Source organism: Tachypleus tridentatus, chromosome 2, assembly GCF_004210375.1.
Source record: "Tachypleus tridentatus isolate NWPU-2018 chromosome 2, ASM421037v1, whole genome shotgun sequence".
NCBI lineage: Eukaryota > Metazoa > Arthropoda > Merostomata > Xiphosura > Limulidae > Tachypleus > Tachypleus tridentatus.
The window spans coordinates 102,437,916-102,498,863 of record NC_134826.1 but is presented as its reverse complement, the minus strand read 5'-3'; the positions used below and the strand labels follow the sequence as shown (position 1 = coordinate 102,498,863).

The window sequence follows — 60,948 nt, the reverse complement described above, 5'->3', positions numbered from 1 at the left end:
TCTGTTGCAAATAATTTATTTTTACATTCTGATGATGGGTTCTTACTAAATATATCTTTAATGTAACTTATGTTGAGATTTATTCGAAGAAATCTGTTAATATTTCCATGAAAAGTGTTTTGATAAAGTATATAAGATGGATTATGGAAGGCATGTAGGAAAATGTGAGTACTTTGAACATGATAGATTCAAGACGAATACTTTTGTAATGATAAATAATTGCGCTGTAGATCTGTTGTGACTGTGCAAGTTCGTTAAATAGGGCATGACCAGAGATATCAACATGGACAAAAACGACGTGGTGAGACTTCAAAATCGAGACTAAACCTAGATATTAATATACATTGTTTATAAGCGTTTTTTTAATAATTTCTGCAAACTTGATTGAACTGACAAGCTAGGCTGCGTATTGGAACATACTGTTGAACATGTTTCTCATTTTCTGCTGATGAGCCATTGTAACTGTTAACCTCAATACCGCTATGTGAGTAACACCATAGGAGATGATTACAGTTAATTTCTTGTTTTCTTTGTGGTCAGAATATGGGATGAGTATGCCTGCATCTTATGGGATCTGTGGACCTAGCCTTTAGCCAGTGTTTCACAGAACATGCCGATAAGATTAAAAATTATCCAAGAAAGTCTTTGAGACTTTGTGTTGTTGTTGTTTTTTTTAAATCAACAGCATGTTAGTAACGTCATTTAGCATCTATTTTGATAAAAATTTTATTATATCAGTGCAGTTAAGTAATAGGGGAGATTTTTTTCATTGACTTTCTTTTAATGAGAATTATTGTAATGGTTATTAGTGTATACGATATTCTAAATATAATTTTTAGTCGACAGTTTTTTATATCTAAGCGGTAATAACTAATTACTTTTTATCATATTTTTCGCTGCTAATTCGATGTCACGTTTGTAGTGTTCGGAATTTAATCGTAGTTATCTTTCTCGAAAACATTCATGTAGTTAGTTGATTCAAGTTTTCGAGTGAATAACGCACAAAACATTTTATTGAAGACGCAGGACCTAATTCCAGTTACTAGCAACATGAACTCTCAGGAATTCTCTGGAGATAGCAGTAGGTTAGTAGTTTATTCTAGGATGAAACTAATTAGTAACTAGTTATTATTAAAATAGTTGGACCTGGCATGACCTAGCGCGTTAAGGCGTGCGCTTCGTAATCTGAGGGTCGCGGGTTCGCGCCCGAGTCGCGCCAAACATGCTCTCCCTCCCAGCCGTGGGGGCGTTATAATGTTACGGTCAATCCCACTATTCGTTGGTAAAAGAGTAGCCCAAGAGTTGGCGGTGGGTGGTGATGACTAGCTGCCTTCCCTCTAGTCTTACACTGCTAAATTAGGGACGGCTAGCACAGATAGCCCTCGAGTAGCTTTGTGCGAAATTCCACACACACAAAAAATATATATATATATATAAAATAGTTAAAAGCTACTAATTAGGTTTAGGTTATCTTACATGTCATTAGTTATGACAGCGATTGCTACCCGTTCGTTATACTTTGAGGTAAGTATTTTAATGAAGCATGATGTTCTAAATACTACAATACAGCATACTAGGTGATCATGCATGCCATTAACCAGATGGCTGATGTCAGTCAAGTATTACAGGTTTAATCACAATACTCAACCTAAAACGTTCATTGAACGTCACTGTGAGTCTTCTGGTTGTTTAAATAAGATATGCCATATGGTATTTCATTATCTAAATACAAGTGTGATTCTAACGTTTTTTACTCGTAAATACCCAAACGATACAAACTTATCTTCGCGGATCCTTCTAGTACAATGAAAGTTTCTGACAGATGGTATATATATACATTGTCTACCGTATATATATATATAGTTAGTATGAAAATCCTAAGTATTGTTCTACAACTAGAAATACTTTTGTTTATAATATATTTTTAGAAATTATCTCTTACAGAGAAAGCTAGACAATGGCCGTTAAATTAAGTCACGTTGAAAAACATACGCGAATGGCTCATTTTTATTCGTTGTCCTTTAGCGTCACTTGTATTCCACTTTGAACTCAGTCTGGATAACATGAAACTTGAACTGCAGTGATCAGCTAATAATGAGTAAACATGTTTCATATTTAAACGGGTGCAAGGCATTCAAGACGGCGCTGTTGGATTAGCACAGCGCGTACTGAATCCAAAATTTTTAGACAAGTGTTTTCTTGGGCGTATAGCGAAGTATGCAGTTGTACTATAATTTTGTCACCAACAATAAATTTCAACAATAAATGTACAACACATAATACACTTATTTTCAAAACAATATATTCAAAAGAAGTCAAACATATTGACAAAATTTCTTTATACTATTGGTTATCACAGTCGAACATTTACACAGGCTGGTTCAATTACTTTAGATTACAATTGACAAATTCTTCTTCTCTACTATGTTATCACAATACAATCCGCTATTATTATACTTTACAACTCGCCACTATACACTCTTTTTAGCTAAACTTACAAACACAGTCTAGATTGTTTTTATTATTTCTCAGACTATCTTTATCTTACTTTCAGTTTCTCTAATTTAGCGTGTACTAACTTGTTCGACTGAGGCTTAGAACGTTTTTGAAACTATGAGACGTTATGATGCAATAAGAAAAATTCCAAAGGTTCGAATAACGCGACGTCAATTTACTGTAATTGAGCTAAACCACAAATTTTTGGTAAAAAGTTATCTAAGAAAACCTGCGATAAATTATCGTTCTAGAAATATTAAATTTAACACTCACGCCCTATAATTATCTAATTTATAATTCCCATATTAAATGTAAATGAAACAGTTGTGTATGTGTGTGTGTGAATTTTCTTATAGCAAAACCAAATTGGGCTATCTGCTCAGTCCACCGAATGGAATCGAACCACCTAATTTTAGCGTTGTAAATCCGTAGACTTACCGCTGTACCAGCGGGAGACGAAACAGTCGTCTATATCTAACAGTCTTAGTGTTTGTTTGTGTTTTATTATAGCAAAGCCACATCAGGTTATCTGCTGAGCCCACGGAGAGAAATCGAACCTCTAATTTTAGCGTTGTAAATCCATAGACTTACCGTTGTACTAGAGGGGGGCAATCATAGTGACACGTGCTATGATGTTTTGTGTCTGTAACTGACATAATTCTTCTTTTCTATGTTAAATCTGATGCTCACATATTTCTTATCCCTCGCTGGTACGGCGGTAAGTCTGCGAATTTACAACGCTAAAACTAGGGATTCGATTCCCTACAGTGAATTCTGCAGATAGCCCAATGTGGTTTTACTATAAGAAAACACACACATAGGTCTGACGCTTTGTGTATATTTTTGTTTAATTTATTTTATAGTATTCAGTTGTAGTGATTTAGCACTCAAATCACATTTATAGTTATGCTTGATTTCTACATTAATGTAATTACATATAAAAAACAATAAAAATGCAAATTAACCCTCAATTACCGAATTGTTTTTATAATTTTCACTACCGGTGGAGTTCAGATGTTGCATCAGCTGAATAAATTTATGCTTTTTCTTGTTATAACAGTCAATATAAAATTCTGATCAAAACAATAACAACAAAAATGTAATCATCCATTGTCCATGTAAAATAGCACCCCAGTAGCAATTAGTAGGGCTAATTGCAATATTAAGGTAATTTATATTTAATTTTTGTGTGTGATTCGTGTTATTAGCAACGATCTAGCAACTAAGTCCTGAACCTGCAAGAAAGTTGGGGTATAAATATTTTATAGAACTGTGTCTAGTGAAGTCCATGGAGCTCATATAAATTAAACCGTAATTCTAGGATTAGAACGTTCATTGCGTGCTCGCACACATGCATGTAGTGGGAACATAGCGGATTTGTTTGTTTGTTTGTTTGTTGTGAATTTCGCGCAAAGCTACACCAGGGCTATTTGCGCTAGCTGTCCCTAATGTAGTAGTGTAAGGGCTAGAGGGAAGGCAGTTAGTCATTACTATCCACTGCCAACGTTTAGGCTACTATTTTACTAACAAATAGTGGGATTGACTGAACATTATAACTCCCCCACAACTGAAAAGCTTAACATGTTTGGTGTGACGGGGATTCGATCCCCCAACCCTCAGATTACTAAGACTTTCTTAAGGTAGACAAATGTTTCGTCGTCTAATTAGTGACGCGCATGAATGGATTAACAAAATTCTCACTGTCCCTATGTGCTATCTAGCAAAACCACAGACAATTAACCTAAACCGGGCTGAAAGTAGAGGAACGATGGGAGATTTTTTCTCCAAATAATGTGAGTAGAATGTGAAACATTCTGTTTCTCTTTCTAGTGATTAAACAAGATACTATTTGTTTAAAAATCCTGTTAGGATAATTGGTAAGGATTCATGACGAATATGTTTCATTGTTACACATGATCTGTGAAGATGGGTGACACACGTGGCAGTAACTTCGCTAACAAAAAAGGAACAGGTGATGGCCAACTATTCTGTATGACGCAGAACAGGTTGGCTTAACTCTGCTTAAACAAAGATAAGACGTAGTGGAAACAGGTGGAAAGTCAAATCCTATTAGAACGCTGGTGGAGTTGTACCCGCATTTAGCTACGTATGACTAGAAAGAAGCGTAACATACTCGAAGAACGTCCATGCAATCATTGTGACTTGTCATTTCTGATGAAACAGTTTTCAAACAAACACGTTGGTATCAACCATCTGTTCATGAATTATTCCTGTTGAAAATGGGGTATTTAAACAAACAAAAAAAACTTTTACTGTAGGCGTTGTTAATAACGGCACCTATAAAATATGAATGATGCTAGAAACACACCTAGGTTCAAGAAGTCTTGATAGAAATTAATAAAAAACCTATAAGGCTCTTATTCATTTCTATAAAATATGATTATGTCATCGAGTGTATTTTATGTATGTTTATTAATTACGATTATTTTTTTAACTCGGTTGTAGGTTTTTTGCAGAAAGTTCTTTCTTGGATAGCCATAAATTCTATAACTCAGCTTTAACGGTTCTGTTCTATATTAATAAATGATAGTTGTTTATTTTTTAATAAATTGGTCAACATTTGCGCTCCTTCCACCAACCCTACAAAACGTAATTATTTGTTTATGTTTTTGTTTCTTCCAAAATGCGAAATAGTATTTCCCAAGCACGTTTATATGAAAATAAAATATGTATGAATAGTTTTTAGACAACGTTTTGGCTTCAATGCATAAGACTTTATTCAGCTAAAAAGTTACCGGGAAGGTCGTGCTATTTCTGTTTTTCCTCTGATTCAATTCACTTTTCAAACACTTCGTTCGATCATTTGATTTTACTTATTTCAATAACTACCAAACACAGGTAAAAAAGAAACCTACTTTATCACTTAAAGTGAGTTCTAGAATTATACCTACAGATCCTACAACTACATCTTCAGAAGGTAAAATTATATCTTCATATATGCCACAAACATATCTTCATATGGCAAACTTATACCTTCAGTTACTCAACGATGCATTCAGATAGACTATACCTTTAGATGTTATAAACACTTCTTCATATAGTAAAAATTATACCTAGTACTATAGTACTATAGGATATATACCTAGTACTATAGGATAGTACTCTTACACCTTCAGATGATACAATTATACCTTTAGATATATTAATACCATTTTCAAAAGGTAAAATTATACCTTCAGATTTTATCACCACACTTTCAGATATTGCATTTACGCCTTATAATATTTTAAACTGATACGATTGTATCTTCACATGCTTCTATTGTACTTTTAGATGACATAATTATATCTTCAGATGCTACAACCACATTGTCAGAGAATAAAACTTCACATTCGAGTTCTACTACTAAACCCTTACATATTTAAACCGTACTTTCATTTATACTTTCATCTATAGTTTCAGATGTTTGAAGTACTCCTGAAGATGGTGTCGCATATTAAGTGTTACATTTAGAAGTATTTTTAAACTGTTTCTCCAAAATATTTGGACATTTAAGATACACCTATAGTAACCATAACGCGAATGTTAATTTAAAAATAACATACATTTACTGTATATTTAGGCACTTTTCGAAAGATGGAAACGCGTACACTGTTGCCTATTATTTGTGTATTGACACTGTGCTACATAATGCGTTATTTGTTCTCTTTCACTGCGGAGAACTGAACCCAAGATTTATAGTGTTATAAGTCTGGATACTTACCACTGAACCCTAAGGGAAAAGCTGTGGCTGTGTTTGCAAAGCAACCTGATCTCTATGTTTAAAATCAGATGCATGTTTATTATAGTAACAGAAGACTACCCTAGATTAGTGTCATCACCAGAACCGGTAAAATAAACTGAGTAACAAAAGGTATTACCATTGTAGCTTTAATGAAAAGATTTCAGAATTTCATAAGAAACCAACAACATAAAGATTTGGCTCATTTTTCATTCATGTTTGTTGATAAAATAAATTTAGAATAGAGATATGACTTTGAGACTACATATTTTAAAATATATTGTTAGTAGAGAATTCCTCATGTGTTCTAATTTTAATTCAACAAAACTTCAGTTAACTTGCAGAACTGCAGTTGAATAAGGTTCTTGATTCTGAAAACAGTTTATTTAATATGGCTGAAGGATTACAAATGGATGAAACTTTCCACTAAGGACAGTTTATTCATTATGAATGATTGAAGAATTACAAGTGGTTAAGTCTCTTGACTCCGTAGGCAATTTATTCATTATTTGTGGTTGAAGAAATACATGTGGAAAAGTGCATTAATTCTGAAGATGTTAATCAGATATGACTTTAATACTGTTTTTGTGGTAAATGTACAAGTACCATATTATCTCTTTCTTACAAAAAATACCACAAAATCAAATACCAAATTAGTATAGCTATATATAGGTACACCAGGGTTATCTGCGCTAGCCGTCCCTAATTTAGCAGTGTAAGACAAGAGGGAAGGCAACTAGTCATCTCCACCCACAGCCAACTCTTAGGCTACTCTTCTACCAACGAATAGTGGGATTGACCGTCACTTATAATGCCCCCATGGCTGAAAGGGCGAGGATATTTGGCGCAAGGGGGATTCGAACCCACGATCCTCAGATTAAGAGTTGAACGCCTTATCCCACCTGGCCATGCTGGGCCTTCGTCCTTGTTAGGATGTTATATTCACAATGTCGTCGGTATTACTTAAAGAGTGAATATATGTTTGATTTTGGTCACGAATTCTTATCCTTGAGGTAATTTTCAACAAGCAAAGTATATTTCTACCCTGTATCTAAAAAGCAACTTTTTGTTTTCAGTCGGAAAATTCATTCGCTGAATAAAGGACTAACCTTTTTAGGTCCATAAAATTGTTTTGTTAAAGTTCTCCGAATGTGGAATACTTATACTTCACAGAGATCATTTGAGTAAAACGTTTCAATCTTTTCATTATTTTCGCTGGTATGCACTTCATTATATACGTTAAAAAGTGTAGAGGATATATTTGTGCAACTGTTTTTGTTTCTTGGAAATTTCAATAATTATCACTCTACATAAGAACAAAGATCCACAACTTGTGTTTGAAAGACCATTTAATAACGAAGCTGCAAAAAATCTACACACTGTAAACAAAAAATAATAAAGATAACGGTAGTTATTTTTACAGTGGAGGCCGATTATTAAATAAACATTAAAGATAAAATGTTTTATTTTCTGAAAATTCAACTTTAAATGAATCATAGGGCACATCCTACAAAAGACTGGATTCATATCTCCACACAATACAAAAATGGCTTACATCTTTTATAAATGTCATTGATAATGTTATAAAGCATCTATCTCAATACCTTCTGTCTTTAGCAACGATAATATTTATTGTATTTTACAACTACTTGTGAACTGCAAGAAAAATAAAATATTATCTCTGTCAGTTCTTACTAAAAACATCAGACTTCTTTTTAACAGAAGACGTGATTTATTAAATCGATTAAATGCGTAATAAGAGATCAAAAGGCTAATAAAACAAAACTTTAAATTTTGTTTAAATATTTCACTTGATACTGTTTCTAATAAAGAGTCTTATATATATATGTATGGAGGATTAACTACACGTTATATAAATTATTTGCATATACTAATGCAATAGAGTATCACCACAGATTAAAACTAGGGTAATATGTTCAGCATCAGTACACTAGGATGACAGTAAGTTTCATATCATTTAACGGAGTAATGTTGCCACGAGAAAACTTACATATGGAAGTCTGTGTTACACTCTTTCAGATGAAGGATATTGATCTTAAAGAGAAGCAGTAAGAATATGTGAAGGTCAGGGCAAACCAATTTCAGGGACAGCTAAATATACTGTAGTGCACGACAAAGGCAAAGAAAGATCAGGATATGTACTCTTATGATCTGAAACTACGTAATCAACAACCGATCATGTGCCGAGCTGCCACTGTTGCAGTGTGTTGGCCAGTCATATCAAGGAACCTCCTTTCATACAGAAAGATCTTACCCTTGTAAAGAAGTACAAGCTTCTTTCCATACAACACCGAAAACCATACATAATACTAGTGAGAGATGGATGCATTTGAACAACCACGACAAAAATAAGCAATTTACCATCGATCGCGACGTGATAAGAACTTTCCATTGCGATACAGAAAATACAAAGAAATTTTCCTGTCGGCTTTATAGCTGTTGTAGGTTTCTTACTTAGTAGGATATATAAATTTCACAGTAAAGAATTAATGAAATATATTGACTCTCAGAAAATTTATTGTCACCAGTTATACGAGGTGAATTTCCTAAACTGCATTTTAGGTACTGATGAAAGTAAATATTAATGCATGTGGTTAGGGCAACACCAGGATAAAGAGCTAAGGCCCTCTTAGGTCCACAACAGCTATAGGATATGTGAAAAATGAAACTTTTACTCACTTTATTCTATTATCCAACATATCCATGAAATTATCTAGCCACACCTAGATTTCTCTGCACTAACTTCCTTAAACTAATTTTAATTTGCATTTGTTTCCTGATATTCATGCAAAGCTACGTAAAAGCTATATGCTCTAGCCTACCCTAATTTTGACCTGATAGACTAAAAAGGAAGTAATAGGCCTAACATTTGAGTATAAATCACATAAACCGCGACTTTTTCTCCACGTTCTTTATCATCTGTTCACTTTGGATTTCAAATAAACGATGTTTAAAAGCAGCATTTCAAAACTATATTTTGCTATCCACAAGTCATTGTAATAAAAGTATAGATCTAAAATGTTATTTTTATATACTTGTAATTTTAAATCCAATAGGACAAATTATAATTAAAAAATGTAAAAAAATATTGCAGTTTATATGGTTTTTATTTCACGTGCCTATTTGTTTCCAGTATTTCACCAGCTTTTGGTGTTTAAATTGAAACTTTTAGTGGGAAAAAAAAAACAGCACTTACCACTAACTCTTATGCTACTGCTATTCTCACAACTCATCAATAGCCCTAAAACGTGGAAGGTGATTTTCTTCACTTGCATAGCGAAACGTAAATGGTGGAACCGCAATTTCAGTCTTATACACTAGCCACTGGGTCATGTTCAGATTAATTTGGTCGTGGCAGTTGACATTCATGTGTAATGGAGGGCATATGGACAGTTTTTAAAAATATGTAACCAGATTGACAACGAAGGAAATAGTTTCCTGGGCAGCACGAAACCTGGAGCATCAGTCTTATAAATGTAATTAACATTTCTTACATTGCTTGTTTGTTTGTTTTTTGAATTTCGCACAAAGCTACTCGAGGGCTATCTGTGCTAGCCGTCCCTAATTTAGCAGTGTAAGACTAGAGGGAAGGCAGCTAGTCATCACCACCCACCGCCAACTCTTGGGCTCCTCTTTTACCAAGGAATAGTGGGATTGACCGTAACATTATAACGCCCCCCACGGCTGAAAGGGCGAGCATGTTTGGCGCGACGGGGATTTAAACCCGTGACCCTCAGATTACGAGTTGCCTGCCTTAACACGCTTGGCCATGCCGGGCCTATTACATTGCTACTCTACACATGAAATTTACAACAAAGAAAAAATAAACAAATCCCAATGACAATATCTTTCACAATTAACTTCACATCACAAAAGCAGCAGAACTTAACAATGACACCATTGAAAACTGTCTTTTTCTCTTTATATTCAAACAGTTATTTGATAGAATCTAAGGTGATGTCCAATTAAATTGATTCAAAATATTTCAGTATATTATGATTTTTGCAAAAACGTTTGTCTAAAACATGGAAACATTTTGGTACGGATACACAAGAGGAAAATTACTTTTTTATACATGTTAGATACACACGACTGTTTTAGTTCAAGTTTAATGCGAGTGTTACGAGTTAGATAGTTTATATAGCGCGAGATTTTAATTTAGTTATTTTTGGAAGCGACAGTTTATCGAAACTTTGTTTAAATAACTGTTTGTGAATAATATGTTGTGTAGTTCAGTAGATATAAATTTAAGATTGTTATATTATTGCGTCATGTTAATAGAAACTTGAGTTATTCATTGATTTATTTGAGAATTATTGCCTCATAATATCTGGTAGCATGTGGAATGTTCAAGACCTCTGTAGAGTATAAATACGTGTCGGAAATTTCGTTCAAAAGATAGATTTAAACTACGTGATTGTGAGTTTAACGACAAAGAGCGTGTAATGACAATTTCTAAAGTGAAATTAACAAATACTGCATTGTAATAACAGAGTAGAGAAGAATAGTTCGTCTTATCAAGCTGTATTCTAAAGTAACTGAATCAGTCTGTGTGGATGTTGACGAACAAAAGATAATTATTTAAAACCCTGGATACAACTGTGATAGACAACAGTGTAACGAACATTTGTATATATGTTTGACTTCTTTTAATACATTATTTTAAGGCCCATAAATAAAATTTGATAATGAAGACGATTCAGATTTTGGCTATCTTTGTACTTTCACAAACTGTATATAGAATCTGAGTAAGGCCTTCTTGATACTTTTAGTACAATACAATACGTTTAATTTTATACATTTTAGTTACATAATGCTCCAGTGGTACATTCATAGGAACAACTATTTGATATATCTATAATCCATATAAAAAATTTAATTACTCGAAAACAGTCAAGTTTTTTACGTCAAACATAGGTAGTATAAACTTCAACCTAAATCTATGCCTAGAGAAACAAACACCTTTCTTCCTTAATTGTTAACAGAAACATTTTCAAGCTTTCATTCTTTTCAACTGTCATAATTTTTAACAGAACGAGGAACAAGCTTCTTTTCATTCTGTGATTGTGACAGAAACGTTTTTTAAGCTTTTATTGTTTTTAACTGTCTTAATGTTCAACATAGATATAATAGTTTTTATTATTTATATCTTTATATAAAATGTTTTTTTCATTCATTAGAAACAAATTTTCAACAAAGATATACATATACTGTTGCTTACATCACGAAGTATTATAGGTTTTACTATGTTGGTATCTTGAAGTTTTCGTTTACAGATGTACGAATTGACTGGACCGAGCAAGATTTGTGGGTCAGAAGAAGAGTTATATGTTATTTTTAAAATGTGAATGCAAAGAGTGCATCGATAAATAACTATTTAAAAACACAAAAAAACTACACTCATAATAAATGAACAAAACCAAAATTATAAAGACAATTTATAAAAACAATTTTTCCGGTATTATTGTAAAACATTTGATTTAGGCTTAGAAAGCAGGCAGAAAATTCATTAAGCTAGACGAACAAAGCAAGGTTAATCAAGAGTTAAAGTGAAAGTCTGTTAAAGATGCACTAACAGAAGTTTGTGCATGTATTATATTCGTTAGCACTTCTGAAAAGATAAGTACATTTTTTAAAAAATAAATCACGTGACATATACAACGAACTTAGAAAACTGACTGGTTTAAACAAAACAGCCATGACGTAAGGTCATACACGTTAACATGGAAGCATTATTCATTAAACTGTAATAAAAACAACAATATAAATAATTCCAGAAAATATCTATCTTATTTATATTGTTGATGGTGCTTACCATTTTAAAATGAAGGTAAATCCGATTATACACTCATTTTATTTTAAACTCTACTAAAACGTCTAATATCATCATCGAAATAAGAGAAGTTTGAAAACGTTACAACTTAAAAATCAGAGCATTGAACGTGCGTTCATCATGTTGAGCCTGATTATACTACATTTTAACAAGAGTTAAGATGTTACAGAGACCGTTTTAAAAACGTTACATAAAATGAGTTTTGAGGTTTAAAAGATATATATGTATATACATATCTTTAAAATAAAAGAGATATAAATAGCATTATTGCATCTAAAACTCTTCAGATATTTGGAGATTTAGTCTTCTAGCCTAACTCTGCTCGATTTTTGGGACAGGTGGAAATGAAACGAAATTTTTGGCATCTATACATTCAATCAACAATTTTAAGTTTATCAGATATTAAATTTTGTAATCAACAGTAGAGGCCACTATTTAAGTTAAGGGTCCACTGAGAATAGAAATAATTACGTGAAAACAATATGTAAAGTTTTTCACGGTGATAACGTTAAACATACAAATCAAGAGACTATTTATTGCCATCTAGTGGTGATTGAAGGAATCCACATTACCATTGTTTTAAAAGCGACAACTAAAGAATTACTTTTGGCATTTTAATTGTTGTAATACAAACTGAAGTGCTTGACACGTACTAATAAGCTTATCATCTACTTTAATTGTACAACTAATTGAGCAGAGTTGAAAAACTAAATCGAGGGCCGGTCTGTAGGAGTTTGACTAAAGAAAATCAACATGGAACTTTAATTTTACGTATACTTCCTCCTTATAACTCCGAATGATTCAGTTATTAAAACATCCCGTATTGATCAGTTGTGCAATTCGAAAGAATAATAATTCAATCCCTTAAAATATTATAAGATATACATCTGATGATTTGAAAGAAAATAGGAAGTATGTTGAACTCAAACCAAGGTCGAAATGTAATGAGGCTCATTTTGAAGAACCCTTTTACGTTATCATTTATTAAAAGGATCATGTCAGTCGAAACTGGAGGATTTTGGACAGGATAGTCCGATGTTAGAACTCCAGACTTATGAGTTTATATAAATAAGTTATCAAGACATTTCGTCACATTTAAACAAATATTTCATTCTAGTTTATGAAAATAAAATAAATTTAAGATATATAATTAACAGATGTCTCTTAATCATTCATTCTCTCTGCTTTTTTCTTGTTAAAGCAAAACCATTATTTTAGAATAAAAATGAGTGTATTAAACAAAATTCTAGATTGTTGAAAAGAAGTCAAAATACCATTTAAAAAGGTGACATTCTTTGGTGAAATAACCCCTTCTTTGCACTTAAGCTTCCCACTGATGTTCTTTGGTCGTTGAAGACATAGGTAGCAAATATAAAGAAATGCATTGAAAATCACTAGAAAAAGTACAGAGTTTGTTACTCGGATATGAACAACAACAATCAATTATTGTTTACTGTCAACATCCGTTATTTGACAATTGATTCTCATTTTCTTACACTAGGCTCGAAACTGTGGTCATCCCTTTTAGAAACCAGTGTTTTATTGTTTTGGTTCGTACGTACGGTCAGTGCATATCCTTTGTATTTTATTACAATAAAGGATTAGGATTCACCCTAAAAGGTTGTATGGAACGAAATATTCTGCCATGCCTAAGTCATGATACAAACTTGATTGTACGACGTTGTAAGTGGATGTAAACTCCTGTCCGAAACTATAAAAATACATCTTTTGGTACATAGTTAGAATGTCTTTCTGATCTTTGAACAGTATAGATTATCTAGTTTAATTATAAAACCAGAGTTCGTCTTTATTTAATAGTAATCAGAGTAATGTATTGATCTGTGGTCAGTTTAAATAATAAACTATTTTTGTAAAATCACTGGCCAAACTAAGAATTTTTTACTCTTCAACGTTTCCCAAAGAAATATATATATTAACCAAATTTAATAGTGTCTAATATTTTCAGAAATGGGTAATTGAGAATCTCAGTGCTTTCTATATGTGCATGGATTGCAAAAAACTCTCTCCAGTACCTTGCCGTACATGGCACATAAAGCTTACAATAAATGTCAGATACCCCATTTCAACTATATATTTTGTACTCCTTAAATCATTGTTGAAGGGTTGTAAGAGGGTTGAAAATAGACGACAGAAATTTGTGTATAACAATTAAACTTAACTATTTTTAGACTTTAGCATTGAAGAAAATATGTTTGAAACTTAGATGGAAATATTACACGTTTTCAGCCTTGATGACGAGCAGTGAAATTTAGTTGAAAGCACGAGTCATTTTCAACCGACCAGGCATGGCCATATGGTTAGAGCGCTCGATTCGTAATCTCAGAGTAGAAAGCTCGAATCCCTCACGGCTAAAAGGGCATTATAATGTGGCTATCAATCCCAATATTCGTTGGTAAAAAAGTAACCCAAAGGTTGGCTGTGGGTGGAGATGACTAGCTGTCCTCACTCTAGTCTTGCACTGCTAAATAGGGATGGCTATCTTGTGTAACTGCGCACAATTAAAACAAACAAACATTTTGAGCTTTAATGACGAAATTTGGTTGAATGATTTCAAAGCATTAGTCGTTCTCAGCGTTAATGACGAACTTGAATGTGTTAGTCGTTTTCAGTCATGATGACAACTGTGAAATGTCGACGTATATGTCAGTCGGTTTCAGCCCTGATGATGAATTGTGGCAATTAAATATAAGTTTTAGTCGTTTTTAGTGCTAGTAGTTTTAAAATCATGATGAAATAGTGAAAAAAGGGCGGAATATAATTCGTTGTTTGGTGTTTTTAATTTTAAACAGAGTTTTTCTCTTTATCGCCCTGTTTCGTTTGCTGACTCAAGAGCCATATGCCCATGTCTTCCGTTCACTAAGTTTTCAATGCTCCTTGAGTTATTGCAATAACTCTCAGAGACTGGTGATACGAATGAAGAGGATGGTATGTGGGAAGCAGTGTAACCAAAGACAGATACAGGAGAAGACGTTCCATTTAGTGATGTCAGAGAGTAAGGTACAAAGCGATGTTTTCTCAGTCGGCTTTGTAACTCAACTAAACCGTCGTAGCCATGCGTCAAGGATGGGTAAAACCGAGTTTGTGACACTGAACCCGAGTTGGAGGGGAAGTATAGTTGGGAAAACAAACTTGGGGGATGAAGGTAAGGTAGTATACGAGGGTAGGCGAAGTCTGAACCAGTCGGCAGGTTTTGAATAATTGAATGAGGGGCACTAAAGGTTACGTTGTTAAAATCTTTCTTTGACACTTCGTTCTTCTCGGTTGTGTCTTTGGCATCAGGACTAGCAACATATAAGTTATGACATTTGTTGACTGGACCAAGTCCGGCTTGCGTTGATGCTGTTTTAAAACAGTCTTCTGTAATATATGAAATATAATTTTAACAGCAACATAAAATGAAATTAATATATTGCATGTGATTTGATAAAAAGGGAAACATTTCTGTATGAATTTTAAAAACTTACAAGTGAGAGCAAATAAGTGTTTTCTTATAGCAAAGCTACATCGGGCTACCTGCTGAGCCCACCGAGGGGAATTTAACTCCTGATTTTAACGTTGTAAATCCGTAGACTTACCGCTGTACTAACGGGGGTCAAGAGCAAATAAGAATATGTATCTCAGAATGGCTAGTATGGTATTAACACTTTTACTAATAGAGCAGAGAACAACGTTTCAACCTTCTTAGGTCATCTTCAGGTTTGTTTGTTTTGTTTTTTGTTAACTTGAAGGTGACCTAGGAAGGTCAAAACGTTGTTCTCTGCTCTGTTAGTAAAAGTGTTAATACCTATACCAGATACATTTTTACTTCAAGTGGGTTTTTCGTCATAAAGAAATATGAATATGTTACAATATATCAACCATAATAAAGCCCCCAAATCCAGTGCCCACAAAGACTTTTCCTTAATATCAGGGTGACTCAGATATAACAAACATATTAAATATTAAACCTATCTATCTATCTATCTATATATATATATATATCATCAATATATATATCATCGATTTTCACAAACAATGATTATTATGGTGTGAACCAGATTAATAAAGTGTAATTATTATCAAATTTATTTAAGTTATTTACCACTTATATTTTTAAGGTAAGGCATAATATAATAATATTATTTGTTTATTTTATATTCATACATTTATGTTTTAGAACAGCTACAAAAGTGCAAACATTCGCCCTATCTAAAAGTTAGATTGTTTTCTCTACACAGAACAATAGTTGAAAATGATAAAACACCGTGCAATAATTGTTTTGACAATATAGTTTATTATAATATTGCACTTAAAACAAGGGTAAGCATTGATTTATAATTACATTACAACTTGTTGCAAGAACGCGTGTTCTTTCAGTTAATACATGAAAATACGAGTTTAAAAAACACAACTATTTTTAAAGACAAAACTGTAAACTCTTTCCACATTACTCACCGTTTAAGTGACTCTCTGTACAAGGTTTGTAGTCATCAACACCACCTACATCAATTCTTTCATCATCACGGGAAAATTCATTTACTAAATCTACATCTAAGCATTTTTTGTCGTTGTTATAAGAGTCCTTTGGTGTGGCCTCCAAAACGGAAGTGTGAGAGGACTGTGAATCCAGAAGTAAAAAATGGCGTCTAAAAATTGAAGACAGACATATTTTAGAAAAAACTTTTCAGGATAAGACATTAAAAAATATAAGAATTTCAGAAGAAAAATGTTATGAAATTTTTTTAATTGAAACGAAAGAACCGTGGACTTTGGACACTTTCTGTAGTTGTTTTGTGATGAAGATGGCAGAGAGCCGTATTTCCATTTCAAACTTCTCTGGAAAGGAATGCTCTTTATGGGTCAAACTCGGGTGTAAAATGTCGTGGATGTCTGTCAAATATGGTGATGACTCATCATCTTTAATTGAAAAAATTACCATTTCCTGAACAGAGAGGTAGCCACAGGCAAATTCATTATGAATTCACATGTTATCTGGAATTAAAAAGTGTCCACTGACAAGTATTTCAATGTATTCATTGTGATGCATGTGTTGTAAAGGAAACCTGACTGAAATTAGTGTAATTTTAAAATTTTTGTATCGTGTCTGACTAGGTATATCGTAAATAATAAGTATTAAACTTATGTGAGTAACAACATTCTAATTATTATTTCAGTATTATGTGTGTTTTATAGCAAAGCCACATTGGACTTTCTGCTGTACTCAGAGAAGGGAATCTAACCCCTGTTATCAGCGTCGTAAATTCGGAGATTTACCGCTATTCCATAATGATGGGGACTATCTTATTGTTATTAACTATGAATCTTGCAATGTTATAGTTCCTGTTAGTAAATGCCAATAAATATATTTTTTTTCAACAAATGTAATTGCCGTCCATTGTCTCAGTGGTAAGTCTGAAGATTTATAACGCTGAAACTAACTAGCTAGCTTCGTTTTGAGATTGTTTACAACAGCCTTGTGAGGAGTCATTAAGCAGATAGTGCAGATGTTTGGTGTTTTATTGAGTTTGGATTCTAGAAAATTACCTGACTACTATAGCCAGTTGAAAAAAGTTTGGGTATCCAGCGTTATGACACAAACTAGACCTAGCTTGACTTATACGCCCTTAGAAGAGCAATACACAAACAATCGATCGCATTAAATAACATCAATAAAGACTTTTATAGAATTTACTTACTTTTTTTCTCTCTTTCCGCCTCCAGTATCTCGAAATCCTTTTGCAAAGGGGTTGTTGTCGATTTTTAGCTGTGTTATCTGATTGTGGAAAACCAGTATAAATAATTTTAATGGAAAATACATCATCTAAACAAGAAGTGCGAAAATATAAAACAATTTTCATTAATACACATTTTGTATTTATAATGTTCTCATTACGAACAAAATAATTCAGAAAGCATTTTCGCAACATCTAAACTACTTCTCAACTGTGCAACGTTTCACTTAAACGTTTATTATAATTACTTTGAGGTTCTCAACACCTAAACTACTTCTCAGCTGTGTGATGTTTCATTTGGACATTTATTCTCATTACTCTGAGGCGCTAACGAAGTGGTGGATTAAGAGAGTAACTTTAGTAATGTATTGTTCGAAACCTGTATTTACCGTTCAAAGGAAGCACTTCAGTAAACTGCTATGAGAAATCTCGTAGAAGCATTAAATAAAGTATGGAACATGATAAATGTTAACTCATTAGAGGCATTTCGGTAAATTACTGTGCGAAACCATTAATGTCCAATAAAGGTATTTTAGTTAGATGCTTTGTGAAATCTGGTGATTAATGTTCCCTAGAAATACTATCATAAAGTGTTGGGTGAAACTAATGTCAGCTAGAGGCACTATTATAAAGTGTTGTATGAAAATGATCACAGCTAGAGACACTATGATACTGCTGTGTGAAATAATGTCCACTAGACGCACTAATGTAAAACTAATGTCTACTAAAAACACTATGATAACATACTGTGCAAAACTAACGGCCACTATATGCAATTTGATAAAGTGCTGTTCAAAACTAACGGCCACTATATGCAATTTGATAAAGTGCTGTGCAAAACCTGGTAACTACTATTCAAAACGTCTGTTTCAGTTGAAGAGTTAAAGTTGTCACTAGTTTCAATGACATAATTTTCTAGTGTCACTGTCGACACATCAGCCACTCCTAGGATTTCTCGGTTCTTACACCTACTATTTATACTGCTCACTACCAGGGGGGATCCAAATATTAAATCATGTCCAGCAATTATACATTTATTTGTCACAAATTACTCACTGAAAAAAATAGATCAGGCAAAATCTTTCATTTTCATTGAATACACAAGAAACACAGTATTTAGTGAAATTATTTTTTCGTCCAAATATTTATATGTTATTATGGAAATCTTTAACCAACAAAGGTGTGAAACTACAGGCAAGATGATTCATAAATAATAGAGAAAATGCTTTATAGGATTATACAAGTTGTTGAAGCTGTAATAGTCAATAAAATATTATTATTGGTTTGGCATGGATATTACATTTGTCTAAAGTATCTTAATAGGTAGATCTGGAGGTTAAAAATAAGAAAGATGTAAAACTATAAATATTTGTTTTAACTACACCGAAATGTATCGAGAATTAACTAAGGTAGCACCTCATGAAAGTCAAGAATGAGTTTCATAATTAACGAATTAAGGCATATATAAATCCATTTCTAAAAAAAATCACATTCTGTAATGAAGTTTGAGCAATGGATGACAACTGTCTGTTGTGGAGACACAAGTGTAGAGGACGACGTTTTGAAAATCTTCCGCCTTTAGAAACGTCATCCTCTACACTTGTGTCTCCATAACAGGCAGTTGTCATCCATTCTATAAAGTTTTGGCATGAATACTCTGATTAAACTATCTATCGAAGAAGCTTGAGCAGTTTCTTTGAATAGCTTGCGATATTTTATAAGTTAAAATATCCTTTAGTATATGTGTACTTATGAGCATAAAGCTACACAATAGAATATTTATACTTTTCTACCGTAGGGATTGAACCCTGAATTGTTAGCTATAAGCCCTCAAGTTTACTTCTGAGCCAGCAGGGAAAATGTTGTATTCGAAACATAGAATACACAAAGAAGTACAAGTGTTGTCCGACATAGTTTAATACAAGAAAACTTTTAACAGTTGTAAATGTATTTATTTGCACTTCGAGAATATTAATCTTTTTCAACAATCAAATGTCTGTTTTTATCTATTTCTAAAGTAATCTGATAGCTCCAAGTTAAAAACTTTTATTTTACACCTTCTTTTTACTTTGCATCATATATTTAACATTTGATGTTTTTGTGAAATGTATAAAACAAGATAGCAATCTCTGAAGAAAGACTGAACGTTTCGTACAAATTTGTAGGCTCATGGATGTATATTATCTTCTACATACCTTATTAAAGGCTTCAAAACCGCTTTAATATATCTTCACGATTCTTTACGTAAAACTAGGGCATATCATGAGTTCGCTAAAGTGCTTTTTTTTTTAATCAGTTGAAATGTTAGTCTCATCAACTGTTGGGCTGATGTTTCTGTTTCCGTATTATTTAGGTTCGGCAAATCTCACAAGATGACGCTAGTGAACTGTATCTGATTTTAATAATGTTAACGCTACACAATGGGCTTTGCTAATCACGGATATCGAAACCCGATTTCCAACCTTGTAAGCCTGCAGACATACCGCTGTTCCATTGGGGGCAATTCTAAAGATGCATGAATGAAAACAAAGAATATATAATGATATATGTCAACTACTATACATCTGTCATCTTCCACCAACCACACTAATTGGGATTTCTTAACATGAAGTGGTTGTCTTTTGTTTTGCGTGTTACTTGTGACTGGAAGCTTATTATGCTAATATAATTAATATTAAACTGGTAAATAACTATTATTAATTATAATGAAGTGATCTGATATGGGGGAACGTACTACATGTTTCAACAGATATTATTCTGTCTTCTTCAAGCATAATCTCCAGCTAACCGTACAGTTTTTTTATAGAAAACCATAAAAGTGCAAAGACAAAACACGTAGGGATTTAATGCTGATGGATGTTGTCACATAGCGACAGGATTACGGCTAAAGGCGAGGCCAAACCTGGTCAAGTATTTGAGTGAAAACTAGGTGGAAAAATTTAGCCAAATTCGGCTGATGGTGTTAGGGCCATTATCACGGTTTGGTGAAAAATCGCCTGTTTTGATTATTTCTATTGTTTCTAAGCAATCTCTTTACTTTTCGTTTTGGATTGGTGCAGGAGAAAATTTTCGTCCCAAAGTACCTTCTAATCTGATTCAAATTGATGATATCGAGAGTATACACCCTTTTGCAAATTAATTGAAACAAATGGTCATTTTACAATATTTTAAGCATGGCGGCCGGTGTAGGCTCGCTGGACCCGCTGATTTCATTTAATAGTCATTTTTTCACACAGACGGCGTCATTAGCTGTGTTTTGCAGTACGGTCGATCTATTTTTGGGATATATGACGAAATTTTGAGGAATATTACGTCATTCAAAATTGCGTAAGAAGGGCAAGAAGACCAGCCAAAAAACAACTTCTTACCAACTCAATGAAGAAAAAACGGTATCAATGGGGTTGAAATAAAAGAACTGGACGCAAGAACAATGAAGGAAGGTGTTATTCAGTGACGAGACTTATTTCTTTGTACAGGGTCAAAGAAGTCTGCATGTTCTCAGATCTCCAGGTGAGAAACTTTGAGAATCTAACATCAATCAGTTCGTAAAACATCCCTTGAAGAAAATGTTCTGGGGCTGTTTCAGCTACTATTGCGTCGGAGGCTTACATATCGTAGAAAGTGTGGTGCGAGGACCACAGTACATCGAATTTTTGCAGAGAAGAGTCGTTTCAGAATTGAAAAAGAGATTTTCACATGGATCTGACATTTTTCAGCAAGATCTGGCTCCGTGCCATACATTGAAACTTGTGAAGAATTTTATGACTACAACGCGAATAAAGGTGCTGGACTGGCCTGGAAACTTTCCGAACTTAAATCCTATTGAAAATCTTTGGGCGATTTGTAAAGAAAGACTTTGGGGAAAAGACTGTACTACGAAAGATAAGCTAATTGAGGCCATAATTGAGGTGTGGTACCGCGATTCAAAAATTAGTAAAGATTGCAGTCAACTCGTGGACTCGATGCCAAAGCGGATTAATGATCTTCTGAAAATAAAAGAAGGTCATATCATATATTAATTTGTGAGTAATTTTTAATTCTCATTAACAAAACGCAAAATATTGAAAAAATCGTAATTTTCCGTCTTGTTTCAGTTAATTTGCACAAGGGTGTTGAATCCGGATCTTAGCGATATAAGTCCTTAGACTTTCTGCTGAGCTCAGGGTCGCGTTAACCATAGAGTAGTGTAGCATTTGTGCCTGGGCCCCAAGCTGTAATAGACCTCTACCAACGACCCAGACTGCCAGTTTTACTCTCCCTCTCTCTCTTTTTTTTATAAATCTTCATATTTTATCTGCTATTTGTTATATTCTTACTCAATGAAGATTATATCAATTTGATCTATCTTGTAACTATCATAAAAAACAACAACAAAATAAATCACAATTGCCCTTTTTTCTTTATAGAATTACTTCAAATTGTAGTATTATCATTATATTTATTTATATTACATAATTTAAACTTATCTAGCCCAAAGGTCTCCAAGTTTTACATTTTAGTTAATTTTATTATGAATAAATAACTGATAAGAAAAACAAGAAATATATTATTCATCTAGCGTAGTCGTTTGTTCTTGTTTTGTTATCTATTGTCTTTCTGTGCTAGCCCTACTACTTTAAATCAATCCTACCAGTCCAGTAATAATTTTTAAAATTAAATAACCCACGGAATACCATAGAAAATTTTAATGTGAACAGCTGAGAAACTGGTCTTTCTGTGATAAATTTTCTGGCTCTCCAATCACATGACTAGTGGAGTTAGAAATTCGACTTTAATCCCCGCTATGTTCTTGCGAAAATAAAGAATTCTCTTCAATTAAATTATCAATTATCTGTAACATTACATGGTTGATATGGCAGTCAGTCAATTTAAACCGAAGCTATCTGTTGGTTACAAATGTAGTGGGCGGAGACCTTAGAAAAATCTGTTAACATACTACTTTGCAGCAAAATAGTGGTAGGCGTGGAGTGTTGATGAAGACTTAATATATTTATTTCATAATATATTACTTTTTAAAACTATTGTATTTATTTTATAATATATTACTTTTTAGAACTATTGTATTTATTTTATAATACATTACTTTTAGAACTATTGTATTTATTTTATAATATATTACTTTTTAGAACTTAACATATTTATTTTATAATACATTATTTTTAGAACCTAATGCATTTATTTTATAATATATTATTTTTAGAACTTAATGTATTATTTTTTAGAACTTAATGCGTTTATGTTATAATATATTATTTTAGAGAACACAAAGCTACTCGAGGGCTATCTGTGCTAGCCGTCCCTAATTTAGCAGTGTAAGACTAGAGGGAAAGCTAGTCATCACCACCCACCGCCAACTCTTGGGCTACTCTTTTACCAACGAATAGTGGGATTGACCGTCACATTATACACCCCCACGGCTGGGAGGGCGAGCATGTTTAGCGCGACGCGGGCGCGAACCCGCGACCCTCGGATTACGACTCGCACGCCTAACGCGCTAGGCCATGCCGGGCCATTATTTTTTAGAACTTAATGCGTTTATTTTATAATATATTATTTTTAGAACTTAATGTATTATTTTTTAGAACTTAATGCGTTTATTTTATAATATATTATTTTTTAGAACTTAATGCGTTTATTTTATAATATATTATTTTTTAGAACTTAATGCGTTTATTTTATAATATATTCCTTAAATATCTTTGCATTGCTCGCTAAACTGTTTTATTGACCAACCCAGTCAACATAAAGTAATTAATATATCATGGGCATAATATGATCATTAATTGTTTTTCATAACTTTTTTGTTTTGAAATTTCGCACAAAGCTACTCGAGGGCTATCTGTGCTAGCCGTCCCTAATTTAGCAGTGTAAGACTAGAGGGAAGGCAGCTAGTCATCACCACCCACCGCCAACTCTTGGGCTACTCTTTTACCAACGAATAGTGGGATTGACCGTAACATTATACGCCCCCACGGCTGGGAGGGTGAGCATGTTTAGCGCGACGCGGGCGCCACCCTCGGATTACGAGTCGCATGCCTTACGCGCTTGGCCATGCCAGGCCCTTTTTCATAACTAAAGAGAATAAAATTAAATTGTTGCCTTTATCAATATATAGAAAATGCAGCTAGGACTAATGAGGGAATATTGTTTTATTTTGACATGTATTTTTTAAATGTAATTGTTAAATTACTTGTTTTCGTGCATGTTTTTTATAAAAAAAAATTTTAGGGTAATATTTTGGCATGCTTCCGTAATGTTGTACAGTAACTATATTGTTTTTTACGTACCTAATTTATTCTTATTTGCAAAGTTGTACAAGTAAATAATAATAATTATTATCGTTTAATTTTAATATATCATTCTTAAAAGTAACTTGCATCATATCGTAATTTATTTCGAATAATTACCTCATATTCTGTAACTAACTCAATATATGTTAATCGTAATTCACTTCAAATTTGTTTGTACCCTATTCAAAAGGACTTAAAAAAATAAGTGTGCCAGGGCCATAAAGTACGTTAGATGTGGGCTTGCCTAAGTCACCGGGGCGTGAAGCACTTGTCAAAACGAAACATATTTATATGTATTATGCAAACATTTTTCAAAAAATTCGAATCCCCATGTTTTAGTACATTGACAGGCTGTTTTTTTCATGCGGTCATTGGACAATGTTGCAGGTTGACAATACTGTCTGCTTTGCTAGCTGGATGAAAGCGAAAAGCATATTCTCCGTGAATCAGACTGAAAGAAACAAAAGTAACAGAAGAGAAAGGTGAGAAATGCAAGCGTTATCCATTGGTCAAAGATTACAAAGCAGTGAGATCGTGGAGTGTTATATACTAATTGTCGCTGGTGAAACTGCCTCGCAGTGACATCAACTAAAAGAAGAAATGCGCGTCTTAACGTGTACGTTGCAGCGGAACGCTTGAGGCACCCTAGAGTAAGAAAGGGCGAATAGAACCCTTATCCCGGCGAGAGAAGTTCTTGTTTCCGTACGTAGATCGACAGCTATGGGGCCGACGACGTAGGAGGGTTTGAACCATTGTTACGTGTACCCTATATCAATAATGAGCTAATACTTGCGATATTCTTTTTTAGTATTCACTTTACACATAAGGTGTTGACTGGGTATAAATCGTTAATTATGTTTAACAGACGTAGTGTATATATTATGTCAACAACTAACATACAACTCATAACAACGTTACTTGTTAAAAAATGGAGTCTGTATGACTAAACAGGACACTTGTGAAGCACATTTCAAGGTTTTAATGGCACAGTATTAGAATATATGCATAGCACATAGATTACAAGAAAGATTAGTAAGTAACATGAGAGGTATAGAGCAGTTACGATACGTTAACAGGTAACAAAATATACTCGTATAGTAGGATTTTAAGGGATGTAGCTAATTAACAGGTGAAACAAGGATCTCTAGAGAGGCTACTAAGCAACATACAAGGTACAGTGCAACGAAAACGTGTTACCAGGCAACAACAGATATGCCAGAGGGTCAAGGGATACTATTAAGCAAAATATTTGTTTAGAATCTCAGAGCTGCAAATTTTCGCTTTCCTTTTGCGCGAAATTCAAAAACAAACAATCCTTTTGTAATCTGTTTCATATGTGTTACACTAACGCGTGATTTGTAAATAATTTTAGTAAACGTAATAATGATTGGGATTTACTTGCTTAATCTGGTTCATTCTTCAACAGCTCTTAATGAAAATTTACGATATGTATATATAATCAACATAACACCTAGACCACTGCTATATCCCTCAAATCATATCAATCCTGATGAACCATGGTAGTGAGTGAAAGACCTCGTATGTACTGGATGCGACAGATATAATGTGGTTGATATGTTATAACATATTCTCCTTTCCTTTCACTCACGGGTTTTTACAAGTACTGGAAAAACAGGAAAGTAGGAGAGCGAGGCTGTTCAAACTATCTCAGATAACTAGAATAAATATGTATTATATGGTTTGACAAAAGTAAAAGAAATCCGCTAGGGGAAATATCGTCTTAAAATCTCAGAGTAGGGCGGTCCACTAAAATATTATTTATGTATATTCACATACACACGTATGAACTTAACATTAAAGAAATGGGTAATAAAAACACTGTGTATCATGTCTAAGAGAAGCAGTAAGTCACAAGATACTGCACATTACGCTTTAGAAACGTGTAAGCATCCATATCTGTAGATAATCATCTAAACAAACGTTTCTCATTCCCTTAATGTGAGGAGAGGTGCGGAAGTTGAGGAAAGATACCTTAATGTAAGAGAATAGCGCATCTAACTGAGAAAACTATTATCAACAGCGGTCCAGTCATTCTACATATCAAAACTTAGTTTGATAAGCTTCCTTGTGGCTTGTGTAGCCAACGACTGGTGAACTCTCTAATTCATCCTCGTGTCTTGTGTAGCCAACAGCTGGTGAGCTCTCTACGTCTTCCTCGTGGCCTATGTAAACAACAACGGATGAACCCTCTACGTCTTCCTCGTGGCTTGTGTAGCTAACAGCTGGTGAGCTCTCTACGTCTTCCTCGTGGCCCATGTAAACAACAACGGATGAACCCTCTACGTCTTCCTCATGGCTTGTGTAGCAAACAGTTGGTGAGCACTCTAATTCTTCCTCGTGGTTTGTGTAGCCAACAGCTGATGACCCTCTAATTCATCCTCGTGTCTTGTGTAGCCAACAGCTGGTGAGCTCTCTACGTCTTCCTCGTGGCCTATGTAAACAACAACGGATGAACCCTCTACGTCTTCCTCGTGGCTTGTGTAGCAAACAGTTGGTGAGCACTCTAATTCTTCCTCGTGCTTGTGTAGCTAACAGCTGGTGAGCACTCTAATTCTTCCTCGTGGTTTGTGTAGCCAACAGCTGGTGAGCCCTCTATTTCTTCCTTGTGGTTTGTGTAGCCAACAGCTGGTGAGCCCTCTAATTCTTCCTCGTGGTTTGTGTAGCCAACAGCTGATGACCCTTCTACGTCTTCCTCGTGACTTGTGTAACCAACAGCTGGTGAACTCTCTATATCTTCCTCGTGGCTTGTGTATCTAACAGCTGGTGAACTCTCTACGTCTTCCTCGTGGCTTGTGTAGCTAGCAACCAGTAAATCCTCCTCCTCACGCTTTGTCCTCGTTGTTTATGTAGTCAGCAGATAATGTAATCTATATATGTTTTCATAACAAACTGGTCACAAGTTACAGGTACATATTTTAGAACCTTATTAATCATCTCATGATCGTTACGTATTTAATCCCGATAAGACTTCGTGAATGGAATTGGATTTTCCTGGCCTGTCATGGCCTGCTAATTAAGATGCTAAGATGCTCCATTTGCAGTCGAATCCTCGTTGCCGAACATGACCGCTTTATCAACAGTGGAGTCAATTCCATTATTTGTTGGCGAAAGAGCAGTCCAAGATTAATAGCTAGGTGGCGTTAAGTAGTTTTTGTCTTCCTTATATTCTATCACTGATAAATCAGGGACGGCAAGCGCACATAGTCCTCGTGTAGCTAGTTATAAGCAAGGCCTGGCTTGGCCAGGTGGTTACAGCGTTCGACCCGTAATCTGAGGGTTGCGGGCTCGAATCTTTGACACAAAAAACATGATCGCCCTTTCAGCCGTGAGTGCGCTATAATGTGACAGTCAATTTCACTATTCGTTAGTAAAAGAGTAGTCCATGAATTGGCGATAACTAGTTGTCTTCCCTATAACTTTACACTGTTAACTTAAGGATTACTAGCGAAGATACCCCTCGCGTAGCTTTGCGCGAAATTAAAAAAAACAAACAATCTGAAATGAGCTACTATAGATATGTGCAATCTAAAGCAGACTGGTAAAAAATAAGAATGTAACTTTTTTTTTTCATTCTTTAACTTACGGTTCGAAATATAGTTTATTTGATACCAAACAAATTCGGCTACAGTCCATATTTTGTTTTTGTCCACCTGTTGGCATTTCAATCTTCTAGCTTGGATAGTACCAAAGTATTTTACAGGTGTAAAAAAAAAATCTATGTTCCACCCATGCGTGACATGGGAACAACATTGTCTGGAATCAGTAGTGAAATAAAAAACAACACAAGCGGTTCTTTCGGTAAAAAATTCCAAAATTTATATACAAAATGTATAACTGAAATGTATGGTTAATTTCTATGGTGTGTTAGTGTGTATATTGATATGTGAACTACACTCTTTGTCTTTTCATACTTGAATATTTTGAAATAGGAAACTAACCATTTATCATAATGGTTTTAGAAATAATTACATACATGCATTTCAAACAAGAGTGTATGTATATTATTACAATGACTTGTTTTGACGTCTTTCGCCTAATAAATAAATCCATTTTGCACAAAATATGAATTTGTGTATTGGATAGTTTTATGTACCATAATATAATTGTTATTAATAATTATAAAAAAAACACTTCTGAAGAGAGTAAACTATGTGCCATGAGCGAAATTAAAACTAAAATCGGTTCTCAATATAGCAAATAAACTACATTATTCTTATGTATATAATAATAAAGATTAGAACGTAGTGTTTCATCACATATTTTCCGCCTTAAATATATAAATAATACAAACACAGGTTTTACGTATAGTAGATTTATTCAATTACACACAATATAAAATTGGGAAGTTATTTTTTAACCAGTGATGAAAAAAACCACAAAAGCACAACAATAACAAAAAGATATAAACAAGTTATTCTCCGCTAACTAAACAGAAATAGTACACGTCAGTTCTGATCTTCTAGCATAAAACCACATAGTGAGCCATTTGTTTTGTGTCCGCCCCGATTATCGAAAATTGATTTTTAATGTTGCAAGCTGTTTGACTTATTACTGAACCACTGGGGATCCAAAGTAGAAATAAAATCAACAAAAGCACCACGTATTAGTTTTTATTTTTTTACGTTTATTTCTTAATGATTTTTGAAGAGAGAGACAAAAACATAAAATAAAAGAGAACTGAAATAATTACCGCTAGGCCTATCTACAAAAGGAGTAACATTTTAAATCGGGATAAAGATTGTGTACTGAGCTACCTAACTGCCTGATTATCTTGTAATAGGCAATAAAAGCAACCACATTCAAATTATTACTTCATAAGTAGTTTATGATTCACAAAAAAAAAACATATCGAATTATTGTCATTAGTTTTGTGATATCATTTTCGCTAATCACGAGAACACGATCATGAGATTCGTATTAATGGAAATTTTATGATACTCATTTATCATGCAGGATTAAAAATTAAAGCCCCCCGGTAGTCTGCATTAAATTTCTGGGTCCCATATCCTGCGCTGGACAGAGTGTAGTTAGTTCGCTATGTAGTTTTGCTATTAGGAACCAGTTAATCTGAGCACTTTCTTCCTTCGGGATGAAGCAATGAGGCCTAACTTTCAAACGTTTTCGAACTATCGGTTGTATATTTCTGTTATTTGTAAGAGAATCTGTTTGTGTGTCTGTTATACATATTGCGTGTGAAGTCCTCACTAACCCAATGTTGTTGAGAGTGAAACCGACAGGTGTAAGAAACACCTGCATATAGGTGTAAAGTATGACAGTAATTCAAAGTTTCGTTTTCTATGTTTCATTATCACTTACCTTTTCATTTTGATAAGCGGTAACAGCGTAGAAACTGGTTTCCTTGAAAACATATGTACGTAACGTACCGTACGGCAGCTTGAGAATGTCGTTAGCCCGTACGAGGTGAAACCTGGGTTGGTATTTATGCATAGAGTTCAAAATGATCTAGAAAATACAGCGAAACAAGTTAAAGAAAAACATGGTGATGTTAATATCTGTAAATATCCGGGTTTCTATAAACGGTTCCTACATTTGTTTGTTATTAAAAGCAAAACTGTGCACTTGTCCATTGTATGAATTGAGCTCCAAATGTTAACGTTATGACTCCCCAAGCTTCCCGCTAAGCCAGGGAATGTGATCTTACGTACCAGAGCTCACCAGGTCGGCTATGCTACGTTTTGTCTTTCACCCTCATGAAGAGAGAATTTATTGTTTTCTAATGTGATATCTTACTCCTTTAAGTAACTGTGTTATTTGTAGGTAACATAAAAAAGGAGCTAAGAATTCACCTGTCATTCTTATATCCAACGAAGTATATTTTGTGAAGGTAAAGCGAAAGATATGGTTTGAAAAATGGCAGTTTTCAGTTTTAGTTATTAGGTTGAGGAATAATTCGTGAGCGTTTTTAAATAATTTCATTCAAGCATTACATGCAAGACTATACAATACTTCAATGCATGAACACATTACACCCAAAACATTTATTATGATACTTTATTTCATGTAATACCTAGGTATATAGTATGCATTGTTTTAAACGAAATTGCAAGAAATTAAATGCGAAAAGCAGATGGTGTCGAAAATGCTCGATTTTGTCCGCTTGACATTCCATTTAATGAGCTGAAAATGAAAGCAAAAATTAAAGACATATGAAAATCAAACACACCATCTATTAGAGCAAAAATTTATCTACCAAATGACATGAAATATTTTGCGAAAGCGTTTCATTTATGAATATATTTTGTTAACTTGAAAAAACGCTCACGAATTATTCCTCAACCCAATATTTTGTAGCTTTAGCTTCGGACGTTGAGCAAGTAACTAGTATTTCAGGAGACACTGAACTAACTGAAAGTTAGGTATTCATTTTCTTTGCTTTCTTTATAAATCTTCTAATTCACGACAAAATGTTAAGCCAATTAAATGTTTACTCGTTTTATTGTAATAATGATCACAGACAGCGAAAAATTGTAAAACTAACTGATTTTATTTGTATATCACATAAAATTTCAGGGAATGAGGCTCTTTCCTCGTGCTCAGCGAAAACTATATCACTGTGCTTGCTTGCGTGTGTGTGTGTAAAACAAGTGTTTACAACAGCAAGTGTTCCAGATGTTTATAATAACAGCATATTGTATTTAAAAAAAAAAAAACCGCCTTAACAACAACAACGAAAATATTGGGTCGGGGGTGATCTACTTGCTAGCATGGTGGAATGCGAATACGGCGATCCAAAGTTCGTGTTTTAATGCCACAAAATTGCTCAGCCGTGGATGTGTTTTAAGATATATAATCAAATTCCGTTATTAAATTATAAGTTGCGACGAGTGTTGTATAATAGCTGCTTTTCCTTCCAGTTTACCAGTTCATATTATTGAACTGCTAGTGCAGAAAGCCCTTGTATAACCCTCGAATATACGAAACAAAGAACTACTTCACAGAATGACCATCAAACCAATAAATGCAGTCAGTGACCTAACATGCTTGGCATCCTCGTCTTCAAACTCTGATGCGAGATGTTTGTATTGAAGATACATTCAGAAGTACCTCTTCCTGCTTATCAGTGAACAAGAAGCGGTTTCAGCCCGTTGTTTCGGTTCAATTCTATACATACAGGATTATTCGGTTGAGGAATAATTCGTGAGCGTTTTTAAATAATTTCATTCAAGCATTACATGCAAGACTATACAATACTTCAATGCATAAACACATTACACCCAAAACATTTATTATGATACTTTATTTCATGTAATACCTAGGTATATAGTATGCAGTTTTAAACGAAATTGCAAGAAATTAAATGCGAAAAGCAGATGGTGTCGAAAATGCTCGATTTTGTCCGCTTGACATTCCATTTAATGAGCTGAAAATGAAAGCAAAAATTAAAGACATATGAAAATCAAACACACCATCTATTAGAGCAAAAATTTATCTACCAAATGACATGAAATATTTTGCGAAAGCGTTTCATTTATGAATATATTTTGTTAACTTGAAAAAACGCTCACGAATTATTCCTCAACCCAATATTTAAGATTGGGGGAGAGGTATCCGATGAAATCAGTTAATTGGATAGGGGAAAAGGATATTTCTATATATGTGTGTAACACAGATTAAAACGTATTTTGAAGATTATATAGAAACTGAAAAGGAAAAAAAAGATAACGCAAAAAATACCAATAATGTAACACAACAGTATTCAAACTGTTAAACAACAGCAGTTAAATAAGCAGTGGGTCATTTTTTAAACAAGTATTAAGACGTAAACAACAGTTAGACAACATTAATTGAGTAAACATTAATTGTTAAGTAGTGACGCTGCTTAACAACAAAAAGGTAAGTATCGATACAATTAATAAAGTATTTAAATAAGTATCGATACTAATATAATACGGTATTTAAATACTCATTGGTATATATTTAACCATGATAAATGTATACATACATATCCATGTTTGTCGGAGATGTTGTTGGTAAGCTTCAGTTTTTGAAAAGACACAACCTTATACATCCACTGTTCGCCAGTGCTAGGAGAGTCTGGATGGATGTACATCCTTTTGGGCATTTCAGGGTCAGCTTTTCCGGCAACCATCCACCGACTGTTGTGGAACTTGTATCTACTATCATCTGCAACTATGATGTCCATTAGCAAAATGTACTTAGCCTTCTTGTCCAGACCGGACAGTTTGACTTTGAAAGCAGGGAACATTCTCCTAAGAAGTAAATAAAAAATACATAATCAATTATATAGAAAAAAATAAACGGGAGTTAATGAAATCACAATTCGGCAATACAAGTGTATGAAAATTATTGTCTATTAACATATTAGTAGCAAAACCAGGTATTATAGGTATTATAGATTAAAATGTTATACTAAAATAGGTTTGATAAGTGTTATAGATTAAAATGTTTTAGTAGAAATAGGTTTGGAAAGTATTCTAGATTGAAATGTTATAGACGTGCTTAATGTTGTATATCAAATAAGGAAATCAAATAACCAAACATAATATTAATTTTCTACCGGGAATAATAACCTTCCCATACACACAGACTGGTCGCTAGGTGGTGGCTACTTATGGGAACATCTGGTTTATATATTTTTTTTAATTATAGTTTTTCATTACTTTTTATAATGTCCAAGAGTAGACAGTTTTAGTTGAGCTAGGCTGTTGTACAACATAAATTACATGTCAGCGCTGTGAAATTCCTTTCTCTCCATCAATCAACGAAAAGAACAATTCTGAGAAAAAATTTATTTTGTAGTTTTATTTTCATAGCAGATTTGCTATCAATTAACATTTTGCTTTAATTCCTACAAAATAATATTATTATTTGTAGTTTTAAGTTTCTTTGTTTCTATTAAATAACAAATGCATAAATCCAAACAAGGTTTATGAGTTTCTACTGTTATTTTTATAGATTTTTTAATTTTGGGGGACGACATCATGATATAAAAACTGTTTTCTGAAGTAAGGGTTAATTTTGCTAGTGTACGAAGCAAGGATAACAAAAGGTTTACAGAACGTCCAAAGTTGCACAGAGATAAGACAGTTTCTAGTGATTTGTGATGAAGATTTTGTTTAGTGATTTAGAAATGGTCTTACGTAATGATTTATGGATGAATAATACTGTAGTGATGGTGAAGTGGAGAATATTTGTGAGGCGTCTAGTGACATGCATGTATAAATTATAGTTATTGGTTTGTGAATCCTTCTGTATTTCAATGTAGTGTATATTTTCGAAATATTGACTACTAATGAGTATCATTTCCTTGTTGTTTAGTTGATGTCCAATTGTTCATCTGCCATATGGTTTCGGTTTCTTCAACTTATTTTATTTATTTAAGCCTTTTAAAACACTAGCATATGTTGGCTACCGCCTATATTTACGTCATAAAAAACCTGTGTACCGAAAAATTAGCTATTAAATATGTATCGAACAAATTTATTGATAGAGAACAAAAGAAACCAGAAACAATGATATACGTTTGTATGTATTATGCATGTTTGTGTGTGTATGAGTACAAATCCACGTAGTTGTTTAAATGAAGTAATAATCGTGTGCCTATTTACCCATACAAGCACCTGGTTGTGGTGAATGAAGTGGTGTGCTTTTTGGTACATATCTAACCAGCCATTACGTACATAAAAACTGTCATCTAACAACAGTTCAAATGACAATTTTTTAGTATTAAAGAAACAAGTGACGACTAGCTGTTTTATGTGAGGCATTAACATCCTGCAATACGAAAACTACAACAACAACAACAACAAAACACGTCGTGAAGAATTCTATATACCTTGATCTTGAGCTGGAAAAACAAGCCACATGTAAGAATCTTAACGAATTTGTTCCCAGTGGCTATAATAACTGGCAATATTTTTATTCAGTATACGTTTATCCTATTATGGATAATATATCCACTCTTCCCAAGTTTCTACTTTAAACCACAATTTACAAGATGGAACTAAAAATGACGATTTAGTTGTTTCAAATAAAGATAGCATCGTTGAATACCTAAATGTAACTCTCAAGCAAATAATAACTAAACTGGTTTCAGTTCTCTTTGTGACATTTTCTTTAGTACTAACTGTACAAACCATATAGTACCAACAATACCATCTTTACAGTAGGAACTTTACTAATGTAGAATATTAGGCTAGTTAATTTGTACTAAAAATATATTTCTAATCAAGTTAATTTTTATGAACAATTAAAGTGTTAGAAATAATTATGGTAATGTACGGTAGTACATTATCCTAGCTCTCGCTTACCCTTAATGTATTTAAAGAAAGCATTAATGGTAATTTTTACGTTTTTAGCTTTTTTCAGTTACGTAATATACTGTTTGACCATTTTCTTTAATTTTCTATAATCGTCGTACATCTGCTGTCATAACAGTCAGTTTAAAACTCCTTAAGTTGATAATGCTTTTCTTTTATTGTATCTCTTATGCCTATTTTAGCGAACCTGGATTTTTATTTGCAGTTAACCTTTTTCTTCTATTAAAAATATGTTTATCTTGTGTATATAAACATTTTTTCCACATTTGCGGTTATTTTTTAACACACAAAACTACAGTATAGATTATTTGCGCTCGGCCCACTGTGGGTAGTCAAACCTCGAATTTTAGCGTTGTAAGTGGAAACAAATTAACGCATAAGCCATCTAGGCTTGGTCCTAGGGCTTTGGCCGTATAGTTAAAAAGTATGGTTTTTAAGACAAGCAGAACAGAGGCAAGAGTGAGTTATTGTTATTATTATCATTTCCAAATAATACATATGCCTAGGGTTATATAAGGTTGAGGAATAATTCGTGAGCGTTTTTAAATAATTTCATTCAAGCATTACATGCAAGACTATACAATACTTCAATGCATGAACACATTACACCCAAAACATTTATTATGATACTTTATTTCATGTAATACCTAGGTATATAGTATGCATTGTTTTAAACGAAATTGCAAGAAATTAAATGCGAAAAGCAGATGGTGTCGAAAATGCTCGATTTTGTCCGCTTGACATTCCATTTAATGAGCTGAAAATGAAAGCAAAAATTAAAGACATATGAAAATCAAACACACCATCTATTAGAGCAAAATATTATCTACCAAATGACATGAAATATTTTGCGAAAGCGTTTCATTTATGAATATATTTTTTTAACTTGAAAAAACGCTCACGACTTATTCCTCAACCCAATACTAAATCTGACTCTGGATGTAAATCTGTGAAGCAACCGTTTATTCCACCAGGTGACAATTTTACAGTGCTAGTTACAGGAAAGTATGCAAAAATATCTCACATTGCATGTAATGTACCAGTTTGATTAGAGAAAGTAATAATAGTAACAAATTTTAATTCTTTGTAAATTATTATTTCCAAACCTTCCATCTTTAAAGGAAAAACTGAGACTTAAGACAGTTTTTCAAGAGTTTAATTAAAAAAGAGTAAAACAATTCCAACAGTTATTTCACTCCAAAGCACGCCACCAGCTACTCATTTGTATACAAGCTTGCTTGCGGGTTCATCACTTTGTCGGTTACAGGTCTCTAATCACATGTGTGCATAGAATTAAAGAAAGATCTTGTCAACATTGCTGTTAATTCCACTAATCAATGCATGATTTTACTATGTTTTTGGTCAGTTCGACATCTTTCATGAAATGAGCGAAAACATAAAATTACTCAATATGATATAATGTATGGACCCCATCAGCAGTGAACCGAACAGGGCTTGACGTGGATTGATGATTAAAGCGCTCGACATGCAGTTACGGGTCCAATCCCGTCACCGAACATGCTCGCACTTTTAGCCGCGGAGACATAATAATCTGATGGTGAAACACATTACTCGTTGGTAATGAGCCCAAGGTTGACGGTAGGTGATGTTAACTGTCTGCTTTGTTTCTAGTCTATCACTTGTAAATTAAGGACAGCTAACGCAGGTAGCTCTCGTGTAACGTTTTTGTAAAACCCAACAAACAACTAAACGGAATAACAAGTCAGTAGTTTTAGGGTTGATGCGTATACAGATGAAAAGCATTCCATATAGCAGTATTTATACTGTAATCATGTGTAACAGAGATTTGGCGTTTAAGAGAAACAAGACATTTTTTTCTACACGAGGGCGTCAGCCGTCCCTAATTTAGCAGTGTAAGGCTAGTGGGAAGACAGTTATTTGTCATCACCCACTGCCAATTCTTTGGCTACTCTTTTATCAACAAATAGTGGGATTGACCGTCATATTATAACTCTCCCATGGCTGAAAGGGCGACTTTTTTCTTTTTTACTGTGTAACACCTTTTTGTTGAAGATAGGCTTATGACGTCAATTGATGTCTTTTCGTTTTTCTGGCATTGCCCTCACCACTAACTTTAAATCAAAACATGTCACCTGTGTAGACCAGAACTAATAACTAACACAGTATTTAATATAACTAACTTAATATACCGATATAACTAGAAGTATACAATGTCATAAGACAAAAAAAAATTAAATGATAAAAATAACTTGATTCCTCAGCTGGATATCTCATTTTTATTGATAATAACTTACATGATTGTTCACGTTGGATTACTCAGGCAAAGTTACTTAGGCTATCAGCTGCTGCTGTCCCTAATTTTGCAGTACTGAGAAGAAGGAAGACAACCATCAAACCACTCATCATCCTTGCTAAAGAACTGATTGTCATTCTTACATACATCTCTCTGTCTATATATGCATGTATATACAAAATATATATATATTAGCGATTCTAGCAAATACTGTTAATAAAACAGTACAGGAAGAATAGAATGTAACTGTTTTATTCTAAGCGTCTCATTTTCGCTGTCTATCCATCTAGAAAGAGATAGTGTTGTTACATTAAACAGTTCAGGAAGAGCCTTGTGAGATTAAAACATAAAAACTTTTATTTATGAAGAGCAACAAAGTAAAAGGTTCTTGATACAGCACAAAGTTACACCTGAGTGGGGACGTCCCCCCTCCGCTAAGGTTGGGAAATAGACCCCCGAATGGTAGTTTCTGTGAAGCATTTCTAGTCAGGCCGGATTAACGCATCTACGCAAGTGATAATAGTATAGCTGCCTAACATACGATCCTCAGCTGAACTGGGAAAAGGGGTCACGTGAGGTCATTCCCCCTCTTTAAGCCTTTTATGTAATGACTCTTGGCCTGGCATGGCCTAGCGCGTTAAGGCGTGCACTTCGTAATCTGAGGGTCACGGGTTCGCGCCCGAGTCGCGCCAAAACATGCTCGCCCTCCCAGCCGTGGGGGCGTTATAATGTGATGGTCAATCCCACTTTTCGTTGGTAAAATAGTAGCCCAAGAGTTGGCGGTGGGTGGCGATGACTAGCTGCCTTCCCTCTAGTCTTACACTGCTAAATCAGGGATGGCTAGCACAGATAGCCCTCGAGTAGCTTTGTGCGAAATTCCAAAACAAACAAACAAGTAATGACTCTTTTTGCACCTGATCTGGAATCATCAAGTACTGTTTGTTCCTACACTCCCATTATTCCATAAGTATTGACGTTTTTTCAAACAAGCTATGTTTACTTTGATTGACTGTTTAGGGAGAGTATTCTTGGTGAATAATCTGGAATAGACGGTAACTGCCTGTTGTTAAAACAACAAACAAAAAACAGACAAGAGTATAGGTATGTTCGTTTAAAGTGAAGCACAAACATACACAATAAGCTATTTGTGCTCTGCCCACTACGGATGTCGATACCTCTGCGCCACTGGTGTGAGGGACTGTATAGGACGACATCTCAAAAATCTTCTGTCTTTTTGTCTTTAGGATCTCTTTATGTTTCTTAGCATAATTTATACGTATCTGTGGTAACTGGTAAAGACTATTTCTAAGTAGCAGTGTTGTGGTATCTAACAGCTAAGTAACAAACTATGATCTCATACATACAGACAGTATGAGGAAAGATCGTGTGAGGTCTATATTCATAAAGCCATATCTGGTTGCTCCAAGTTACAGTTTCTTTTCAGAGAACCTAACATGGTTCTATAAAGACAGAAACCGGATAGCTTACATGCGCACTCTACTAGCAATTAACGGTGCCACAAACAGAAACGACAGGTCACTACTACAGAGAACTATTATGACTGGCGATGCAGAAAACTACACGTCTCAAGTCCACTTTTTATGTATATACATATATGTATATATAAAACCAGGAGTATTTAAGTGGACACGCTCAGATGCACCTTTAAATGATACAGTATGAACAAAATGAACGAAAATATAATAGCTGCCTAGACTGTTTTCACTTGAAGAGACAAAACCTTACTATTATACTCCCCGTGATTTTCTCTAAAGGTTTAAAAAAAGGATGGGGATTATAACACCCCTCCAGGCTTGAAGAGCACATAGGTTTTATAGAAACACTATTTAGAAATAAAGCAAAGCAAGAGAAGCGCATCTAGTCTCCGAGTTCAGTTATGTATAGTGTAACAATGAGAATCAGTAGGACCAAATGAATCCATTGGCTGGTAGGTTTCCCTTTATGTTGTACAAATTTATCTGACTGTTACGTTTTCTAAGTTCCAGGAGCTTTGACATAATATTCTAGTTGTTTATATGTATATATTCTGTTTATTATTTACTGAACTTTGACAGAGATTGAGTGTAATGCATAATTTTTATCACAGATTGCAATACGATTTTAATTATAAAACGGCATACTTATGTCATGAGACAACGATAAATGTGGATACATAATATATTCATGTGGATAATCTAAATGAGGTATACGTATTTTAATAAACGCATCACGAACTTATTTCCATATTGTTGCGCTTTTACGATAATGTAAATTTACGGTAATTCTATGAGAACGGAATATTGTCAGGCGTTCGTTCATAACTTCAATATTTATTTTACCCATATGTCTATTATCACAGAGGATTGAAAGGGTAAGGGGGCAGAAATGAATCAGATTTCATAACAGTTCAAAATAAACCAGTCGCGTAATTTGATCAATTTGAGGATCTTTGTATTTCCAGTTATTTCCCATATATCTGTCCATGTTCAAGTTGAAACTAATTTTTGTCACTTGATTTTACTTTTTTGGATTTAAAAACAGTCAAGTCCATTTGAAATCCATTTCCTTTCGTGTGAAACTTTATTTGAAGGTGTTTTAGGAATGTGTGTTTGTGGATTATATTTAAAAACTGAGACAGTATTGTGTTAGAATTCAGTATACAAAGATGATGTGATGTTGTGTTGAATATTGACCAGCAATAATTTAGAAGGCAAATTACATGAAAATGTCTTGAAGACTATTATATATATAGCTAGAATTCAGTATGCAAATTATGCGATAATGTCTTGAAGAGTATTATATATGTACAGCTAGAATTCAGTATGCAAATTACATGATAATATTTAAAGACTATTATATATATAGTTAGAATTCAGTATGCAAAATATACGATAATTTCTTAAAGAATATTCAGTATTACATAAACCTAGAATTCACTATAGAAAGTATACACATATATGTTTATTCTTAGTATACGAAATTGACTTGAAGTCTATTACGTTTAACTAGAATTCAGTACATAATGTATATGATAAAATATATTTATAAAATTTAGGAGGAAAAATAGATATGATAATATATTGAATAATGACGAACTAGAATTCAGCATAAAGACCAACCTTGACTGATTTTAGCCAAATATCAATTAACTACCAAGTTAGTGACAAGTAGAAGCACCATCAAGTTTCCATTTTTCATGGTTTACAGTTGTCTCTATTCGTGTTACAATTCGAAGTGGGTTTACATACGTATATGGTATTTAATTTGAAGAGTTTATGTCTTTAAATAACCTACCGTTATTTATTTATTTCTTCAGTTATCTGAAACAATAGCTGCAAATTTCTAGTTTTTAATTCCACCAGTGGTAAGTCTTACATCTTAAACGGTAAAATTCGGAGTTTGATACCTGTGTTAAACAAAGTACACATAGTCCAATGTGTTAATTTTACGTTACCGAGAATTGGTATGTTTGATATTGAATACAAAGTTATAGCATGGGATATTTATACTCAGCCCAGTCTGAGTACCAAAGCCTAATTTTTTTTCTATGATATAAGCCTTCAGACTTCCAGCCAAGCTTCCGGAAGGTGGGGGTGGCTTACCGTGAATTAACCTTAATTTTAAACGTAAGGATATACTCAGTTTTCTACACTTGTTACAACACACTTAAATATTTCTTATGTATCTTCCCGCTTTTATAACATTCCATTGCTTGTGCCTCAAGAAAATATCTCTGCGGGACAGCGGTAAGTCTACGCATTTACAACACTAAAATCAGGAGTTCGATTCCTTTCGGTGGACACAGCAGATAGTATGATGTGACTCTGCTTCATAAAACATACACACACTTGGTTTATTATTTTAAAAAATACATGCCATCGTGTTGTAAATATAGCCTTGTCTGAAGTCGATATAACAACCTATATTGACTAATAAAAACATCATATAAGCACAAGGAGACAAAGAAAACGCTGATAAATTCAGTTAACATAGGTTTTGGCGATCATTGCGCGGTTTTAGAATAAGCACATATAATATTATGGTTACGCACTGTTGCTATGGCTAAGTAATGTTGTCACGACTCCGTATAAGTTCTTTAACAGAGTAAGTTATAGTTTTGTACAAACATTTGTTCGTTTATCTTCGGATCTTCGCGCAAAGATACTCACGAGCCAACGGCGCTAACTATTTCTTTGTAGAATAATGCAGAGTACAAATATTAGGAGATCAAACACTAGTAGAATTATGGTTATAACCTATAAAATTTCTTGTTATGCGTGTTTTACAATAAGCATGCGTTTAACTGCGGGAAATGATGGGTTTGGTTTATGAATTTCGTTGAAAGCTACACGAGGGCTATCTGCGTTAGCCGTCCGTAAGTTAGCAGTGTAAGACTAGAAATGTTGGGCTGCTTTTTTGTCAACGAATAGTGAGATTGACCGTTACATTATAACGCCTCCACGGCTGAAAGGGCGAGAATGTTTGGTGTGACGGGGATTCGAGTCCGCGACCCCCATACTACGAGTCGAGTGCCTTATCCACCTGGCCATGCCGGGCGCGGGAAATGAAAATCATTAAAGCAAAAAAGTGCGACACATATCCAAAACAGAGAGTTTAAAATGGCAAATCCTGGTTAGCACATTAGAGTGAAAAACACTGTGTACGAAAGTCACTCTGATATCGTTAAGGTTATGTAGAGAGATTAGGTCCTCATTGTAGAATTAACCGAACGAGAGTACAGAAACATTTTAACACAAAGTACAAGTAGCGAAATAAATATTCAATACGCAGACATGTATCGTAATAGTTGTCATCATCGGTTTTGTTGTACACCAGACAATATCTGTATTCGATTCCTTCTTTAAAATAGTGAGACCGGGAAAACATATGTACATATTCATATAAAGTAAAGAATTAATAACCGCCAAGGAGACGTGCTACACACTCAAACTATATGTATACCACAGTAAATAGATAAGATACCTTAGTCCCTCATGCTACCTGTATATCACAATAAACAGATAAGACATACCAGCCACTCAAACTATCTGTATACCACAGTAAACAGATAATACACATTAGTCCCTCATACTACCTGTATATCACAGTAAACAGATAACACACTTTAGTCCCTCATACTATCTGTATATCACAGTAAACGGATAAGACACATTAGTCCTTCATACTATCTGTATACCATGGTAAAGAAATAAGACACCTTAGTCTCTCATACTATCTGTATACCACACTAAATAGTTAAGATACATTAGTCACACAGTTTCTGTTAGTTTCACATCAGTGGTTTCTATTTACTCATAATAACTAGAATTACATTAGTCCATAATAGACGAATTTGAACGTTTTACACTAATATTTCTGCGTGGTTTTAATTATATGTTTGAGTATTTTTTTGTTAGTTTGGCTTGTCATTAGAAGTTTAGAATTACGAGGTATGGGTTTAATATATTTTTCAGTATTCTGCATAATCTTATTAAACGCCTTTCACGCACGTACTCGTAAAATTCCAAACGCTGAAAAGGCAACATGAAATATAACACAAAAGAAAGTTAAGAAATTATATGATTTTGAATATTTATTGAAAGATTTTTACAATTTTTTTTTCAGTATGTGAAGAGTAAATATATTGACTGACATACGTCACATTTTCTGTCTTCGATTCCCTAAAACAGATTGAAATTTCAAAACAGTCTGTGTATACACACCAATTATTCGAAAGTCATGCATAATAACCACTCTGGACAACGAGCTGTTAGTTCCATACCCAAATATCATATAATTAAGAGACCTAGAATTTACAGTATGAATATACTAAACATACTAACTAGCCCATACTATGAGTAAATAACTTAATTTTAGTGCATATTTCTTCTGTAAATCGCTTTACCGTTGAGTTCACATTTCAAATTCAAATCAATATCCCGAAACGCTACGTTATCGACTTTTTTAGAAGCATCACATATTAACAACTTTAGGACTGTTGAATTTACAGGGTGAGTCACAATTACTTACCCAAAATTTGTGTTAAACCTTAATGTCCATTAATAATCATTTTCGTTCTTTTTTTATTTGCATCGAACAAAATTAGATGCTTTAAGAGATAAAGAAAGAGACACGTAATCTCTCTTGTGCGTAGAAAAGGGTGGAACATTATGGTACTATGTTAAACTTACTAAATTATGGTTTCAAACTATACAGTGTTCAACTGATACGGGTAAGAGTGGTCAGGCTGACTGCATGATTGAAATATAAACAAAGGACTTCAATTATAGCTATATAGCCCAGAGTATAAACACATAAAGTAAATCTGTCTATAAACAAAATAAATATTTGGGAATTGACAATTCTGATGAGGAAGACTAAAAACAAAGGCCTGACTTCTCCTGGTGGTTAAGGCGCTCGAATAGCAATCTGCAGACTACGTGTTAGAATTTTTGTCACAGAACATGCTCGCCTTTTCAGCCGTGGGGGCGTTTTAAGGTCACGGTAAATCCCCATATTTGTTGATTGGCGGTGGGTGTTAATGACTAGCTTGCCTTTCCGTTTTAAAAAAACAATTTGCATCAACAATTAAAGTATTAACTTAAAACTGCGTGTATACACACGCTATCTAGAAATGTTGATTTTCTGTTATGAATCTTGATATCCTTCACGTTGATATTTAACTTTTGTAATTATCTTAAAATACGTTATTATTATTAGTTTCCAAGAGGGGATGATTCCTTGATGAAGGATAGTGTCGAAATATTCCATCACAAGTGCACTTCCCATCCTCCTTGATATGTCATTTGTAACAATCCTATTCGAAAACTATTAAACCATTGAAGTCCAACTTTAAATACACACGTAACTTTACTATTTCGGATAATAATGATCACTGTCATTGCATAAGCTATATTAAAGCTAATTACTGTTACCTACGTAATAATGGAAGACGTTGTGACATAGCAAGGATAAAACGTTTTATAATTGTTAATAATGGCGTTATGTTTATACAAACATCTACTCGCCACTCCGAAACAATGAATAGGTGCACATGAGGTTTTGTGTATGTATATAGGAATGTACGTATTTTACATAGATTACCTTATCTGTAGGTTGTAAACCAAACTACAAAGAGAAGAGATAGAATAAGATGGCGTTTATAACTACTTGTAAAACACAGTATTCTAGTCTCACCAACAACGTAATAGGATATCTTAGGTGAATTCTTAACTATTGCATCCCCTCCACTAAGAAAAATTCTTACCTGCCTGTTTTGGTAACGACCATTTCAGTTCCTGCAGCATGAAACTGTTCCCAGAGTTCCTTGGATTCCAAAGTTACTTTGGGATCATCCTGAACACTGTCTCCTTCGGGCTCCAAAACTGTTACCGACCGTAGGAGTCCGTTTTGATTCGCCGTTATGTATGGCCGGACTCTTGGCGGATCAGCGAGCACCTTGGGGAAGGGAGTCATTGGGTAAGGGCGTGGTAATGTCAACGAGTAATAGGATGGCTGAGTAGGTGTAGTGAAACTGAAGTCAGGTGGTTGGCTGTTAGGGGGCAGCAGAAACGGGTGGTGAGCCATCCCCTGGGCACACTCTGAAGGTTCGAAGCGCATGAAGATAACCCTGGCAGCGGGAGAGAATGAAGTCAAAATGTACCGTCGCCGGGCTGCTAACACAGAATCTACTACACACGATATATAGAAAATTGAGTTTTTGACCAAGATAATCAGTTTCACAAGTGTCAAACACAGAAACAAGGCTACAAAATCCAGCAGACCTTGTTTGAGTAAATATAGTAATAATTAGTTATATTCAAAATTGTCGACAAACCAGAAAGTTTATAGTGCTTTCTCATCAAATTAGGAAATAGTATAGACCAAAACAAGTTTGATTAGTTGGCTCCTTCGAAGTATATTCTTTAAGCCTATTAATAATATTATTTTAACTGGTTAAGTTCGCTTAAAAAGAAATGAAAGCATTACACTTCCCTTTTTACAACACACGAACTAACTAAATAAAACCATAAACTGACTTATCACTGTTTCCCAGTTCTTCTCGTTCCATATTTATTTAGTCATGACGTCAATCAGATGTTCTGTGTTGTTATGAGTGTATATCATCATTGTCGCTCACACACAATTCAAGCTGAACTTTTGACACCCTCCACTCGTACTCACAGCGAAAATGGCAAAATAACGACCAACGGTGATTAACTATCTTTGCAATGCTGCTTCGTATGCCCGCAATTGGTGTTGGGAGTGTGACGTTCTCTACAGCTGTCCTTGTCAATCAAGTGCCTTAGAAAACTAAAAAATAAGGTACAATTCGATTTATTAATCCAGTGATTATCATCTTAGTGACAAGCTTACTGTTATTCCTTCCCGAAAGAACAGCTTTATGTTTCTGTAATAACACAGAAATTTGTAATAGTTGTTTACCTATTCGTTGTGCTTCATCAGTAAAAGGTAAGTTTGGATTTTGTTCAAACGAAAGGAAATGTAAAAGAGCAAATGCACTTAGTTGAGTAGGCGGGGTTAGTAAGTACCGCCTAATAGGAACACGTAGCCAATGATGAGCTCTCAACGATATAAAAATCGCCTACTGGTCAGCGTAATCTTGCCGTCAGATTAATCGCACAATAATAATACCGCCTTTTTTGGACGCTGCCTATATTATTTCATGAGAGTGATAAAAATGTAAGTTTGCCATATTTAGATCAAATATTAGAAGCTGAGCTGTCTGCTGGCTTGAAATTTGTTAGAAACCCATAATTAAGAATTTTTCATAAATGATATCGGTATTGTTTTGGAATAGGGACATCCTAACAGGGAAGAACATGTAAATTTATAAATATCATGGTAACTTGATGGTCATCGAAAATCTCGAATGAAAAAATCCTGTTGCCGTCCAGGTGGTAACATTTAACGCAGCTGAAGTAATTGTAAGTTTGTTTTTACCTGAAAAACTTAACGCAGATACTACATAATATATGTTAAATTTCTGCTATATCTTTTGTCTTTTTTCAGTTTTACTTCTGATGTCAAGTTTTACATGGAAACTGTTCTACATCACAATAGGCTTGGCATGGCCAAGCGCGTAAGGCGTGCGACTCGTAATCCGAGGGTCGCGGGTTCGCGCCCGCGTCGCGCTAAACATGCTCACCTTCCCAGCCGTGGGGGTGTATAATGTGACGGTCAATCCCACTATTCGTTGGTAAAAGAGTAGCCCAAGAGTTGGCGGTGGGTAGTGATGACCAGGGAACTGCCTTCCCTCTAGTGTTACACTGCTAAATTAGGGACGGCTAGCACAGATAGCCCTCGAGTAGCTTTGTGCGAAATTCCAAAACAAACAAATCTACATCACAAACGATTTAAAAATTATATTAATACCAAAATTAACTTACCAATGAAAGATTAAACCCTTTGGTCGTTCAGCGGTAATTATCAAACCTTATAACGCTAAAACTTGCGTTTCATTTCCTGCGGAGGACAGAGCACAACTAGCCCATTGTGTGTTTAGTACTTAACAAGGAACATACAAATAATTATGTACAGAAGTTTGATAGTGCTGCCATCTACTGGTTATTTTATAGTTAATGATTTGTTTGTATAATGTTTGTAATACTTAATCAACAATATGTTGTAAACATCATTAAAGCTTATTTAAAAAGAAGGAAGAGAAAAACATGAGAAGCAATTAAACAATGGTTCTGTTTTCGATTTGTAAACAATAACAAAAACAAAAGACATTTGAGTGTTTTTAGCAAAGGGTATCTCGATTCTAACCGTCAAATTACAAACATTTCATATATATTCCACTTGTAATTAAAAAACAGACGCATAGCTTCAGGAAACAAGTTTTGCTATATTCCTTTCTAATCGTAAACCTTATTCTGTTATTTTCTTCTTATTGTTTTTTGAATGCTTTTTAAAGTATTGTTTGGGTCATGATCTATCTCCATCAATGCTCAGAAGAGCATAAATATGGCACTTTGAAAGATTAGCTCATACCGTAGAGGGTTATTTCATTGCTTAGAATTAAAGTTAGTGCCTAAATAAATATGTGTGTTCGTACAAGGTATATGGTAGATATAATATGGTTGTCCAGTGGGCCCTTTACAATTGTCTTTTCTCATTCTGTATGTTATTTCAATAACCCAAGCCGTACTGCGTTGTTTTTAAACAAATGAGACTGAATGCAAAGCATTGTTGGCAAAAATGCGCGTGTTTCAATGCGATGGTTTATCCAGGACAATAGAGTGTTTAGTTTCGCGGGACTTTTTCCGACGAATGCTGTCGTTCCTTGCCATTTTACTGAGCCCAAAAATACTTCATACCTATCTGAACATTTTTGTACTGTTACCATTTCTATATACAGCGTGAAAGGGGAGATATGCTGTTCAATGTATTCGATATGGAATATTAAAATCATGCACATGTCTATAATGCGAACAACAAAAATATACATTCGCATTCCTCTTTTTACGTTTTTTTTCATTCGTACTGTTATCTTCAAAACTTTCCTTTTAACATTCAGGGGTGGACTTTGGTCACTAGATGTTTAAAATTGCGCATTGGTCACTATTTTAAAATGAACGTTGATCTCTTAATATTTCAGGATAGACTTTGGTTTCTAAACATTTCAAAGAGAACGTCGGTTATTAAAAATTTCAAAGTGGACACTGAATGTTTACGGGTGTATTTTGCCCACTAAACGTTTCAAAGTGGACGCTGGCCGCTAAAGTTTTGAGATTGTACTAAACAATTTAGAGTTACCATGGATCACTATTCATAGTGGTTTTTGGTTGGTAGGACTTTGTTTACTAAATATTCCAAGGCGGGCATTGGTCGCCACATATTCCAGAGTGAATTTTGGTCAGTAAGCATTTCAGAGAGGACATTGATCCTTAAACTTTTCAGGGTAAACATTGGTCACTAAACGTTTCACAGAGGACCTGGTCACTAAACAATTCAGAGTGGATATTAACCACTAAATGTTTCAAGGTAAACTTTGAATATTAAATATTCATTGAACATTAACCACTAAACATTTCAGAAAAATATTTTGATCAATAAATGTTTCAAAATGAATATTGGTCACTAAATGTTTCATGGTGGGCATTTGTCATTAAATGTTTCAGGATGGACTTTGACCACTAAGCAGTTTAGAATGAACATTGGTCACTATTTCACAATGGATTTTGGGTGCTAAGTGTTTCAGGTAAGACTTTTGTTACTAAGCATTCCATAGTGGACATTAGTCGTTATATGGTGGACTTTGGTCACTAAATGTTAGGAATATGACTTTAGTCATTAAATATTTCATAATGGGCACTAGTCACTGTGTTGAAGACATTGGCCACTAAATGACTCAGAGTGGGTAATAGTCACTAAATATTTCATACTGGACAATGACCACAGCATTTCAGAGTGAAAATATCCATTAAAAGTTTCAAATCGACTTTGGTCACAAATTGTTTCAAAGCAAACTTTAAAAGCCAAGTATTTCACAATGGGCTTTGGCCACTAAATTTTTCAGAGTAAACTTTAGATGCGTAAAATTTGAAAGTGAGCATTGACCACTAAACGGTTTAGAGATGACACTGATCACTAAAAGTTTTAGAGTGGTCATTGATCTCTAAACGTTTCAGAGTGAGCATTAGCTACAAAATATTTCATTGTGGACTTTGGTCACTAAACGTTTCAAAAAGGAGACTGGCCACTAAAATTTCACAGCGGACTTTGGTTACTATGTTTAGAAATGAGTATTGATCACTAATTATTTCACAGTTGAATTAAATCACTAAGCGTTTCAGTGTGGTTATTACTTACTAAATGTTTTAGGGTGGACTTTGTTACTAAACGTTTCAAAGTAAACTTTGATTACTAAATCTTTCACAGTGCTCTTTGTTAATAAATGCCTGAGAATGAAAATTGCCTTTTAAACATTTTAGAGTGAACATTGCCCATCAAATGTTTAAAAATGAACTTTAGATGTGTAATATTTCAGAGTGGGCATTGACCACTAAACGTTTTAGAGTGGACTTTGGTCTCTAAACGTTTCATAGCGAACATTATCCACTAAATATTTCACTGTGGACTTTGGTCACTAAACGTTTGAGAGTGAAATTTTGACACGTAACATTTCAAAGTGAACACTGACCACTAAAATATTTGTAGAAGAGAACGGGCACTAAAATTTCACAGCTAACTCTGGTTACTATGATTCGGAGTTGATATTGGTCACTAATTGTTTCACAGCTGAACTTAGTCACTGAACGTTTCAGAGTAATTATTATTTTCTAAATGTTGTGATATAGACATTGGTTATCAAAGGTGGCAGCTAAATTTTTCACAGAGAACTTTGGTCGCTAAACGTTTCACCAAAATTCACTTTCAGTTCCTAAACGGCCAGACATGGCCAGGTGGTTAAGGGGCTCGACTCGTAATTTGAGGGTCGCGGGTTCGAATCCCTGTCACACCAAATATGCTCGCCCTTTCAGTTGTATGGGAGTTATAAAGTGCGGTCAATCCAACTATTCGTTGGTTAAAGAATAGCTCAAGACTAGCTGCCTTCCCTCTGGTCTTACACTGCTAAATTAGGGTCGGCTAGCCCAGATAGCCCTCGTGTAACTTTGCGTGAAATTCAAACCAAACCAATCTAATACCCAAAGTAATAATAAATGAATATTTTAAGGTTATTGTATATTTATGCTTAAGATTCGTCTTATGTCTTGGATTTTAGCTGACGTACCCTTCAAAGCACGAGGAAGACATGCAGTTTACGATGGTGACAAGTTTGTACGATGGCTCCCCTATTGGTTTTAAGGATTCGTGCCATATTTAGTTGCGTAAAGCATAGCACACAGACAGATGTATTAGGAAGTAATATAGGAGGGTCAGATCTGAACATGGTGAAAAGTGTGGATGTGAAGATAGATACATAACAGACATGGGTCATGAGAAACACAGAGCTGTCATTTGCGAACGTTGGAAGCCCTAAATGACTCTTTCGAGCGTCATTTCGCAAGTGTATATTAATTGTGGATTAGAGTTAACAATGTTGCTTTGCTAGTTTGTCGTCACATGATTCCATGCACCATTATCTCAACAATTACATGTGCATTAACTCAGCCTGCCCTGTAAATACAGTTTCACGTGCAGCGCCACCGTAATCACATAACATTTACAGGAGAAAGGAAAATATTGACTTTTCTATAGTTAGTAACTTCATAAATTGAGTTTTTCCGAACGGAAATCCAATATTCTTATCTATAGGACAGACATAAACTAAGAAATATATATACAGATACAAAAACGATTTCAATACTACTTGATTTTTAAACAATAAAGAAGAATATTTCTAATAACCTTAAACATAAATTACATTTTCTATGCTGTTCTTATTGGATAATTTCATTCATTTTATGGTTTGGCGTACAACTTCCTCAAAAACCGCGTTTACAGTGAGGTTACAAAAATTATTCTAAAGTGTAACTATTAGTGTGTGTGGGTGTGAATATATGTTCTGCGTAAAACACCAAATGTTCCGAAAATATTTGTTTGTGTTGTGAATGTATTCCACGTTATAACGTACATACAAACTGTTATAATGAATATTTTAAGGTTATTGTATATCTATGCTTAAGATTCGTCTTATTTTCGTCAGTGAACAAAGTATTCTCCAATAACACGAAATAAGTAATGTGACTAAGATGAATCGAAAAGAAAAATATTAAGTGCCATAAGGAACAATGGTTTGAAAACTATCAGCATTCGCTAAATCACATACTAAAAAATTAAAGAAAAATTGAATTAATAAACTGTGTAGCCTTTAATTGTTTCTATTATATTTAAGAATACGAGGCCTGTTCAAAAAATACGCGGACTGTTTGAATTGCGCGGCTCCAGTTGGTTCCAGGGGAATCCGCTTGGTGTCGCTAGGTTCGCACAGATCAGCTGATTACGACGCCATTTTCCGATTGCAGATATCTTCATTTGTGTATTAGCTACGCGGTTTTAAGTGAAGTGCGATTTTTTCGTTTGGCGGATTTCGGAATGAATGACCTGAAGGAACAACGACTTGCTGTGAAATTTTGTGTTAAACTTGGAAAATCTGCGACTGAAACTTTTGCTATGCTTAACACGGCTTACGGTGATGTTGCTATGAACGTACGGCATGTTTCAAGTGGCATGAACGTTTTAAGGATGGTCGACAGTCCATTGAAGATGATGAGCGTCCTGGACGTCCTTCCACGTCAACTGACGACCCACACGTCGACAAAATCAACACCCTGGTGCGGGGGAAATCGACGTCTGACTGTCAGGGAGCTTGCTGAAGAGTGTGGGATATCAGTTGGATCTTGCTACGAGATTTTGACCGAAAAAGTGAAGCTGCACCGCGTTGCTGCAAAATTTGTGCCTCAGAAATCGTGAGTTTTTGGCCAAACACTCGATCACTGTTCTTCCCCACCCCCCTACTCATCTGACCTTGCTCCTTGCAATTTTTTCTTGTTCCCCAAACTCAAAAGACCCTTGAAAAGAAGAAGATTTGAGACGATTCCCGAGATTAAGGCAAATGCGAAGGAGCTGGAGGACATTACAAAAGAAGCGTACCAGGACTGTTTCAACAAGTGGAAACACCGTTGGGATAAGTGTGTGCGTTGGGGAGGAGAGTACTTTGAAGGGGTCCCAGACCTGTAACTTCTAAATAAAGTACATTTTGTTTTATGACGTCAGTCCGCGTATTTTTTTTGAACAGCCCTCGTATGTAAAGATAACGTAAACACTTGTAGCTCCTTGTTTGTGTTTGATAGGTTTTGGAGTGTGTACAGATACTTCATAAATGTCTTAGGTATTTGTATGTTTACTTTGTTTTCAGGCCCTGGAATGGACAGGTGGTTAAGGCGATCGACTCGTAATTTGAGGGTCGAGGGCTCAAATCCCCGTCGCGCCAGACATGTTCCCCTTTCAGTTGTGGGTGACGGTCAGTCCCACTATTTTGTTGGTAAAAGAGTAGCCTAAGAGTAGCTAAATTAGATACGGCTAGGGCAGATGACCCTCGTGCTGCTTTGCGCGAAATTAAACAAACGAAACTTTGTTTTCAGTGGGTGTTTGAGTATGTAAAGATAATACTAACCCCTGTACTTCTTTGTTTACTTTGTGTTTAATGGGTGTTTCGTGTATGTACACACAATCTTAACCTTTATAGTGCTCTGTTTGTGTAATTCATGTATAATTGCCTCAGTGTATATACAGGTAACCTATAAAGATTTGCATTTCTTTGAGGTGTTTTCTTTTGTTGTGTGATTTGTATCTAATGGTATGGGGTATACATACATATTTTATAAATATTTGTAGTTTTGTATTTGTTTTTAATGTTTTTGCAGGTGTGTGCAGAAAATCTAAATACCTGTAGTTCATTGTTTTTGTACTTTATGTCTAATTGGTTTTTGGATATATAAAAATACAATATAAATACTTGTTTTATGTTTCTGTACATTTATTTAACGAGTGTTTAGGTATCCACAGATAATCTAAGAAATAGTAGTTCTTTTTTTATGTACTTTATGCCTAATAAATGTTATATAAATACTTGCGATTATTTGTTTGTGTGCTTTTTGTTTAATGGGTGTTTGAGTATGTATAAATAATCTAAATATTGTACATTTTTGTTTGAGTACTTTGCATTTAATGTGTCGCAGGTATGTACAGATACTTTGTAACTAGGTGTTCCTTGTTTGTATACTTTCGGTTCAATGGAACTTAGGACGTATACGTATGTTTTAAATACTTGTAGTTTTTTATTTATATATCTTATTTTCAATGGGTATTTAGAAGTGATATATAAACATAGTTATTTATTTGTATAACTTATTTTCAATGGATGTGCAGATTTGTCTAGACAATTTATAAACATTCAGTTATTTTTGCATATCTTGTTTCCATTGGTTTTGTATGTACAGATAATTTACAAACATATACAGTTCCTTGCAAAAATATTTCTTCTTACCAATAATTTCACATTTTGGTGAAATATAAATAACATAAACATTTTTTAATGAACTTATGTTTATTCAAAACTCTGATGATCAAACTATATTGTTAGCAAAACCTGCATCCCTAATCAGTTTCCTGCTTGCCCAGCTGCTTAATTTGGAAGGGCGGCCTGATCTGGATAGTGAGTGGGTGGTATGAACCACATTCCACTTCTTAATAATGTACTTACTCAAAAAATTAATGAAAGACTTTGAAATTTTTGTGTAACCTTCTCTGCCACGTTATCCTTCCTCCAGTGGCACAGAGGTATGTTTGCGGACTCACCAATAGAAATTGGGTTTTGATACCTGTGATGGGCAGAACACAGATAGCCCAATGCGTAACTTTGTGCTTAATTCCAAACAAACACTTTATCTCTGATTTGTTTGGAGAGCTTCTTGGTCTTCATGGTTGGTTTGTCACGTCGCTATGTGAGTTGTAGCTTGAACCACTTGAAACTATTACACTAATTTTGTAATCTTTCAAACTAATCTTTTGCACCTGAACCGATTTAGGGTTGCCGTAGCAAAAGGACTGAATACTTGTATAATTGAGAGTGTTATGATTTTCTTTGAATATCTAACTTACATAATATCAGCACTTTTTAACTTTCTCAGTTTGGAGTAGATTGTGTAGATCATAAATATAAAGTCTCGTGTAAAAGTTTCATGATTCCAACCTAAGATGGCAACAAAATGTGGAAACTGTGCAAGACGCTGTAATTATTTGTTCGTATTTCTTGTTTTAAATGGGTTTGTGGAATTGTATTGAGAATCTATAAACATGAACAAGAGACAACTTTGTTTATGTAATTGTGTACAATAGTTTTATGGGTATGCTTATATAATTTGTAATGTATTATTTAAAAGCTATTTTTACAACAACAATTGTTATTTGTTTATATAACTTGTTTTGAATGAGTTTGTGGATTTATGTGAATAATTCATGTGCATATTGTACGTTATTTGCATATATATATTTCCAATGGATTTGTGGGCATGTATAAATAATCTATAAACAGACTTGATTGTTTGTATACCATTTTCCCATCTAGTTTGTGGATCTGTATTGATCATCTATAGAAAAGCAGTAAGTTTTTTGTATACCTTGTTTCCAGTGGGTTTGAAGATTTGTATATAGCGAATCTACAAACATGCAATTAGTTGTGGTATACCATGAGTCCAATAAATTTATGGATTTGTATAGAAAAATCTATAAACATGTAGTTATTTATCTGTTTATCTCGTGTTAAAAGGGTTTGTAGGTTTGTATAGATAACACTATGTAACAATATTTTTACTTTTTCTTGTTCCTGAGTAGAAAGTGTTATTTTCCAATTGCTTATACCTAAAGTAAATGGAAAAGACCTATTTTTCTCTTTAAACTTCGCTTTTGTGACCTGGGTAATGAAATTTTTAAATTTACCAATTTTCCAGAACATTTCAGGTAGATTCAGTGCTGTGTAGCTAACAGAAATTTTTCTCGAACTTACAGGAATTTTCTAGAACCTTTTCTGAATTTTCTTAAACTTTCCAGAGTAATATACATGGGCTCACCACTCACCACTTCAGTTTAGTTCGAGCTGCCTAAGTGAACACATAGACCTATCTGATTTTATCAGATATGGTACCAAGAAGCTGCAAGCATTCTCCAGACGCATTCTGCTATGTATGTGGCCAATTTATCAAGACAAGAGCGAAAAAGTACTCTGTGACAGCATCCGCTAAAATGTGTGAAGTTTACAAGGCATATTTTGGCATGACTGTTGGGGATCAAGACAAACCCTGGGCATCTCATTTTACCTGCGAGCACTGCAAAAAAACTCTAGAAGGTAAGACGGACAATTTTCGCTTGCTTGAATAGTAAGATTTTACATTATAGTAATGGTCAAGACCTTGCTATGGTTGGTAGATTACATGGGAATCACCGAAGAAGATCCTGGAATGCACAGCATTCCCAAAACTCAGTAGGAAGGGAAAAAGCTTGGGCAGCTTTGTCACAGTAGTTCAGGGCTTCTTGGGCAATCCTGAGAGTCCGAACACAGGTACTGTTCGACAATATGTATCTAATTCTAATGGGTTATCTGCTCTATTTATAATGCTTTCTGGAAATACGTTATCTAATAATTTTGCAAATTCGAACCATTTTGAGCTATGAATGTATTTTGTATTTCTTGTTTTGAAAGGGTTTGCGTATTTGTGTAGATAATGGGGATCCGAGATCAGAGATCTTTATGGTGTGATAGTTATTGATGAATAGAGATATATTTTGCTTGGACCAATAACTTTGAAAATTTGTTGAATATATTTAATCACATGTCACTGGAAGTTTTAATCATTTGCAGTTTTCCTAATCTAATAAGGCTAGGTTACAAATGGTTTAACCTAAAATTAGGCCTAATAATATTAGATTGAGCATTTCATTGATTCGTGTAGAGCGCAAATTATCTCTTGAGCTAAAACCTTAACTATATGTAAATACTCTTCGGTATATTAAAGAAAATTTGATATACTCTTGTGTATTTTATAGAGCCTTAATTTGGCTTCGGTTAGGCCAGATTGAGCTTAAACGTAATCAAGACGTGACATTTTAGCCTGACTTTGACGTTAATGATTATAGGCATAATGTTAATCTGAAGAAGACTTTTGTCAGCCTCCGATTCAAGTTGTGTGATATTGAAAACACCTCAGTGGATTTTGTTGTGATATCGATGCGTTTTACCCCACATTATAAAAATATTTTAGAAAAAGTTATCTAATATTAGTGAAATTTAGCTCACTTTTCTGTTAATCGATCTACGTTACCTCACATAATTTTGTTTTGTTTGCCTGTCATCTTCAACCCACCCTTTCAACTTTCGCTTCTCAAATTTTCCTCCTTTCAAGATCGACAGGAAAGCTAAACAAGCGAACACCATTTTCTGTTCGATTTCTGCAACCCCAGGCAGCAAAAGCACCAGGTATCTGAATACTCAATTGCTTCCAATAGGCTAGGATATATCCTGAATTTAGAGTTAAATAAAGACGTAACGTGGTCAAACTGTTTCTGAGTGCTTTTTATTTCATCTTATTTATTGATTGAATTACTTCTATTATGTATTATAGTAATGGTTATACATGGGAAGCACCCAGGATCATCTGCTCTGCAAATTCGAACCATTTTGAGCTATGAATGTATTTTGGGGGGATCCGAGATCAGAGATCCACCAGGTTTGTATATGATTACTCTAAACATCAAGATCAACATTAAATTTAACGAATTTTTTACAAGTATCAGTAGAACAGATGTATAAGTCCAATATTCTGTCGTTATTATAATTTGAAATACATGTGGTTGAATCATCTGACAAATCATAATTTGTTTCTTCAGTAAAGTCGTATAATTCTATGCCGTTTGGATTTGTTCTGTTGCATCCACATTTTTATTTGGACTATTTAGTTATCTTATAATTATTGATTTATTATTGTGGTCATTAAGTTTGTTTATTAGGTTACATCAATATTCATTTATGGAGAACAGTAAAACCACTTATTATAATGTTTTTTCATTATTATTTACGGTTACTTCAATGATTATGCATTCATTGATGTTATCGATTAGCACGTAAGTGATCAGTAATGAAGTTTTTTTTTTTTATATTACAGTTATCCTCTGTTACCATCGTTTTTGTTAAATCGATCTCGTATCGTCTGATCGAGCAAAATTCTGCATCGGTATTTAGATCTTGAAAACCTGGTAGCGTAAGGTACTCACATAGGCATCTTTCTCCTTCATGTACTGGTGTTGTTAGATGTTTTATATTGGATTTTGTAATCTGGTTTGTATTTTATCGTGAAAGTTTCTTACTTCGAAATGGACCTGAAATGGTGCCATGTGGAGGAAGGAGGTATCAGCTCTAGACCAGTCAAAAACAGTTACCAAGTTGCCTTATTGTAGAAACACAGCTCTCGTAAAAGTGTTTTATTCCGTTTGCAGTTGCTTTCGAGCATTTATACCTAATTATAGAGATGACATCGCTTGTTGCTGAGCTAAATCCAAAGTAGAATAATGATACTGCACAGAAAACAGACAGGTAAGTGATGTCCTTATCATACCAGAGATGAAATTTAAAATATCTCCATGACAGGCGCCTACACATGAATTGGTTACAGCATAGAAAATCGGCCGATTATTCCTAGGATATAATTTCAAGTGAGCGAGGCAATAAAAGGAGTCGTATAAAAGAGCCACTTTTGCTTGTAAGTGTATCATTTACCACGTAATGGCTTATAATAGGGATCGCTCGTTTGTTCTTCTTTAGCACTATTTCATATTGTTCCTCCAGCATATAGCAGAAATAGCTATGAGTTTTATAATAAAATGTGGGCATTTTTACTAAATGCATCATTGTGCATTGTGTAGGGAAATTATTTTTAAGTTTATATGATTATCTAGCTAATAACAACAGCTGTATAACCATTGATATTCAATTGCTTTAATGTAGTCTGTGGTTTAGATGGATCCTCATGATCTATTACATGCATACGTATATAGCTGCTTGCAGGTTGTGGATGTAATTTAATCTTTATGTGGAAGACATGAAACATGTATCACAGTGATTATTAACTTATTGTTTCAACTGTATTAATGTTGAGTATCATTTTTTTTACGTATAAGGTGCCTACCTTTTAGGACGTGACGCTACTGACTGGATCATAGTTTTTTTCTACAGAAATATTTAAGCTGTAGTTTCAGCATCAGATCAGGAATCACGGTGATGGCTGACGGTGAGTGTTGAATTGCACCCAGCACTGAGTGATTGCGAATTTTGTAGGTAATGCAGATAGAGTAGCCATTTTGGAAGCTGACTTTAAGGAGTGCAAGAATCATGCAAGTGGGAGATGGCGAAAATGATAGTGATTCTAGGCGAAAGTTGGTCACACTTCGAGTTTTCCATTGCTAAAGGCGTATAATGTATTCGTAAAAATACTGATATCCGGTGCGATTCTCCTGAAGTTAAGTCGTTTGATGGGCTATATATTTATCATTAATTAAGACGAGTTTATCAGATAAAAACCTGAATATCGATATTAAATTTGATAAATAAATATTTAAAAAATTCATTCGTGAGTCCCCGAGGTCCAAAGGTCTATTATAAGAAGTGAAATTATTAGTCTAGTTCAAGAAAGCCAGAATATTCAATTTTATACGTATTTATTACTAGTAGATGGGTTAGAACCGGTTGGTGGTCCGCGGGGTCATTTGCTCCCTCAAAATGGTCTGCTGACGAAAAACGTTTGAGAAACACTGCCCTAAGATACTGTCTATGCGAATCCTGCGAACGTGTGTAAGTTGAGGAGGTTTTGCATCACCATGAGTGTAGCGCAGGGGTTGTACAGTGGAGGTAGACAGAGAAGGATCCTCCCCCAATAACTATATATATGTACAGTGGAGGTAGACAGAGAAGGATCCTCCCCCAATAACTATATATATGTACAGTGGAGGTAGACAGAGAAGGATCCTCCCCCAATAACTATATATATGTACAGTGGAGGTAGACAGAGAAGGATCCTCCCCCAATAACTATATATATGTACAGTGGAGGTAGACAGAGAAGGATCCTCCCCCAATAACTATATATATATATATAGTCGAAAACTTTGGTGTAGCCCCGTGGCATAGAAGTAAGCTAAATATTTTGAAGTTGGATCACTGTTATAGGTACGACGAGATAGTCTATGTGTAGCTTTGCGTTTAAACAAACCATTGGTGTACATTACTTGTTTGTACCTAGTATGGTTAATTTTCAGTAAATTTCTTTCCCTTCTGAGCCCACCTCACACGGTTAACAAATATGAGCCTTAACACGTAATCATTATTACTTCATTATTTTTTCCACATCTAATGAAATTTCTCTCTATCATCGTGAATGTTATTATACTGATGAAGTAATACAGTTGTATGTGATAATTTGAGTCATATTCTAGTGATGAATTATCACAAGGTATGTAATAACTTGAACATTATTTCAGTGATGAAGTATTTTTTTTATTTTTTGTCAAATACACATATCTATGTGTGTATATATATTGATAGAAAATTAAATATACAAAGTAAGGAAGTTCCCATGAAGCCTGATCAACATTTTTGGGAATATGTCTTGATCATCATGACTACTGTGCAAAAGTGTTAGAACAAGAGAACATTTTGACATTCTCTCCATTTTATGAAACTAAATCTTCCATGCTATTACAGAATATAGTTTTCAACACTATGGTAATGCTTCACTGATCTTTGTGTGACAATTGAATGAGCCACAGTGAGAATACTTATCATTCTTTAAAATTTCCATATACTTTTATCAAGGGCATGTCATAAGGGCTTTGCTTGAATGAACATACTGATCAAATTTAAAGTCTGAAATAATTGCCATGGTACCCAATGTTAACTATATAGAAAGAAGCTAGCAAGAATCTGGCATATGGCAGAAGTATATGCCAGAAGAAATCAATTTAATATCACTCCAGAAATAAACCTTGATAAAAACAGTATTTAACACAGCATTTTAAATATTGTTGTCATTCCACAGCCCAAAATTTATATCAGTACATTCACTGTTTCTCAGATTAACATACATAGATTGCAACAAATTGAAATTATAAATTTTCAAGAAAAATAAACACGTTATTTATTCATGACATAATTCTCCATAATTACTGTACTGTGTAATAATTTGAATCTTATTCTAGTGATGAAGTATTATGGTAGTATGTGATTATTATTGGTTATTGTGTACCTAACATTATGTTAATGTATCCAATTGTTATTTTGTTTAATTTAATGTATCCAATTGTTATTCTGCTTAATTTAATGTATCCAATTGTTATTTTGTTTAATTTAATGTATCCAATTGTTATTTTGTTTAATTAAAAGTAATTTTATGTATCAGTGTTATTTCTAGTAACAGTACATTAACTTTCTCATCCGTTCATACAATCTCTAACAGAAGCAGTTACTGGAAAATATTAAAGAATGAAGGAAAGTGTATTATTCTTGATTAAACTCTAATTTTATATATTAAATGAGAGATATCCTCTAATAGAATTGTCCTCTAACTTCTTATAAAACTCCCCCAGTTGGTCAGGAGTGTCAAATGGTTTCTGAAGCACATCCTCTAACACACTGCCCCCCTCTACTTATCATTTGGCAAAACAAGGCTGTCTGTTGCTGTTGATTGTCCAGGATGTGGTCTAACTTCATCAGTACACTTAGCTGAAAGTCTTTTCCTGAAAATGCCTATTTGAAAACTTGTTAACTAATATTTGAGTGTTAAAACTACATTTTATTGAGAGAAATACAAAATTTTATTCGTAAATTACTACTTATAAAATAAATGTAAACTATACTAAATTATTACTCTCTTGTACTTTTACAGCCAGCTGTTGCTGGTGAAGTGTCAACTGTGACTGTTGGTGGAATCGAATCCTGTCAGTGGGATGTAGACAGTCTCCTGATAGGTTGAAAGAGATGTCTACTGGTGGGATGTCATATTAGCAGATGAAGTACTGAAGACTGGTGAAAAGGGTAATTATGCTTTCTTTACAGTCAATGTAGCATCTTCTTTTTAAATGTATAATTGAAACACAAATGTTGGCAATGCTGACCTGCTAACTTACGTGTTTCATCCCATTTGTTATGTTTTTAACTGCAATATATGATTAATTGATTCTATATAATCTAGAAATTGCTTAAGAACTTCATTTAAATAGTTTACATTACACTATTAGTATCACACCACGTCTATAAATTATAGTACTTGTATAATGCCATGCAATGCAAAACAATGCATATTTTTATTAAGCAAACTGATTCGAAAATTGAAGAAATACTCCCAAATCAGCACAATACAAAAATATTTTGTAGGTCTATACATGCTAAATTACTGGTAAATTTTAAAAATGTGAACTGAAAAATCTTACAGGAGTAAACTCGTGAATATACACTTCCATTTAGCTAAAGCTGAAATTAGTCCTCTGAGGGCGAAAGACAACAGTCTAAACACATCAAATAATTGGGTAAAGCTTCAAAATTAGGAACTGAAAACTACAGAAGATAAAACATTGAAAAATCCAAAAATAAGTGTAATATATAGGTATTTGTGGTAAACTCTTTTCGTAATAAATCAAGTGAAATAAACAATAGTAACATACCGTG

At 34.2% G+C, this 60,948-nt stretch overlaps 1 protein-coding gene across 1 annotated transcript; it reads right to left on the bottom strand.

Annotated features, from left to right (window-relative positions):
• Nucleotides 1-6,880: 6,880 nt before the first annotated feature.
• Nucleotides 6,881-45,103, bottom strand: LOC143244715 (T-box transcription factor TBX3-like). Its single transcript, XM_076489865.1, has 7 exons — nucleotides 44,751-45,103; nucleotides 43,979-44,341; nucleotides 32,099-32,366; nucleotides 29,452-29,598; nucleotides 17,789-17,865; nucleotides 16,548-16,738; nucleotides 6,881-15,470 (listed from the first exon to the last, which is right to left on the bottom strand). Exons 1-7 carry the CDS (start codon nucleotides 44,780-44,782, stop codon nucleotides 14,914-14,916), a joined length of 1,635 nt encoding a protein of 544 aa, XP_076345980.1. The 5' UTR covers nucleotides 44,783-45,103; the 3' UTR covers nucleotides 6,881-14,913.
• Between the last annotated feature and the right edge of the window lie 15,845 nt (nucleotides 45,104-60,948).

Excerpts from the sequence above, each read along its gene's own strand:
- LOC143244715 (XM_076489865.1), bottom strand. The coding sequence starts at position 44,782 with ATGGAACGAGAAGAACTGGGAAACAGTGATAA. Across the intron at positions 32,367-43,978 it reads GTCGTTACCAAAACAGGCAG|GAGAATGTTCCCTGCTTTCA; the intron begins GTAAGAATTTTT and ends TTTACTTCTTAG. Across the intron at positions 29,599-32,098 it reads TCTCCGACAAACATGGATAT|ATCATTTTGAACTCTATGCA; the intron begins GTATGTATACAT and ends TGTATTTTCTAG.